Source organism: Capricornis sumatraensis, chromosome 19, assembly GCF_032405125.1.
Source record: "Capricornis sumatraensis isolate serow.1 chromosome 19, serow.2, whole genome shotgun sequence".
Lineage (NCBI taxonomy): Eukaryota > Metazoa > Chordata > Mammalia > Artiodactyla > Bovidae > Capricornis > Capricornis sumatraensis.
In genome coordinates, this window is record NC_091087.1 from 61714152 (window position 1) to 61786240 (window position 72089).

A 72089-nucleotide genomic window follows, 5' to 3' on the forward strand; every position below is an offset into this window, starting at 1 on the left:
GTCTCAGCAGGATATTGGTCAGTCCATGCTAAACATTTGGAGACTACAGCTTATAATTTTAAATGCAAGTGAATTCAATTAAATACAGGCTTACAGAAACTCAAGGCACTGGTGATCTGTAAGGTAGCTGTTGTCTTCTTTTATTCTTAGGAGTCCAAGGAAAAGCAACAGTCTCTGCCAAGAGCTCCTCTGCAAAGCTGGTTTTCCTCAGTTTTTCAATCTTCACTACTCCAAAGGCAGCATCAAAACAATTAAAATCCAAATAAAGAATAATCCCTTGCAATCATCTCATCTCTTTTGAATCTAATCTTCCCTGGAGAACAAAACTCACCCTTGCTGAAAAACCGGAGGCACAAGGTATGGGAGAGAGGCTAGTGCCGCTTAATTGCAAAATACTTTCTTAAAAAGCCTAAGCACCAAAGCTCTGCCATTTTGAAATTAGGTTTCTCTGGGCGCGGCAAGAGTCTGCTCTTTCTGTATGTGCTCTGCTCGTACATCTGAAACCATCTCTGCAAATTAACAAGCACCTAAAGAGTTTCTCCTCATCCCAACCAAATACTTGTCTCCCTGGGAAAGCCCAGATCCCTGTCGGCTCCGGCTTTGGTCTCAGTCAAACCCATCCTGACTCTAAAATGAATACTTTTTCTTGCAAAACCCAACCACGGCTCCGTGCCAGCAATACCATCTGCAACAGCTGTGCTGCCACAATGTAAACCAGCTGCCTCCACACCACACACAAGACCAAGCCTTCACACAGAGCATTTTGACTCTAAATTCCAGACTGTTGTTTCTCACTCAGCCCCACAGTGAACAGCAATATTTAGAAATTCAAGTTGAAGTTTAGATGATGTTCAGTTCAGTTCAGTCGTTCAGTCATGTCCGACTCTTTGCGACCCCATGAATCGCAGCACGCCAGGCCTCCCTGTTCATCACCATCTCCCGGAGTTTGTTCAGACTCACGTCCATCGAGTCCATGATGCCATCCAGCCATCTCATCCTCGGTCGTCCCCTTCTCCTCCTGCCCCCAATCCCTCCCAGCATCAGAGTCTTTTCCAATGAGTCAACTCTTTGCATGAGGTGGCCAAAGTACTGGAGTTTCAGCTTTAGCAACATTCCTTCCAAAGAAATCCCAGGGCTGATCTCCTTCAGAATGGACTGGTTGGATCTCCTTGCAGTTCAAGGGACTCTTAAGAGTCTTCTCCAACACCACAGTTCAAAAGCATCAATTCTTCGGTGCTCAGCCTTCTTCACAGTCCAACTCTCACATCCATGCATGACCACTGGAAAAACCATAGCCTTGACTAGACGGACCTTAGTCAGCAAAGTAATGTCTCTGCTTTTGAATATGCTATCTAGGTTGGTCATAACTTTTCTTCCAAGGAGTAAGCGTCTTTTAATTTCATGGCTGCAGTCACCATCTGCAGTGATTTTGGAGCCCCAAAAAATAAAGTCTGACACTGTTTCCACTGTTTCCCCATCTATTTCCCATGAAGTGAGAGGACCGGATGCCATGATCTTAGTTTTCTGAATGTTGAGCTTTAAGCCAAATTTTTCATTCTCCTCTTTCACTTTCATCAAGAGGCTTTTTAGTTCCTCTTCACTTTCTGCCATAAGGGTGGTGTCATCTGCATATCTGAGGTTATTGATATTTCTCCCAGCAATCTTGATTCCAGCTTGTGTTTCTTCCAGTCCAGCGTTTCTCATGATGTACTCTGCATAGAAGTTAAATAAGCAGGGTGACAATATACAGCCTTGACATACTCCTTTTCCTGTTTGGAACCGGTCTGTTGTTCCATGTCCAGTTCTAACTGTTGCTTCCTGACCTGCATACAGATTTCTCAAGAGGCAGGTCAGGTGGTCTGGTATTCCCATCTCTTTCAGAATTTTCCACAGTTTATTGTGATCCACACAGTCAAAGGCTTTGGCATAGTCAATAAAGCAGAAGTACATGTTTTTCTGAAACTCTCTTGCTTTTTCCATGATCCAGCAGATGTTGGCAATTTGATCTTGGGTTTCTCTGCCTTTCCTAAAACCAGCTTGAACATCAGGGAGTTCACGGTTCACGTATTGCTGAAGCCTGGCTTGGAGAATTTTGAGCATTACTTTACTAGCATTAGACTGGTATTAAGTTCAGATCCTGCCTTAGCACTCACCTCTTCTACTCCTTGGAAGAAAAGCTATGACCAACCTAGACAGCATATTAAAAAGCAGAGGACCTTTGCATTACCAGCAAAGGTCTGTCTGGTCAAAGCTAAGGTTTTTTCCAGTAGTCATGTATGGATGTGAGAATTGGACTATAAGGAAAGCTGAGCACTGAAGAACTGAGGCTTTTGAACTGTGGTGTTGGAGAAGACTCTTGAGAGTCCCTTGGACTGCAAGGAGATCCAACCAGTCAATCCTAAAGGAAATAGGTCCTGAATATTCATTAGAAGGACTGATGCTGAAGCTGAAACTCCAATACTTTGTCCACCTGATGCAAAAAGCCAACTCATTGGAAAAGACCCTGATTCTGGGAAAGACTGAAGGTGGGAGGAGAAGGGGATGACAGAGAATGAGATGGTTGGATGGCATGACCAATGCAATAGACATGAGTTTGAGTAGGCTCCGGGAGTTGATGATAGACAGGGAAGCCTGGCCTGCTGCAGTCCATGGGGTCGCAAAGAGTCGGACACAACTGAGCGACTGAATTGACCTGAACTCTGCCTATACATTTTCCAGCCAAGAAAGCTACAGTTAAGGAACAGTAACCAGTGAGGAAAATCATCACTTTATTAACAGTCAAGCCAGCACTTGATAAGTCCTAATGCTAAAGTCTGACAGAAGCTAGACTGAAGAATGTGATTTAGTGACTTCTGACAGCTTTGGCCACCTGATGCGAAGAGCTGACTCATTTGAAAAGACTCTGATGCTGGGAAAGATTGAGGGCAGGAGGAGAAGGGGACAACAGAGGATGAGATGGTTGGATGGCATCACCAACTCAATGGACATGGGTTTGGGTGGACTCCAGGGGTTGGTGATGGACAGGGAGGCCTAGCATGCTGCGGTTCATGGGGTCGCAAAGAGTCAGACACGACTGAGCGACCGAGCTGAATTGAACTGACAGCCTAAACAAGACTTCCCATCTCCTCCCCCTATTTAAAATGGCAAGGTCTGAAGAGAAAACAGACTCTACCATTACGCAACCACCCAGTAGCAGACATGGAAGTGGGGAAAAAGAGAGAGAGTCTTGTCTGGACAGCTCAACACAATCCAGGATGCAAAAGAAGAAGAAGGTACCAGTTTTAAAAAGACAGCCACCATGGAAAACAGTATGGTGGTTTCTCAAAAAATAAAAATAGCACTACCTTGTGATCCCACAATTCCACTCCTGGTTATATACCTGGAAAAAAATAAAAACACTGATTTAAAAGATACCTGTGCCGCCAAGTTCACAGCAGCACTATTTACAATAGCAACATAAAGAAACAATCCAAGTGTCTATCAACACACAAATGGATAAAAACAAAGATGTGGTATATTTATACAATGAAATATTACTCAGCCATAGAAAAGAATGAAATTCTGACTTTTGCAGCAACATGAATGGACCTACAGAGTATTATGCTTAGTGAAAAGTCAGAGAAAGACAAATAGTGTTTGATATCACTTATACGTGTAATCTAAAAACAAAACAAAAAATGAATACAGCAAATCAGAAATAGACTCACAGATACAGAAAACAAACTCGTAATTACCAGCAGGGAGAAGGAGGGGGGATGCAAGGTAGGGGTATGGGATTGGGAGATGCAAACTACTGCATATAAAATATATAAGTAACAAGGATACATTGTACGGCACAGGGAATTATTTTGTTTTGTAATAACTTTTAATGCAGTATAATCTATAAAAATACAGAATCAGTTTTTTTAAAAAAAAAAAAAGGAAAGAAAGAAAAAGAAAGTCCCTGTGATAAATCACCACCCGAAGCCTTACAGTGTATTCAGATAGGGGGGCCTCAGTAGAGGATATGTGTGTTTTTAATCACCCCAACATACTTTCTTCCACTGAAAAATTTTGCCTTCTTCCTATGTGGTTCTGATGAAACTAGTCATTACAGGACCCTGTCTGATCCCCCGCTAATCACATGAATATCCATCCTGCTTTTCACCGTGACTGGTCAAAGCTACATGAGCCAAGCAGGGCCAGAGTGGACCATGCAATTTTATGTAAGGAAAATGGGAGAGGGAAACTGTCTTCCCTTTGAGTCATGAACAATAAAATGAAAGATTACAGCTGTCAGAAGCCACCTTTTCCATCATGTGAAAGGGCCTGTTGGTAAGAAAGAAGAAAGGAAAGAGAAATTGAATATCATTTGGGCCCATGTAGAGGGTGGAGAAGGCAATGGCACCCCACTCCGGTACTCTTGCCTGGAAAATCCCATGGATGGAGGAGCCTGGTGGGCTGCAGTCCCTGGGGTCGCTAAGAGTCGGATACGACTGAGCGACTTCACTTTCACTTTTCACTTTCATGCATTGGAGAAGGGAATGGCAACCCACTCCAGTATTCTTGCCTGGAGAATCCCAGGGACGGGGGGCCCTGGTGGGCTGCCGTCTATGGGGTCACACAGAGTCGGACACGACTGAAGTGACTTAGCAGCAGCAGCAGCCCTGTAGAGGGCTTCCCTGGTTGCCCAGTGGTAAAGAATCCACCTGCCAATGTAGGAGACCTGGGTTCAACCCCTGGGTCAGGGTGGTCCCCTAGAGATGGAAAAGGCTACCTACTGCAGTGTTCTTGCCTAGGAAATCCCATGGACGAAGGATCCTGGCAAGTTATAGTCCATGGAGTCACAAGAGTCAGACACAACTTAGCAACTAAACGACCACCACTGGACAGTCTTGGAGCACCCCTGCCATCTCCACCCTGAAATTTCCAGTTACAAGAGCCATAGAATCCCACTTTGCTCAAGCTTTTTTGGGTTTCTGACATTTGCTTATAACCAAAGGGTCATTACAAATACAGTCTTGCTTCAAGCTAACTCTTCTTACTAACTAATATGTATACTCCAACTCTGTGTAGTTCTCAAACCAGGAAACAAAGCTATTTCATAAAAAGTTTTCTTTTTAAATACAGATTTCTAAGATCCAACCAAAACCACTATTTCAGCATCTATAGGGGTGGAATCCTCACATCTGTACTTTTCTTAATTCCACAAATAATCATGAACGCTAACCACTATGGATAGCCACTAATCTATTCTATTACAGAAAACAAACTCCAAATTCTAAAATGGCTGATCACATGATCTATTTGAATTGCATGGAAACTTTCAGTCTAGAATTCAAAGGAAACAGGCAGGTTTCCCTACACCACCCACAAGTACACTGGAAAAATCAATAAAATATTTTTTAAACAGTTTTATAGCATCTAGTGACTTTTCTTAATTCTACTGATAGAAATTTTACTGGGAAGAGTATTATAATCACAAATACATGTTTAATGCTCCCTCAGTTCTTTATTATGAAACTAGCATAAGAACCAGAGTGTATAGTAATGGACATCAAAGGCAAATTTCTGTGTTAAATGGCACACAAAGCCAAGTCATGTTCCTACATCTCTTTACATCTCTGTCCTTTTACATCTGTACTTGTACAAATTGTAATCTAATCTATTTTAGCAAGTACAAAGTAAAAGTTTTTTTTAAGATTTTTTTTTTATGTGGATCATTTTTAAAGTCATTATTGAATTTGTTCCAATACTGTTTCTGTTTTATTTTTGGCTTTTTGGGCTCAAGGCATGTGGGATCTTAGCTCCCTGACCAGGGACCAAACCCACACCTGGTACATTGGAAGGCAAAGTCTTAACCACTGGACTACCAGGGAAGGCCCAACATCTTTTAAAAACCCTGATATCAAAGTCTCAGTTTCAAGTTAGTGATATAGGAAACCTCTGGCCAGAAGACCCTGGACAATCCTCTAAGGCAACGTGGTGGGACAGTCAAGGCACTTTTCAACCATTTGTAATGTTGTAATGATTCTTTGGGGGCTTCCCTGGTGGTGCAGTTGTAAAGAATCTGCCTGGCAAGCAGGAAATGTGGGTTTGATCCCTGGATCAGGAAGATCCCTTGGAGAAGGAAATGGGCACTCATACCAGTATTCTTGCCTGGAAAATCCCATGGACAGAGAAGCCTGGCAGGCTACAGTCCATGGGGCTACAAAAGAGTCAGACATGACTGAGCAACTAAACACACACACACAATGATTCCTTTATATCTGAATATACTCATTTGAAACTTGCACTATGACAGCATGGTACAACAAAGTTTAGGCCAATCATCTCCACAGGATAATTTATATGTTATGTCAAGGGAGAGTTGTTCTACAGTCTTTATGTCCTGAACAGTTGTGGGAAATTTTGCTGTTTCATATTATCATATCCTAAAAGAAGACCCCTCTAAGGATTTCAAATAAAAAGAGAAACTAGTGATCATGTATCATCACTGGGATCACCTTGGATATAAAATCAGAAGACAGATTACCACAGAGGCATCAAGCAGTAATCAGGTAATTTCTAGAGCTTGACCATAATCATACTCTCAGGCCACATCTTCTAGGATTAAAGACTGATGAGGAAGTATTTTCAGTCCTGCTTTCACTCTTGAAATGTTAAGGAAAGGGAAATCAAATTTGTAACTATATATAGTGATGGATGTTAACTAGACTATTGTGGTGATCATTTTGCAATATATATAAATACCAAACATTATGTTATATGTGTGTGTGTGTGCATGCTAAATTGCTTCAGTCATGTTTGACACTTTACACCTCTGTGGACTGTAGCCCACCAGACTCCTCTGTCCATGGTGATTCTCCAGGCAAGAATACTGGAGTGGGTTGCCCTGCCCTCCTACAGGGGATCTTCCTGACCCAGGGATCGAACCCAGGTCTCCTTCATTGCAGGCAGATTCTTTACCATCTGAGCCACTAGGGAAAGCCCATTATGTTATGTATTTTAAAATAATATAATGTTTTATGTCAATTGTGTGTATGTACATACGCTTAGTCTCTAAGTCGTGTCTGACTCTTTTGGATACCATGGACTATAGTCCGCCAGGTTCCTTTGTCCATGGGATTTCCCAGCCAGGAATACAGGAGGGGGTTGCCATTTCCTTCTCCAGGGGATCTTCCTGGCCCAAGGATTGAACCCACGCCTCCTGTATTGGCAGGTGGATTCTTTACCACTAAGCCACCTAGGAAGCCCTTTATATCAATTATATGTCGATTAAGAAAAATTAAGTAGAGGGATCTCATCAGCAGAGTAAGGAGAAAGGTATAAGAAATCAATGGATATAATATCTGACTATTAATGCTATCTTTTTTCCAGCTTTACTAGGTATAATTTACAAAGTTGCTGGAAGTTGTGAGACAAAATACCAGAAAGAGAAGCAAGCTGCCCAGAGAGAAAGATCTAGACATCTGCCAAGTATTAATATTAAGGTGTATGCATGCACACACACAAACAGAATCTATGAAGCTTCACAAAGAACTACTACTCCAAGTCTGGGAGCTGTTTGAATTCTGATCTCCAGAGCGGAGAGACCTTACTAAAAATCCTGAAGCATTCACTAGAGACCTCATAAAAATACTGGAGTAGAGCTGTATTAGGAGTAGGGCTAATCTTGTCCTAAAAGATAATTTTATAGCACCTTAAAAATACTTTTTAAAAATGTAAAAATAATTTAAAAACAAGCTTCATACTAACCATAAACATGTAGAAACTCAAATTTTAATTATTACCATTTACAATTCCTTCAAAGGAAACCAGTTACTTAAGTATAAATCTAACAAAATGTGTATGAATTAGTATCTCGAAAATTACAAAAGGCTGATGAAAGAAATTAAAGAAGATCTAAATAAATAGGAGTCATACTGTGTTCATGGACTGTAAGATTAAATGTAGTAAAGATGTCAATTCTTCCCAAATTGATCAATAGATTTAATTAAATTTCTATCAAAATGCATTTAGTTTTTTAGTAGACACAGACAAGCATATTCTAAAATTTGTGCAGAAAGGCACAGGACCTAAAATAGCCTTGAAAACTTATTTTTGTAAAAGAATAAAGTGGGAGGAATCAATCTATCCAGTGTTAAGGCTTATTGTGTTGAGTCCCCAAGACCACCTCCAGGTTCAATGATTTGCCAGGAGGACTCACAGGATTCAGCATAACCATACTGATGGTAATGACTTCTTATAGTATAAAGATTTTAAGCAAAACTAGCAAAGGAAAATGATGTATGGGGCAAAGTTTGGAGGAAATCAGAACAAGTTTCCAAGAGACCTCCCCCATTAGAGTCAAAGGACTTGCTTAATTTTTCTGGTAACAGGTTATGGTAATATGTGAGAAATGTTATCTACCAAAGAATCTCACTAGAGACTCAGTGCCAAAGGTTTTTATTGGGAACTAGTCACATAGCACACTCTGCCTAGCACAATCCAAAATTCCAGATTCCTGGAAGGAAAGCAAGTGTTCAGCATTAACCATCATTGTTTACACAGTTTAGGCACAATGAGCCACTCTTATAAGTTAGGGTGGTCCTCATCAGTTAGGGAAGACCTCCTGAAATCTTAATTTCCAGATGCTAGTCAAAGGCCAACCTGGATAGCAGATCTTTCTAAGGTTAGCAATGATTAGTAAGGAGCAAGAATTTTAGCAAATTAGATAGATCTACATTGTCTTTTATGACCTAGACCCAGATATTCACAAAGCATTAATTCTTCCCTATCCTATCAGTTGAAGCAATCACAAGCTCATGCATTTCAATGAGAAAGAACATAGACCTCTAGATGGGAGAAATGCCAAAGAATTTGTGGAAACAATTTTAAATTGCCACTGTCTTCTCTTTTGGCTAAAAGGTATTTATATTCTTCCCTCCTTCAATATGTATTCACCTTTTCCCAAGATTCTCCAAAAGCCTCACCCCAATAGGAAAAGGAGTATGTCAAGGCTGTATATTGTCACCCTGCTTATTTAACTTCTATGCAGAGTACATCATGAGAAATGCTGGGCTGCAAGAAGCACAACCTGGAATCAAGATTGCCAGGGAAAAGATCAGTAACCTCAGATATGCAGATGGCACCACCCTTATGGCAGAAAGTGAAGAGGAACTAAAAAGCCTCTTGATGAAAGTGAAAGAGGAGAGTGAAAAAGTTGGCTTAAAGCTCAACATTCAGAAAATGAAGATCATGGCATCAGGTCCCATCACTTCATGGGAAATAGATGGGGAAACAGTGGAAACAGTGTCAGACTTTATTTTGGGGGGTTCCAAAATCACTGCAGATGGTGATTGCAGCCATGAAATTAAAAGACACTTACTCCTTAAAAGGAAAGTTATGACCAACCTAGATAACATATTCAAAAGCAGAGACATTACTTTGCCAACAAAGGTCTGTCTAGTCAAGGCTATGGTTTTTCCAGTGGTCATGGATGGAGGGATGTAAGAGTTGGACTGTGAAGAAGGCTGAGCACCGAAGAATTGATGCTTTTGAACTGTGGTGTTGGAGAAGACTCTTGAGAGTCCCTTGGACTGCGAGGAGATCCAACCAGTCCATTCTAAAGGAGATCAGTCCTGGGTGTTCACTGGAAGGACTGATGTTGAAGCTGAAACTCCAATACTTTGGCCACTCCATGCGAAGAGTTGACTCATTGGAAAAGACCCTAATGCTGGGAAGGATTGGGCGCAGGAGGAGAAGGGAACAACAGAGGATGAGATGGCTGGATGGCATCACTGACTCAATGGACATGGCTTTGGGTAGACTCCGGGAGTTGGTGACGGACAGGGAGGCCTGTGCTATGATTTGTGGGGTCGCAAAGAGTCGGACATGACTGAGCGACTGAACTATGGCATCAAGCTAGGTTCAAAGTCTAGGCCCTGATCCTTAATCAAGCCCAAGCATGGATGAGGCTCCACGCTGTTTCCTGTGTTCAGATCTTGATATGAAAACCCGCAAAGTAAACAGACAAGTTATCTACCCTACACATATCCAAAATACAGTGGTCGAAACAGCACCAAAATCACAACTAGCTATTGAACAACCATCGAACAGGAGGATGCAGGTACCTACCATCAAAACATAACTCCATGTCCAAAGACAAAGAACCCAAAGCAAGACTACAGTAGGCAATCACGCATTGGAGGGGCACAATAATGATAAAATCAAATCCCATAACCACTGGGTAAGTGACCTACAAACTGGAGAACAATAATACCAAAGAAGTTCTCGCACTGTTGTGAAGATTCTGAACCCCCACGTCAGGCTTCCCAGCCTAGGGATCTGACAAAAGGACTGGGAATTCCCAGGGAACATGACTTTGAAAGCCAGGGGGACTTCACTGCAGGACTTCCATAAGACTGAGGGAAACAGAGACTGCAGTCTCGGGGGGCACAAACAAAATCTCAAACTGTATCAGGACCAAGAAGAAGGGAGCAGTGACTCCACAGGAGACTGAACCAAAACTACCCGCTAGTGTTGGAGGGTCTCCTGTGGAGGCTTGGTCAGCAGGAGCTCACCACAGGGATGGAGGCATAGGCAGCAACAGTCTTGGAAGGTCCCCCTTGGCACAAGCTGTCTTGGATATTGCCATTAACAATCTATGGAGATTGCCATAGAGCCCAGAGACCCCAGGCCTGAATCAGTTCAGTTCAGTTCAGTTCAGTCACTCAGTCATGTCCAACTCTTTGCAACCCCATGAATCACAGCATGCCAGGCCTCCCTGTCCATCACCAACTCCCGGAGTTCACTCAGACTCACATCCATCGAGTCGGTGATGCCATCCAGCCATCTCACCCTCTGTCTTCCCCTTCTCCTCTTGCCCCCAGTCCCTCCCAGCATCAGGGTCTTTTCCAATGAGTCAACTCTTTGCATGAGGTGGCCAAAGTATCAGAGTTTCAGCTCCAGCATCAGTCCTTCCAATGAACACCCAGGACTGATCTCCTTTAGAATGGACTGGTTGGATCTCCTTGAAGTCCAAGTGACTCTCAAGAGTCTTCTCCAACACGACAGTTCAAAAGCATCAATTCTTCGGTGCTCAGCTTTCTTCACAGTCCAACTCTCACATCCATACATGACCACAGGAAAAACCACAGCCTTGACTAGACGGACCTTTGTTTGCAATGTCATGTCTCTGCTTTTGAATATGCTGTCTAGGTTGGTCATAACTTTCCTTTTAAGGAGTAAGTGTCTTTTAATTTCATGGCTGCAATCACCATCTGCAGTGATTTTGGAACCCCAAAAAAAAAAATCTGACACTGTTTCCACTGTTTCCCCATCTATTTCCCATGAAGTGATGGGACCTGATGCCATGATCTTCATTTTCTGAATGTTGAGCTTTAAGCCAACTTTTTCACTCTCCTCTTTCACTTTCATCAAGAGGCTCTTTAGTTTTTCTGCACTTTCTGCCATAAGGGTGGTGTCATCTGCATATCTGAGGTTATTGATATTTCTCCGGGAAATCTTGATTCCAGCTCAGCATTTCTCATGATGTACTCTGCATATAAGTTAAATAAGCAGGGTGACAATATGCAGCCTTGATGTATTCCTTTTCCTATTCGGAACTAGTGTGTTGTTCCATGTCCAGTTCTAACTGTTGCTTCCTGACATGCATATGGGTTTCTCAAGAGGCAGGTCAGGTGGTCTGGTATTCCCATCACTTTCAGAATTTTCCACAGTTTATCGTGATCCACACAGTCAAAGGCTTTGGCATAGTTGATAAAGCAGAAATAGATGTTTTTCTGAAACTCTCTTGCTTTTTCGATGATCCAGCGAATGTTGGCAATTTGATCTCTGGTTCCTCTACCTCTTCTAAAACCAGCTGAACATCTGGAAGTTCATGGTTCAAGTATTGCTGAAGCCTGGCTTTTGAGAATTTTGAGGCGGGATCACCTCAGGCCAAACAACTATCAGGGAGGGAGTGCAACCCCACCCATCAGCAGATAATTGGATTAAAGTTTTACTGAGTAAGGCTCTGCCCACCAGAGCAAACCCAGTTTTTCCCAGTCCCTCCCAATAGGAAGATTACACAAGTCTCTAGCCTCCTCCATCAAAGGGCAGACAGAAGAAGCAAGACAGTCCCACAGCAGCTAGAACAAAAACCACATTTCAGAAAGATAATCAGGATTAAAAAGCAGAAAGTTATGTCCCAGATGAAGGGACAAGAAAAAAACACAGCAAAATGCCTGAGACCTCTGGGACTTTAAACACACCAACATTTGCATTATAGGGGTCCCAAAAGGAAAAGAGAGAGAGAAAGGACCTGAGACAATATTTGGAGAGTTAATAGCTTAGAACTTCCCTAATATGGGAGAGGGAAATAGTCAACCAAGTCCAGGAAGCACAGAGAATCCCAGGCAGGATAAACCCAAGGAGGAAAACATTGAGACACATAGTAATCAAACTGACCAAAACTAAAAACAAGATAAAATATTAAAAACAATAAGGGAAAAATGACAGATAAAATACAAGGGAACCCCCATTAGGTTATCAGGTGATTTCTCAATAGAAACTCTACAAGCCGGAAGGAAATGGCATAATATATTTAAAGTGATGAAAGGGAAGAACCTACAACCAAGAATACTCTACCCAGCAAGACTGTCCTTCAGATTTGATGGAGAAATCCAAAGCTTTCCAGACAACCAAAAGTTAAGATAATTTAGCACCACCAAACCATTCACTACCACACAATGAATGCTAAAGGAACTTCTCTAGGCAGGAAACACAAGAGAAGGAAAAGACCTGTAGGAAATAAACCCAAAACAATTAAGAAAATGATAACAGGATCATACACATTGATAATTACATTAAATTAAATAGATTTAATTCGCATTTGCATAGATTAAATGCATCAACTAAAACACAAGACATTGGTGGCTCAGATGGTAAAGTGTCTGCCTACAATGCAGGAAACCTGGGTTCAATCCGGATGGGAAGATCCCCTGGAGAAGGAAATGGCAACCCACTCCAGCATTCTTGCCTCGAAAATCCCAAGGATGGAGGAGCCTAGTAAGCTACAGTCCCCGGGGTCGCAAAGAGTCCAACACAACTAAGCAACTTCACTTCACTTCAAAAGACATAGGCTGGCTGGGCAGATGAAAACATGTGCATGTACGCATTTCTGCTTACCACATCACTCTGCTTCATCCCCCAAATTGTGTGTAATTATTTTATACTGTTAGGTTAATCATGTTCCCATTATGACTTGCAATTGTAATTATCATTTTGTGCCTGGCTATTGATTGTGAAAACTGATAACTTTCTTTTACTATTGTGATTATGTAACTATTACTCATTTAATACCATTGTATCAGGATTGGTCAACAAAAATAACAGAATTGTATATCACCAAAACTACCATTTAATAGAAAATCCTGTAATCACTTTTTAAAATCCAGATGCATATCAGAATTATCTTGGAATTTTTTGAAAAATACAAATGCCCAGGTATTGCACTTTTTTCACCAAAGCTTTAAATATATTTCTAATGAGCAGACCATGTTTAAAAACAACTGGAGTATATGATGACCTTTTACTTTTATCTAGTTTGTTTCATTTTTTCTATTTCATATTCAGGGGTGCTATTTCATCTAGTTTATGTTTTCCAATTTCTCTGTTTCCTCTTTTTTTTTTTTGATGATCTTCCTCAGACCTTTATCAACCATAGTAGAAAAGCTTTTGCATACACATATATAAATAACATGCATAATATGTATATTTTAGAAAGCTTATGAAGTTTTGCCTAACTAAAAAATTTATGACATTTTGATTCTACTTGTTTGAAACTTAGGATGAATAGAATGCTAGATTTCTAATTTTAAAAAATACATATGCAACAAGCAACAAAGTTTTACTGTATAGCACAGGGAACTATAGTTAATATCTTATAATAACCTATAATAGAGAATAACTTCAAAAATAATATATGTGTATATGTATACCTGAATCACCTTGCTGTGCACTGGAAACATTGTAAGTCAACTATACTTCAATAAAATACATATATTGAGAAAAAATATATAGTGGTACAATAAGCATAGGATAATTATAATAAGCATCCATTTAAGCCACCAATCCATTGGAAGTCACTCAATCCATTGAAATTCTAAAATCCAGCTGGCTATGTGATACCAGTTCGTGACCAGGGCCAAATCCTGCTCTCTGGAAATGGCTTTCCATGATTTTTAGCTCTTCCTTCTGAGTTCTTGGCTTTGCCCTTTAAGTCATTCTTCCTTCTCCGTAGAGCTGTCCCATTTTTGCAGCTTAGCAGCCTATTCAGCCTGCTTCCCATCCACAAAAAGTTTGAGGATCCAAAATATACTTTTCATTTTGTACAGTCTATTTTTTTTTCCAGAGAAATAATTACTATGAAAACTTTATGGAGTTTTTTTGTGTGTGTCAATTGTAATTTATACCATTAGATAAAGACACAAACACCTTCAAGATAAGTTCTTTTCTACCTGGAGCTCCCTGTGAGGCTACAGTGGGACAGGGTCCTTAGTAGTCTTAGAGGCCTTGTTGTTTGATTCTTAGAAGCTTATTGTCTAACATTTGTTTGTTTAAACAATTGTTTATTGTTTATAATTGCATAAGAACTTTTCAAGACCTTTTATCTGTTTCTAAACTCTTAAAAGATTTAACAATGACATCCTCAGCTTCTTCCCTATCTTGAGTTCATGCTTTTCTAACAGGCCTTGGACTTGATCTTACTGGAGAAGCTAAGGATAAGAAATCATTTAACTTTCAGATCTTGTTCTACACTATTCCTCTAAATTCTATTTGAAAATTGAATAACTCCTTCTTTAGTACAGCTTTGTCTACTCATAGCTAATGATACATAGTCTAAATGTATATAAACAAAAAACAGTTGACATCTTCAACATTCTGCATGGAAATCTCCTAAGCCAGATCCATTGGTTCATTAAATATATTTTCTAATTCTCCACATTATCACATTTGCTAAACCATCTGCCATGACACAGATGGTGTCATGTCTCCTTTCCTCAAGCTTCCAATAACATTTTTCTTTCTTTCTTTTCAGCCCTTATTGACACCTTCTCTGATGTCTATCAGGATTCTGCTAACAGTCTTCTTGAAGCCCTTTCAATGTCTGCCTGACACACTATCCCAAAGTCAATGTCACATGTTTTCGGGTTTTTTTATAACAGCATCCCAAATTTTGTTCCACTTATCTAATGTTGTATAACTACTTCAAAAATACAGGGAAAAAGTAATAATTTTATTGTATCTCACAATTAAGAAAGTCAAGAATTGGGGTAGGTTTTAGCTAGGTACTCATTCTATTCTGTGTGACATTAAAGTGTTATCAAATGCAAGTCTGTGTGCCTGACATACAGTGAGGCCAAACAATATCAAAACATCAGAGTTTAGAACAGAGAAAGGTTTATTGCAGGACCGTGCAAAGTGGCTCATGCCTTAAAAAGCCTAAATTCCCAGAAAGCTTTCAGCAAAGCCCTTTTATAGGATAGGGGTGGGGGTGGGGGGAACATGGTTAGTTGTTTCAAACTTCGTGAACTTTACTCTTGAGGTCAGGTCATGGTCAGGTAATGATGTTCCTATAAACCTCTCAAAAACATTATTCTCTGTTCTGACAAGAAAGGGTAAGGTCCGAAGGCTCAACTTGAGCCCTCCAAGGTCCAGGTCCTGGCTCAGAGAAGGGGGTTCCTGTGTGGGCTGGTGACCCTGCCCGGGAGCATTTGTCCAGCACCCAGTCTGGGTTCTCCTGCCATTGCCCAGGCCCAGCTGAAGAGGCAGATCTCAGCTGGTGGCACCCTCTGGGCCAGGACCTCGGACCCTACCCAGCCATCATTACTGAGGGAACAAAGTGCCCAGCCAGCCCTCAGGCTTTTTATTTAAACTGGAACACATCATTTGTATAGGATCAGTCAGAATATATGTTGTACCAAAAACTGATCAGGTTAATTTCCAGCTCAAAGCTGCCCCTCTTTGAGTCCACAGAAAATATGATGTGCAGCATCCTTGTACCTTAACTCTGACATCAGGCCCCCTCTTAGGGGTGACAACTGATCAAAGCTTGACCAATTTTTGAAACTTGCATGTACAGAGGGAAGTTGGTTTAAGTTATTACCTTAAAGGCAGTGCCCATACCCTCCAGTTGCTGAGGCGTCTGCGGACTGTGACCCAATGAGACTGCTCCCACCATTATGTCATGGAGGTGGGGACAGGAGAGAAGTTCGCTGCTGCTTCGAGGTCTGGGCCCCGCCAGTGGACAGCTATGGCAAGGACCCCGGCGCTCTGCCCGACACCGCTTTCAGCCTGTTCTGGGCAGCACCCCAGATCACCTGCTGTCACCAAAGTCAAAGGACCTGAACGACCCCAGGGAGAAGGCTGCGATCCAACTCTCTGCTGGAAGGACCACTGAAAGCTGACTGCTGACAGAGTGGGACCTCTGGCCACGTGGCTCAGGGTCTCCCGCTAAAAGTCCAGTGTTAATTCAGAGTTCTAACGGTCAACTGCTAATCCTGGAGCGCTAATGTCAGGCGCTAACGGTCGAGCGCTAACCAACCCCGAGCGCTAACTCTGAGCACTAAGGGTCAATCGCCAACGGTCAACCGCTAACAGCTGTGCACCCGCCCCTACCGCAGAAGGAAGTCACTCAGTGGTATTCACCAGGCAAATGGGAGGCTTGGAGAGGTCAAGACAGCTTTACTCACACACCTGGCACCATGGCAGGAATAACTAGACTTCCAGGCTTAGCTGGCTCTGTTAACCAAAACGTGGTCTCTCCAGTATGGTGGTCTTTTCAAATGGTGGCTCAACTCTCTGAGTAAGTATCTAAGTTAGTAAGACAGCAACCTCACGGTCTTTTATGACCTAGCCTCCCATGTCAAGAGTTTCATTTCTGCTGTACTGTATAGATCAAAGATATCACTAGTCAACTCAGATTGGAGAGGAGAGGACAGTGGAAAAACGTCCAAGAATGTGCAGCCAGTTTTGAAAGCCAATATAACAAATCTATACTATGGAAAACATTAAAGGAAGCTCTTCAGGCTGCAGTGAAATGATACCAGATGAAATTTAGATCTACACAAAAGAATGAAGGGCACCACTAGAGGAGAATATAGGCAAAACACTCTCAGACATAAATCACAGCAGGATCCTCTATGATCCACCTCCCAGAATTCTGGAAATAAAAGCAAAAATAAACAAATGGGATCTAATTAAAATTAAAAGCTTCTGCACAACAAAGGAAAATATAAGCAAGGTGAAAAGACAGCCTTCTGAATGGGAGAAAATAATAGCAAATGAAGCAACTGACAAACAACTAATCTCAAAAATATACAAGCAACTTATGCAGCTCAATTCCAGAAAAATAAACGACCCAATCAAAAAATGGGCCAAAGAACTAAATAGACATTTCTCCAAAGAAGACATACGGATGGCTAACAAACACATGAAAAGATGCTCAACATCACTCATTATCAGAGAAATGCAAATCAAAACCACAATGAGGTACCACTTCACACCAGTCAGAATGGCTGCGATCCAAAAATCTGCAAGCAATAAATGCTGGAGAGGGTGTGGAGAAAAGGGAACCCTCCTACACTGTTGGTGGGAATGCAAACTAGTACAGCCACTATGGAGAACAGTGTGGAGATTCCTTAAAAAATTGCAAATAGAACTACCTTATGACCCAGCAATCCCACTGCTGGGCATACACCGAGGAAACCAGAATTGAAAGAGACACATGTACCCCAATGTTCATTGCAGCACTGTTTATAATAGCCAGGACATGGAAACAACCTAGATGTCCATCAGCAGATGAATGGATAAGAAAGCTTTGGTACATGTACACAATGGAGTATTACTCAGCCGTTAAAAAGAATTCATTTGAATCAGTTCTGATGAGATGGATGAAACTGGAGCCGATTATACAGAGTGAAGTAAGCCAGAAAGAAAAACACCAATACAGTATACTAACACATATATATGGAATTTAGAAAGATGGCAATGACGACCCTGTATGCAAGACAGGAAAAAAGACACAGCTGTGTATAACGGACTTTTGGACTCAGAGAGAGAGGGAGAGGGTGGGATGATTTGGGAGAATGGCATTCTATCATGTATACTATCGTGTAGGAATTGGGTCGCCAGTCTATGTCTGACGCGGGATGCAGCATGCTTGGGGCTGGTGCATGGGGATGGCCCACGGAGATGTTATGGGGAGGGAGGTGGGAGGGGGTTTCATGTTTGGGAACACATGTAAGAATTAAAGATTTTAAAATTAAATAAAAAAAAATTAATTTAAAAAAAAAAAAAAAGAATGAAGGGCACCAGAAATGGTAGACATGTAGGTAAACTAAAACATTTTCTTTTTAATTCATTTCCATGCAGCCACATATGACAACCACAATACAAAAGGAGTGAGTAAAACAGATCTGACCTTACGTGATTGCAAACAGAAGCACTCTTTCTCTTTTTGGCTATACAGTATCTTCACTGTACACAGGCTTTCTCTAGTTGTGGCAAGTGGGGGCTACTCTCCAGTTGCAGTGCATGGACTTCTCATTGTGGTGGCTTCTCTTGTGGAGCTCGGGCTATAGGGTGCGCAGGCTTCCATAGTTGTGGCTCATGGGCTTAGTTGCTCTTCACCTTGTGGGATCTTTTTGAACCAGGGGTTGAACCTGTGTCCCCTGCAGTAGCAGGTGGATTCTTAACCAGTGGACCACCAGGGAAGTCCCAGAATCACTCACTTTATTAATCAGAATTGTCAACACTGTCAACCAGTGAAGCAAGGGGGATAGAAAAGGAGCTACTTTCAAATAGGACAATAGTAGCGTATTGACCACTTGTCACAATATCAGAGGGGGGAGGAGAAGGATATCAGGGTATTGATTACCCTTCTTCTTAAGGAGTCACCATGGGCTGGCTTTTCAAACAGGCTCTCTGCCTTCAATTTCAGATATCAATATTCTCATGCCTTTTCAGCACTCTTAATATCCCAGGGTACTCACTTCATTAACTCTTATGATAGACTCTGAACCTCTTTTAATATCTACTAACAAACTTTACAGATGAAAGCAAAAATTCAATTTTTAGAAATGTGCTATTCAAAACAGTTTACTACTACTAATTTAAATTCTAAAGAATATTTATTAAAACTAGTCAATCAACAACTGTGTATTTTCAAGGAAAAACATTACTATTAAGTAGAGTACTTAGTGTGAAAACTATGAATGGATTGTAAACCTGTTCTCATTATTATAAAGAATTTCAACCTTCTCAATGAAAGAGTATTAGATTTAGAGTACAATTTTTAAAAATCAAATTATCTGCATTCTGATTAATGACAATAAAATATGTTCTGTCAACTGAAGCAAAAGCAATGCATTCTCCTCTGGCATTTGCCATCATCTGCTTAGGTGTACAAATACTGGACTTGACTTCTGAGGTTAAGCCATAAAAGGCCATGCAGGGTCTGCCTTGTTCACTGACACACTTGCTCTTTTTTTTTCTTTTTTGACACACTTGCTTTGTAGAGCACTGAGCCACCACAGAAGAAGACAGCATGCTGGAGAACCCACATTTGGTCAACAGAGCCAGCTCAGCTCAGTCTTCTTCCATAAATGGTAATGACCAAGAATCTAAGGAGATGATTACTAATAGGGCTCAAAACAGGACTATATTCTTGTATAGCCATTTCAAGCATAAAACCTAATATGAAGAAATCATGTTCCTGAGTACTCACTTCAGGTGGCAGAGTATGAAAAATTGTTCAGTTCAGTCGCTCAGTCGTGTCCACCTCTTTACGACCCCATGGACTGCAGCAGGCCAGGCTCCCCTGTCCATCATCAACTCCCCGAGCTTATTCAGATTCATGTCTGTTGAGTCAGTGATGCCATCCAACCATCTCATCCTGTGTCATCCCCTTCTCCTCCCACCTTCAATCTTTCCCAGCATCAGGGTCTTTTCCAATGAGGTGGTTTTTGCATCAGGTGGCCAAAGTATTGGAGTTTCAGCTTCAGCATCAGTCCTTCCAATGAATATCCAGGACTGATTTCCTTTAGGATGGACTGGTTGGATCTCCTTGCAGTCCAAAGGACTCTCAAGAGTCTTTTCCAACACCACAATTCAAAAGTATCAATTTTTTGGCTCTCAGTTTTCTTTATAGTCCGACTCTCACATCCACACATGACTACTGGAAAAACCATACTTTGACTAGATGGACCTTTGTCAGCAAAGTAATGTCTCTGCTTTTTAATATGCTGTCTAGATTGGTTATAACTTTTCTTCCAAGGAGCAAGCATCTTTTAATTTCATGGCTGCAGTCACCATCTGCAGTCATTTTGGAGCCCAAAGTCCCTCACTGTTTCCATTGTTTCCCCATCTATTTGCCATGAAGTGATGGGACTGGATGCCATGATCTTAGTTTTCTGAATGTTAAAAATTCAGAAAATTGGGAAAATTGTTCAACTAAAGTAGGACATATGCATATCTTAAACCCAGTAATCCATTGCTGTATATATATTCTCAACAGAAATACATGCATATGTATGTATATATTATCTACCTAAGTAACAAAACAGAACTTCTCACATTAGTCAAAAACTAAAAACTACCCAAATGCCTATCAACAATAAATTGGAAAAAAAAATAAATTATGTGCTACTTACAAAATAGAATACTTAACAGTAATAACAATAATCTACATGGAAAAAAAATGAATGAACCTCACAATATTGAGAGAAAAAGGCTAAACGTTAATAAGTATATATTGTATTATTCCATTTACATAATGTACAAAAACAGGCAACAACCAATGCAAGCTCTTAAGAATCAAAATAGTGCTCACCCCTGGGGCAGCAGGAAATGACAGAAATGCTAGTTTGGGTCACTGGTAATGTTCTGTTTCTTGATCAGCGAGCTGGTTAGATGCGTATGATGGTTTGAAAACATCTCCACAGATCCTTTTACATGCCTTCCATCAAAAAAGGAAGACCAGTCCCCTCTCCTTGAATATGGCTGGTCTTAGAGACTCACCGGTAGCAAACTGCTCTAGAACTAACACTGTATGACTTTCAAGGTTAGGTTAGAAAAAGCACTACAGCTTCTAACTGACTCTTTCTTAGAACATTCACCCTTGGTATCCAGTCATCATGCTTTGTGAAAGTCAAGGAGTCACATGCAAAGGCCATGGGGAAGTATTCTACTCACAGACATAGCTATAGCTAAGGTTCCAGTCAGTAGGCAGCACCAACAGTGAAACATGTAAGTGAAGGAGACTTCAGATGATTTCAGCCCCCAGCAGAAAAGTTATCCCAGCTAAGTCCTGCCCAAATTGCAAATTCATAAGCAAAATGTTATTTTGTATGCTCAGTCACTAAGTCATGTACAACTCTTTGGAACCCCATGGACTGTAGCCAGACAGGCTTCTCTGCCCATGGGATTCTCCAGGCAAGAATACTGGAGTGGGCTGCCATTTCCTCCTCCAGAGGATCATCCCAACCCAGAGATCAAACCTACATCTCCTGCATTGGCAGGTGGATTCTTTACTACTGAGCCACCTGGGAAGCCTATTAAATTTGTGGGTGATCTGTTTTGTGAGTATATGTAACTAGAACACACAGCCAGTGTGCTTGTTTTGTGAAAATTCTTAAGTAACAAAGTTATGATATATAGTTGGATTCCACATTTGTAAATTCAATCAACCATAGATGAAAAATATTTTTTGAGTTCCAGAACGTTTCAAGAAGCAAAATATGAATTTGTTGCACATTGGCAACTATTTACAGTACATTTAAATTGTATTAGGTATTATAAGTAACCTAAATATGATTTAAAGTATGTAGGAGGATGTGCATATGTTATATGCACTTTATTTATTTATTTATATGCATTTTATTAAAGAAACTTGATCATGCAAGGCATGATTTGGCATTCCCAGAGGTGGAAGAGGGGCCTGGAACCAATCCCTTAAGGATACCAACAGACAATTGTATACACCTTTCCATATGTATACTATACTTAGGTTTGAAATAAAAATCATATCATGCAAACAAGCTCAAATTTCTCATCAAATTTTTATATTGTATTGAGGTGTTTTTAGAAACTCAGTATTTCATAGCTCCCTAATACTGTGACTTTTTCTTATAATTACATAGTATTAAAGAAAAAGTAATGGATTTTTTCACTACATCCCATATAGGCAAGACCTAATCACCATCAGTTTACCCTTGCACACTGCCTAATTCTGATCATTTGTCATGTGTGGATGTGAAAAAAAAGTTAAGCACTGCTACAGGAGATATCTGTCAAGCACCATTCTCTCTTCTTCTTTAATGTAGAGTATCATTTTCCTTTGAAGAACTATCTCCCTTTGGATGAATCAAGGTTGCTGAGACCTGATTATTGCCCAGCTTTTAAAAAATTTTATTACACCTCACATTCTTCTAGAAATTTTATTATTTTATTTAAGTTGGCAATATTTAGTCTCTATTCTTCACAAAGAATACCTACTGATACATAACTCAGTAGGGTTATATATATATATATATATATATATATATATATATATATATATATATATATATATGTCCCAAGCACACTGGGACATATATATAGCTGATGATGAACAAATATAAAATGTTTATAAAATTATATTGGGCAACTGATTTTTGTCAAAAGCACAAAAACAACACAGTGGAAAAAGAATAGCCTTTTCAACAAAATGCCTCAAACCATAAATAAAAGTTAACTCAAAATACATCATAGACCTAAACAGATAGCCTAAACTGTAAAACTTCTAGAAGAAAACATTGGATACAGTCTTATTGAGTTCAGGGTAGGCAAAGATGTCTTTAAAATGAAACTAAAAGCACAATTCATAAAAGAATAAATTGGACTTTACTAAAATTCAAAACTTCTGTTCTTAAAAATACACTGTTAATAAGAAAACAAAACCAAAAGAATACACTGTTAAGAGAATGAAAAGAAAAGCCACATACTGGGAGAATATCTTTCTGAAGCATATATCTGACAAAGAACTTGTATCCAGAATATATAGAGAACTCTCAAAATTCAGGAAAACAAGCCAATTTTAAAAAGATGTAACAAAAAAGATATGCAGATGGCAAATAAGCACATAAAAAGATGCTCAACATCATTAGTCATTAGGAAAATATAAATTAAAACCACAACAAGATATCACTATATACCTGTTAGAATGGTTAAAATTAAAAACCACTGACCACTGCAAGTGTGCTGGAGGATGTGAAGGAAATGAAACTCAAACTCACTCCTGATGGGAATGTAAAATGGTTCAACCACTCTGGAAAATAACTTAGCAGTTCCTTAAAAAGTTAAACATACATCTGCCTATGATCCAACCATTCCACTTCTAGATTTTTATCCAACAAAAAAAAGGAAATATATGTCCATATAAAGACTTGTACACAAATATTCATAGCAACTTCATTGGTAATAGCCCCAAACTAGACACAACTCAAATGTGCATCAACAGATGATAAACTGCAGTGCGTCCATATAATGGAATACACTTATCAATACAAAAGAATAAACTACTGTACACAAAATGACATGAATGAATATCAAGATAATGACACTAAGGAAATGAAACCAGACTACCCCCCCTGAAAAAAAATATTATAAACACATACTTTTACATATTCATTTATGTAAAAGTTTAGAAAAGGCAAATGAACCTATAATGACAGAAAGTAAAACAGTGGTTGCTTAGGTGTGGTAGGCAGGGAGGAATAAGAGAATCACAAAAGGGTGTGAGGAAACTGGAGGATGATGGATTTATTCGCTTGATTATAGTGATTTTAAAGGGGGTATACATATATTAAAAATTTACCAATTTATATTCTCTAAATATGTTCCATATATTACATGTCAATTATATCTCAATAAAGCTGTCTAAAAAGACTGCAGCTCTGCTGTCCGATTTTGAAAGGAACAGAAAGGAAATCTTGGATAAAGGATTCAGTGAGGGTTGTAAATTATCCAAGTATGCCAGGAATCCATACTTCCCCTGTCTAGCCAAGCTTCAGCAGAGTTTAAGGAGCCATCTCCCGGCTATTCTCCAGAAATGGTAACAACTGCACTATTAGATCTGTTTTTGGTAAGAGAATGACCCAATCAGTATAAAATGAACGCTATGTCTTGTGAGAGATTGTCAATTAAACACATAATCCATACTTATAAACATTTTTAAAGGGCTTTCTCCTTGCAAGATAGCTTTAATATTAGAGTGAACATTTTGTATGTGAATTTCAGTACAGACACACTTGCTACTTCATGCATCCGCGCCTGTTTCTTTACCTGTAAATTGTCAGAGGAAATATTAAAACCAGGTGACTAAAAAGAGCAGGTTTTTTCAGAATTATTAATTCTTTCTTTTGGGGCAGAATCTCTTTCTTCCCCTATGCTCTGAGAGGTATCCATTTCTTCCCAACTCCACCAGCAGTAATTAATTACCTTGAGTGAGTCAAGCTTCTCTCCCAAAAGTTTCATCCTACCATTACTAGACTCCTTGAGAGAGGTCCAAAAGGAAGGTCTCTGCCATAATCAAGCTGACCATTAAATCAGTTAAGAAGGTATCCAAGTCTCTGCCAGACTCAGCTGTGACTGGGTACCACACTGATGTGCTGGGTGGCTTTGAGCTCTGTGCATTGTGTATTCTGGAGGTTGAGCTTCACTTTCCAGACAATCATGTTTGGTTGCATGGCAAGATGGGGAGTATCTCAACAGCATTCCCATTTCTAATTGCAGGTGGAGGTAATTTTCCAGGATGGCCTGTGTTCTCCGGAAGCAGAGTCACGTGGGCTTTGACTCTTTACCAGAGGATACAAGAACCAGGACCTACAGAAAATAAATAGTGGTTGTGTTAGCAGACTCTACTACTAAGAGGCTCTAGTTTCAATTTCCAGCTGTCAAAATGTGTTTGGCTTTTTCATGTCCAAAACTCAATTTTTTCATCTCTGTAATGGGACCAAAGCTATCTAATTTTTTTGTTTTTAAGTATATCTTTATTGAAATAAAACATATATAAAAAGTGAAAAAATTGTAAGTAGTTTGGCTCAGAGGATAAAGCGTCTGCCTGCAATGCAGGAGACCCGGGGTTTGATCCCTGGGTTGGGAAGATCCCCTGGAGAAGGAAATGGCAACCCACTCCAGTATTCTTGCCTGGAGAATCCCATGGACAGAGGAGCACAGCGGGCTACAGTCCACAGGGTCGCAGAGTCGGACACGACTGAGCGACTTCACTTTCTTTCTTTCTTTCTTTCTTACAAAATAAAGAGAGCTATAATCAGAACAGCTATAACTAGCAACCAGATCAAAAAACAGAATATTATCCACCCTCCAGAAGGCCACTCTCTTGCCTCATACAGGCACACCCTCCAAAGGTCAACTACCCTGACTGCTAACAGCACCAGTTAATTTTGCCTGCTTTTAAATTTTCTATAATGGGAGTCATACAGCGTGTGTTCTTTTGTGTATGACTTCATTCTGATTGTGAAGTTTATTTCTGCACTTGAATATAGCAGTATCTTTTTGTTTTAGTGAAGTACTCCATTTGGGGGTTATATAATATATGTCATTAATAAATATTCCCTATATCAATATTCATATCAGTATCTATCGTCGAATTAGTTCATTATTTTGTTAAGCCCTCCTATGCTGTTTCTGATCATTTGTCTAGTGGTTCTGTAACTGAGAAAGTGAAAGTGTTATTCCCTCAGTCCTGCAGACAGACACCCCATGGACTGTAGCCCTCCAGGCTCCTCTATCCAAGGAATTTCCCAAGCAAGAATAGTATTTCCAAGGGATCTTCCCGACCTAGGTCTTCGAACCTAGGTCTCCTGCATTGCAGGCAGATTCTTTACCGGGTGGGCCACCAGGGAAGACCACTGAAAAAACTGTGATAAAGTCTAAGTTACAACCTCTATATTAGAGTCTACTATGATTATAGTTCAAGTATTTCTCCCTTAGGTCTATCTATTTTTGCTTTATATATATATGCCCATGTTTAAGTCCGTGCTGAGTCGTATCCGACTCTTTGTGACCCCATAGACTATAGCCCACTAGGCTCCTCTGTCCATGGACTTTTCCAGACAAGAACACAGGAGCAGGTTGCCATTTCCTTCTCCAGGGGATTTTCTCGACCCAGGGATTGAACCCTCATCTCTTGATGTCTCCTGCATTTGCAGGCGTATTCTTTACCATGCTACCTGGGAAGCCCTAATTTCTTTAAATGTTATTAACGTCCATTGTAAATTACCGCAGATTGGCCAGTTAATATCCTGAACACTAAAAATAGTATTTAACACACTAACTCAATTTTCCTTAAATACATACTTAAATCAAAAGTTTGAATAACTTTACCTTACAAAGAAAACAAAGCCTTCATTTCTTGACTTAAGAACGTGAAAAACCCAGAAGCAAAAGTAAACCAAAATCACGTAAAGTCCTAAAATGGTACAAACCCCTAAAAGCCAAGCTGGTTTGCCAACAAAGCTCCGCCTCCGTGCAAACCCTGCCCACTTCCGGCTGCCCCACCCACTTTCTAACTCTGGAACACCGCCCCTTTCTGCGAGGTCCCGCCCCCTGCACCTGATCCTGGTACCCATTGGGTGAATCCGGATGCTGTGTACACACCCTACACACGCACATTTGGCAGGGTCCTCTTCGCGCGTGCGCAGCAGCGGCGTCAGGCAGCTGGAGACTAGGTCCCGGGGTTGGGGGGAGGGGGGAGGAGGTCAGGCCGAATCTTCCTCCGTAATAAGAAGCTACGCGTCCCGCGGTCCTGGCTCCGTGGGTCCGGTCGGATCGGGCCTGGGCGCTGGAGCTGCTCTGGCTCCCGCCGCGGCGGGTGCGATGGAGGCCGTACCGGAGCCCAGCGCTCACGCCGGGGGAGGCCGAAACAGCCGGCGGTGCTAGTAGATGAGGCGGCGGCGGCGGCGGCACGGACTCTCCATGAGCAAGCGGCGGCGGCGACGGGTGCGGCGGCACCGGCGGTCTTCGGTCCCCGGGGAGGTACGAAAAGTCGGCTTCCTGGTGGACGGAGACTGGCCGGACGCCTTCCGCGGCCCGGCCCTCTTGCCCATTACCCGCAGTCCCAGGCGCTCAGCGGGGCCACTGCTCGAATGCGGGCAGGGGATGCCCAGCCCCTTCCCCGGCTCCGGGTTCTGGGATCCACCCGCAATCCAGGGCCAGCCTTCAGTGCCGGGCCTTCCCCGGAGCTGCGGGCCGGGGGCGGGGTGGGCGGGGTGGAGGTGGGGGCCCACCGCGTACCCAGCCCCGCGCTGCTTCGAGCGGGACCGCGGGCCGCTTTCTCGAGTATTTGGGGGCGCTGACTCGGGAGGGGACCTTCAGGACCCCCGAACTCTTAGGGTGTCTGGTATTCAATGCTTTGGGTAAATGGTCTGGTCCTCATGACCAGCGTGGAGTACAGATTGTCACCCTTGGAAACGACCGCAAAAGGTGTCGTTTTTTGCCAAGGAAATAGAAGTCTAGGGAGTTTTCTTGGTTTGTTCAAACTAGGGGGCCTATGGAGGCAGGCAAATAAAGCCAGTAATTCTCCAGGACTTACAAATCACTGTCTAACGAAACGATGTTTTTGACAGTGTGGCCAAAACTTAAAAGACAATTTCAAGTAAAGTTCTTTGCACATTTTCTGGTCTTTTTTAGTCGCTTTTATCGTCATTTACTTTAGAACAAATCACCACGGTACTGCAGAAGCTAGAATAAGTGTCCTTTAGTTCTTTCAATCCTCTTCTATCTCCCATTGTTTTCCCCAGAAAAAGGCTAGAGAAATCATTTTATGTGTGTGTATATATTCTTAAATATATATATATGTAGTTATAAAATATATGTTTAATTCTCTTGGAGTGCAACATGCTTTCCAGAGCAGTACTTATTTAGTCATGTCTAAAAGATAATTTGGCAAAAAATACTGCAGAAATTTACAGTTCCTTTCTAATGCAATATTTAAGGATCTGAACTCAGGCTCTTAATCATATGACCTTGCTACAAAGTTCTTTAAAATGCCACAGAAATCAGTCAAACCATGAGGAACGTTATTTTCATGTTTTAAATATTTAAATACCTTGTGATTTTTTAAAAGAATATGTTCTGAAACATTTCTTCTTCATTAAGCAGAAACTGAGTTTCTGTTTCCTTGGCTGTAAATTTGCCACTCCCTCTTATTCCTAAGTGGTTGACTAGAGCCAGCATGTTAGCAACTATATATAAACATCTACACTTCAGACTAAATATAGTGTTGAATATTTTAGAGTCCACAGTATCTTGCCTAAGTCAGAAATACTGTGTGTGTGTGTGTGGCAAAACTGAATTTTTAGTTTGCTGGTGTTAGAAAATAAGTTTGAACTTAATTTCCCACACAAAACACACAGGTCTGCAGCACTGAGAGCTGGATTCACATTGTGCTTGGATGTGGCACTTGAAACTATGATCAAAATAAGACACTGACCTCAGTCACTAATTTCTGTCTTCTCCTCAGATGCTTCCTGTTTTCATGAAAATATGCTTTCATGAAAATGCAAAACATGAAACACTGGAAAACCCTGTGATGTTTTTAGTTTAGACATTTGTTTGTTCCAAATAAAGTAAAGCAGTTTTTTTCAATTCAGTTTCATTAGGACCTCATTCTTTAATTTTTTTCAATTTTGCTTTATATACATACATATCACACCAACATGTTTATTAGAATACTGTCAGTGACTTTAAAACCAAGCTCTTCATTATCCTCAAGGTTGGGGGGAAGATAGTTCAGTATAGTCGCTCGGTCGTGTCCGACTCCCTGCGACCCCATGAATTGCAGCACACCAGGCCTCCCTGTCCATCACCAACTCCCGTAGTTCACTCAGATTCACGTCCATCAAGTCAGTGATGCCATCCAGCCATCTCATCCTCTGTTGTCCTCTTCTCCTCCTGCCCCCAATCCCTCCCAGCATTAGGGTCTTTTCCAATGAGTCAGCTCTTCGCATGAGATGGCCAAAGTATTGTAGTTTCAGCTTTAGCATCAGTCCTTCCAAAGAACACCCAGGACTGATCTCCTTTAGGATGGACTGGTTGGACCTCCTTGCAGTCCAAGGGACTCTCAAGAGTCTTCTCCAACACCACAGTTCAAAAGCATCAATTCTTTGGTGCTCAGCTTTCTTCACAGTCCAACTCTCACATCCATACATGACCACTGGAAAAACCATAGCCTTGACTAGACGGACCTTTGTTGGCAAAGTAATGTCTCTGCTTTTGAATATGCTATCTAGGTTGGTTATAACTTTCCTTCCGAGGAGTAAGTGTCTTTTAATTTCATGGCTTCAGTCACCATCTGCAGTGATTTTTGAGCCCCCAAAATAAAGTCTGACACTGTTTCCACTGTTTCCCCATCTATTTCCCATGAAGTGATGGAACCAGATAGCATGATCTTCATTTTCTGAATGTTGAGCTTTAAGCTAACTTTTTCACTCTTCTCTTTCACGTTCATCAAGAGGCGTTTTAGTTCCTCTTCACTTTCTGCCATAAGGGTGGGGGAAGATAAGTGCCCATTTAAATAAGGAGGACACCACATTCCCAAAACATGCAGAGAGAAGAATCAGGATAATGAACCAAGCTCTGAACCAAATTGTCCCAGCCTGGCCTCAGTATTTAAAATTATAGGATATCTGGCATGGTCCTTCTCAGGTGGCGCTAGTGATAAAGAACCCGCCTGCCAATGCAGGAGATGTAAGAGACCCAGATTTGATCCCTGGGTCGGAAGATCCCCTGGAGAAGGGCATCGCAACCCACTCCAGTATTCTTGCCTGGAGAATCCCATGGACAGAGGAGCCTGGCCAACTAGAGTCCATAGGGTCACACAGAGTCGGACATGACTGAACCAACTTAGCATGCAGCATTGTCCTAAATTGCAAGTGAAAACCCCCAAGTGCGTAGAAATGATTTTTGTTTTAGCTATGCTAATACGATTAAGTTCTCACGATTACAGTACTCTTCATATGTTGTATTTCAAAGCCGGTTGGCCTTTCTCTATACCCCAACTAAGAATTCCATTATATCAGTTTCATAAGTAGAACCACACATATTAACAAGAAAATGAAACACAGCTCATATTTTGAAGGAAGAGGTTTACATTAGGAATGCACTCAACCAAATTTAGACTGTATCTTTGAACAGTTTTATTTTTATTTAGGATTTTTTCATTACAAGGTTATCCTTTGTCAGTGATAAAACCTGCAATATAACCAATCATAATTGGTTGGATGGCATCGCCGACTAAATGGACATGAGTTTGATCAAGGTCCGGGAGTTGGTGATGGACAGGGAAGCCTGGCATGCTGCAGTCCATGGGGTTGCAAAGAGTCGGACACAACTGAGCGACTGAACTGATAATTAATAAAAAGGTCCATCAAATGACTATTCTGTATTTCAAAAAAAGGTTACAACTTAAATGGTCTATCCAGAGACCATTCATATTGCTGAAAAAATGGCTCATGGCTTGAATTGTTTTAAAATTTTTTTGTTCCTTTAGGAGTCTATCTAACCAAACTTAATCTTTAGATAGTTGTATTTTCATTTAAACATACATCATGCATTTGAAAGATAAAGTCACAAATTTACAAGTACTGTCTTAAACTTTTAAAATGCAGGATGAAGACACTGTTTGAAGAGATCAAAGCATCAATTAAAAATAACTATAACCAAGATCGCTCATTTTGGAGGCCTGTTCTTCCTTGGGGAGGTGTTTTTACGATCAAAGCTGGCCGCAAAGCAGTCTCCTGTACACCACTCTATGTTGAAATAAGACTGAAAAATACCTGCACCATAGATGGATTCTTGATGTTACTCTATGTCATTCTCAATGAAAATGAAAATTTCCCCCGGGAACTCTCTCTTCATTTAGGTAGAGAGTTTGTAGACTGTTTTCTTTATTTAATGGACACCTACAGTTTTACAACAGTGAAGCTACTTTGGATTTGGGACAAAATGGAAAAACAGCAATACAAGTCTGAAGTTCATAAAGCTTCATTAATAATTGATTTGTTTGGGAATGAACATGATAATTTTACAAAGAATCTCGAAAATCTCATGTCAACCATACAAGAGAGTTACTGTTCCAACTGGCGATGCCCCACTCGAGTGCAGGAAGATCAGCAACGCACAATTAATATAAAGTAAGTTGCTCTAAAGTCTGTTTTGTCACTTTTAGTGAAAGTAGTATGCTTATAATGCATGATATGGATAGATAGGAAAATAGGTAGGTAGATAGATATAGTCAAAGTACTTCTTAATGTACAGACTCTGTGTGCAACAACTTATATATAAAGCAGCCAGGCAAATGCAAGACTCTTCAGTGGGTTCCATGATAAAAAAAATATTACTCTTCTATTATATCTAAACATGTCAGGATTTACAAAACCAATGGGTAACTATTTCACTTGCAAAATAATGACCTACTCAGTATGCACAATGTTTTCCTCTAACTCAGAAATTACTAATATGGCTAGGAAGATAATTCCTTGTGTCACAGATTTAGCCTCTCCAGTGACACTTAGTACTATATTGAAATGTTTCCCTCTCTGAATAGATCCCTGTCAGGTAGGCTCGTTCTACATGAACAGGAAGATTGAAAGTACTCCACGTCATGGCCAGGGCATACTTAGAGACAGAAATCTCAAACTTGGGAGTATTAATACCTGAAAAGGATACAGATGTAAGGAAATTTTTTATTGGCTAGAAAGGTACTGATAGCCTGCTGAGGGGAGAAAAGGAAGGCCTTCAAGCTGGTAAAATGACAGGGAGAAAGGCCAAACTGGCAAGCCTTAGTGGAGTATTGGGCAACATTAACGCCCCAAGGGCGCATGAGCTGGAAAAGGGATAATTGCCAGTGTGGAGGTTGCAGGGGGCAGTGGGAAGCAGGACAGAAAAACAGATCCAAACACATTTTTGTCAGAAAGCATACTTGGCCCTGTGGTCCAGGAAAAAAACTGCCTAACAGATTGTTCCCTCGTGGGATTGTACGTCACATACCCAAACTTATTATATTCACGTTTTCTGTATAGCATATTTAGTTTAATATTATAGCATTATACTTAGGATAATGGGAAAGCAGAAGATCTGTTATTCTTTTTAGAGACTACCAATTAATGTTTCTCTTGTTCTGAAATACACTTGGGCCATTTTGCTGTATTGCTGATAGGATGATGTTGATTTTGAAATTTCCATCAGGGAAAAAGTTGTTACTGTTAAATCATAATGGACTTTAAAAAAGTGCTTCCGAAATTTGTCTTGTTTTTTTAAAAAAACTTACATATGTTTTGAAACTATAATGAAGTATTTACAGCTCTATAGTAATACTAGCATTTTGTGCCTCTCTTAATAAATAGTTTTCATTATACTCTATATAACTTTTTAGTCTTTTGCCTGTTTTCTAATCCTGTCATAAACAACCTCTGAAGTATGTAGGAAAAGTTTTTTTTAACAAATCAGGAAACTGACACCAAGAGTGGCTCTCACTAACATTGAGTCAGGTAACTAATCAGCTGCTTTCCTAATTCTGGATCCTGCTTTCTTACATCAGGACCAGGATCCACTCTATTTAATCCTATCAGAAATTTTTAAAGTAACAACTGTGTCTCAGGATCAGTTTACATACATATTTAATGTTTCTTAGAAAGTTTCATACATTAATGTTTATTAAGTTCAACTGGTTTCTATATTGTCTATAAGAAATACAAATATGAATAACAGAGGTTATACTTTTATATGTGCTTTACTAATAATGGATGACTTGTAAAATTTGTTATCCACATAATATCTTTGGGCTTCCCTGGTGGCTCAGCGGTAAAAAATTTGCCCGCTAAGCAGGAGACATGGGTTCAATCCCTGGGACAGGAAGATCCCCTGGAAAAGAAAGTACCCACTCCAGTATTCTTGCCTGGAAAACCCCGTGGACAGACGAGCCTGGCAGGCTGCAGTCCATGGAGTTACAAAGAGTCGGACACGACTTTGCAACTGAGCAACATTAATATATTTACATGTAAAATGCTGAAGCATTTCTTACATGCGTTTTGCAATTGTTATAGTCCTCCCCAAGAAATTCCACATGGAAACTTGATACGACTGGCTGTGGATGAGTTATTCTGTTCCAGGATTGAACTGTGTGAAGAGCATGGGTGAGTATATGATAGACACTTAAGATGAAAGTATTTCTGTGTTTCTTATAAAGAAACCTGGATTGGTACGCTCGTTATGAAACAGCAACTCACAAGTGTTTAGAAAGCCTTATATTCTTGGAATCTTGACGTCTTCTAGTTTGCTATACCATTTTATGCTGTGCTGCAGTTGCTTGATGAATACAAAGCAAATGCCTTTTTTTCCCCCACTGCTGAATAGTTACAATAAAACCTTGCTTAACCGGAACCCAGCTAATCTGGACCCTCAATTAACTGGATTTTTTCCCGTACTCCTCATTTATGTCCAGTTCAGTTCAGTCGCTCAGTCGTGTCCGACTCTTTGCAACCCCATGGACTAGAGCACGCCAGGCCTTCCTGTCCATCACCAACTCCCAGAGTTTACTCAGACTCATGTCCATTGAGTCAGTGAGAAAGCAGTAAATGACAACCAAAAAGTTTAACCCAGTTAAAGAAAAAAAGGAAATCCAGGGACTTCCCTGGTGGTTCAGTGGCTAAGACTCCATGCTTCCAGTGCAGGGGGCCTAGGTTCAATTCCTGGTCAGGAAACTAGATCCCACATGCTGCAACTAAGACCTAGTGTGAACAAACAAATAAATAAAATATTTTTTTTTAAAAAAGGAAATCCAAAGGGGCAGAACGTATTCACCCCAGCCTCTTAATTTTTATATCTACAGTATTGTACAAGGAGAATTAATATTTAGAAGGATGATCTTATACCTAATTAATCACAAAAGCAGGAAAGAATAATATACCTTCAGTTAATTGTACTTAAGTCCAGAAAGTGAACTAGGTGTATTTTTGCAACAAATACTGAAAAATGGTCTTCAGATAACTTAGTTTAGTCAGTGTTTGTCCACCAAAATACTGTCCCCTGAGCATTCCGGTTAATTGAGATTTGACTGTTTGATTGTATTTGTTTTATTTTAATTCATATGCTTAATACCTGGTGCTACTTGGAAAACAGAATCCACTGCATCGTAATGGCAAAAGGAACCAATCAGGGAATTTTATTTAGTCTAAAGAAGACTGTAAGAATCATCTTATTGCCTCTCTGCCATTATTCTCATTTGAAACCAGCCTAGAGAAAGAAAACCTTTTTTCTGAATAAAAACTTCTCTGTCAGTTCAAAAGACTACATCCTTTTATAAGCTGAGATAAACATAGTCAGCTTTTCTTGGAGTTTTAAAAATGTCATTTTCTTATATATAGACTCTCAGCTTATAAACTCTGAGACTTAGGCATATAAAGTATTAATACAGTCATACAATTTTCCCATACCTAAAATAGATAATATGCTTATTATGAAATTAAGTGATAAAGACAACTCAGAGTGATAAAAAGCAGCTTTGTCTCAAGTGTAATAAAGTTCATACCTATTTTCAATTTTAGGTGTGGTGGCTTAAGAGAATTTTCCCAAAGAGTGTTCTGCCACGGGGCACCCCCTTTTGTTGTCTTAAATATGCAGCATTGGAAATCTGAAGATCTCGCATATGTCCCCTATTACTTGGATTTATCTGATCACAAGTAGGTGCTTTTTGTTTGTTTTAATGACTAATGAAAGAATTTTATTTATATTTTTCTACTATTCTATCATGATTTTGACTAGTCCTTAAGGAAATACATATTGTTAAAAAAAAAAAAAAGCTATCTCTAAATTTATGTATCCTAAATAAGATCAGAATATACTACAGGGAGTCAGTCACTGACAGTGTACATAGCGGTTAGGTGCTTAGACTATAGAATAGACTGAACTGGGTTCCAATCCCAGCCCTGCCTTTCAGGCGATGTGACGCTGATCCAGGAGCAACCAGTTTACACATCAGTCTTCTTATCTATAGAACAGAGGTAACAGTGTCTAAAGTGTTAAGGATAGTACCTAAGACTCAGGAAACAGTAAATACTGGCTGGCCATTACTTGTATTTCAGGCCAAAGTAGTGTATAGTATGAGGTCATTTAAACATAAAATATTACTGTCATCATTAGATTCAGATCCAAATTAAGATATAAGGGGTTCTTTTAATTTTTTGCCTTTAAACATTTTCTTGTGTTTTCTCTTGTATAGTAGAACCATGCAGTTCATGAGTTAAATCTATTAAAATAATGCCCTTAAAAATGTATCATTTTTTTAAATTCTTAAAACGTCTTACTCCAAATTACCAATTATAGTACATTTTTTTTTACAGATGAATGTCTTTTTTCAGATAACAGAATGCAAATAATCTTATTCCTTAGTTAAGAATGTAAGGAATGTTTTCTTGTAAGAACAAAGTACTGTGATTTTCTGCCACACTTTGTCATTTAATTTGCAGGTATTTGTTGGAAGGTGCCACATTGTTTAACAAAGAGGAACATCATTATTCTGCAGCCTTTCAAATTGATGGACATTGGATGCACTATGATGGCCTCAGAAATGTGAATTTAATTTTGTTAAATAAACCCCCAGAGTTTCTCCTCTTGTCATCATTGGTTTATATTCGAGCAACAGAGAAATAAATATAGACTGATGCTAAATTATATTGTTTTCCCTCCTGCCCATGCTCCCCCAGATGAAGGGCTTTTGTTTTGTATATACTTGGTATCCAAGGAAATAGTTCAACTATATTAGTTTCAGAGGTGTATTTTCTAGTGTTTAGCCCCAGGTAAATGTTTTATATAGAGAATCTATGCAAAAATATTTTTATTTCTTTTTTCTTAATCCCAGGTTATTTTTATACATGCATATTTTATGTTGAAATAAAATATATCTTGTAGCATTTGTATTTTTTATTTATATGTATCTCAAAGGTTTTTTACAATTCTGTTTTTGAATCTGAGAAAACACTTCATCATTTGAATTCTCGATTTTTCCTTTTGGATATCCAAATAAAACCTGGGTACAAATAAGTTTTCCGTTTATATAAATTTAACAGTTCAGAATACCTGGCTGTATTTATTTGCCCTACCTCATTATAATCCAAAGTGCACTATTGGATCTAGTTTGGATTTGAATGTACAACTTAGAGATGGTTTAGTCTATTTTAGCTGACTTGCCTAATGTCCCTGCAGCAATTTTTTAAAAATACTTTGGTAAGAATGTTTCTCTGGACTTGAATTATTTCTTTATAATGGCAAATAACTTTACTTGCTAAAGTATTAAAAACCTAGCAGTGGATTTTAAGTGTTAACTAAGCTCCAAGCTTAATTAAGCTTATTTTTACTCAAATAAATTATATAACTAATGTTTAAATGTAATAGAGGTTCTCTAATAAAAATTTATTTTGCAGATAAGACAGCTATAAAAAGTGTCAGGCAAACTGTATGTTTACTAATGTTGAATGAACAATGGAAATGTACTTTAAACATGTACTTAAAAGAAATTGGGTGCCTGAGAATACAGTTGACTCTTGAACAACTTGGGGGCTAGGGCCCTGATCCCCCAAACAGCCAAAATTCCCCCATGTAACTTTACAGTTGTCCCTCCATACCTGTGGCTCCACATCCTTGGATTCAGACAACTTTGGATCATGTAGTACTACAGTATATGTTTACTCAAAAAAATACCTGTATAAGTGGACCCACACAGTTCAAACCCATGTTGTTCAAAGGTCAGTTGTCTTTCTCTTCCTAGTAAGTCACATTGGCACAGAGGAAAAAATACTTAGGTTTTGGGGGTAACATCTGTGTGCTGCCTTAATAATAGTAAATTGATACCATGAAACTTTCTTTGATTTGCAGTATAAATCACGGAAAGTGTGTAGTTATCAGAATATTATGTTTCTTTTCAAAGACGTAGGATCTCTCTTCCTTTTACAATTTAAAGGAAAAGTAATAAGTAATGTTCTCAAGGGAAAATACTTTTTGGAATCTATCATCATTTATTTTAGTGTTTTCAGTGTGGCTGTCCCTAGGTTTGGGGTTGAGATTGAGTGCAATATGTTTGGAGATTTCTACACAGCATCACAATTCACTGCCATTTACCAAATTGCTAAGGTTTAATTCAGTAAATTAAGTCTTACATTACATTGGTGCCATGTTAAGATAACTTACTGAAGAATGGATAAATATAAGTGCAACATTGATGAGTATGCCTTTTTATCATGTAAAAAAGAAATATTCATAGTATTTGCTCAAAGTAGTGAACTATTTTATTTTTTTTTTAATTGACCCCAGAGTTTATTTAAATAGTTTCTGCATGTATTTAAATAGGGTTTGATTTATAGTATACTTTTCTGGGGACACCTTACTGCATGAATCAAAGTATACAGAAACAAATATTAGCATATACATAAATGATATCATTAACAAAATTATTCCTGATGCAGATTTATTCTTTTGTGAATTGCACTTTATTTGGAATAATTCTAGCCTGTCACAAAACAGTGACATACCTACCTCACAGGGTTGTTGTGAGGAATGAAATGTTTGTTAACATCTTGACTACCTTGAACATGCTAATAAAAAAATCATTTTTTCTACCTCTTTCATGTACAGGCAAGTTTCCTAGATTCTCTCTTACTAATGAACTTTTCAGATCTTTTTAAAAATTATTTTAGCAGTAGTTCATATCAGTAATGGAATTAATGTGTAGTGAAATTTAAGTATGCCTTCTGAACCCCAGATGATTAGGATTTAAAGATAATAGGTGTTTTATTGTTATGGTGGTAATTGAAGACATTATTCCTCCAAACAGTGACTAGGAAAGGGGTGAAAAAGTATGAAGTAAACAAGATTATCAAAAAATTTGAAGGTGAGAGTATGGAAAAAAATTTATAGCCTTAAACACTATTAGAGAAATTGGAAAGCTGAGGAGGACAAAAGGTATGTGGGAATAATCAAAATATGTTTTTAATCAGAATGTCACAAACCACAACTACACCTAGGGTAGAGCAGAAATTATTTTAAAACCCTAGCTCCATCAAAGGGGGATAAAGAACAAAGCAAATTTAAGGGGAAATCTCCAACATACGGGCTTCCCTGGTGGCTCAGACGGTAAAGAGTCTACCTGCAACACAGGAGACCCGGGTTTGATCCCTGGGTTGGGAGGATCCCCTGGAGAAGGGAATGGCTACCCACTCCAGTATTCTTGCCTGGAGAATCCCATGGACAGAGGAGCCTGGTGGGCTAGAGTCCATGGGGTCACATAGAGTTGGCCATGACTGAGTGACTTTCACTTTCTCCAACATGTAAGTAGAAATCTCCAACTTCTCTTCAAAGAAACTTTACCCACCACCCAAAACTTAGATTTATCCTTCAAAGTAGCTTTCCATTACTAATTATTAGGGTTGATTTAACCTAGATTGTCACTGGATCCAATCCCATCAAAGAGGAGGAGAAAGATCATCACCGCAAGCATGAATCCTAGGTTCTGTTTTATTCTTAGAGTATGAACAAACAGCCAAGCTATATAAACAGATGACTACTGTGACACACAAAATGCCATATTTGTTGAGCATATCAACAGTTTAGTTTTATGATTAAATGATTCAATAATAGTTATTTGATAATAATTGTAATGCACTATAAGTAAGCAGGAAAGGTAAACAGTTCAATGTAAAAACGACAGCAATTACCACTACTAAACAACAGCCTAAGCAAACATCTATATTACCACCTTCTTTTGTTAATCAAATGCTAAAATCACATAGGTTTTGAAGTTCACCTTGACAACTTGATGCCTTGCTAACAGTTCCTGCCCACCCAACTGGCCCAGGGTTCACCATCTGCTCAACTGGACAGCTCTTAACTTCAAATTTAATTCGATCTGAGGGAAAGCAGCCTTTTACTTTATCTCTGGGAAGTTGAGAAAGTTGGTGGGGAGCTAGGTGATTTCTTCATATGCTGTTATCTACTTGAGGATATATCTTAGATTATTTACCCTCAAAGAGCCATCAGTTCCATAGTCCACCCATTGTTTTCATAGTGAGGTATATAAGGTATCAAAAGGAGTACCACTGAATATGAAAAAGTGAGCTGCTCTGGTAAGGCCCTCAAAAACGACAACGTTTGGAAAACCAGCAGCATGGTAAAATTAGAAACCTGCTGTTGGCATGCTTAGCTATATTTTTATTACTTGCCTATTTTCCTTTTGAATTTTGTAAAGTCTGATTTCTAAGATGATTATAAAAATAATACATAGATCGGTAAGAAATCAGTAACCCTCAAAAAAAGGCTAAAGAAGAAAATGATCATCCATGATATCCCCACCCAATGGTTTACACCGGTAAAGATGTTTTGAAAAATCCAGCGTGGCTCCATAGTACTGAAGAGAACCAAGGAGTTCGGGCTTTGAAGAAAGAAATGTATATTCCTGGGAGCCAGCATGAGGGTGATAGAAATAATTGGCACAAAACGCCTACAGGAAAGTGAGTCTCTGAAGAAAACTGCAGTCAGCACCTATTCAGACATCTCTTTCTACCTAAAAACTTGCCTTCAGATGCTTTTTTCTCAAATCTTCAAGAACTCATTATTCTATTTTAAAAAGGATATCATTCCTTTACATTTCTCTATCAACATCTCGACTAGTATCCAGGTTCCAGAGCTGGAAAGCAACACTCTGATGGTATAAACTGTTCCCAGATACAGCCCAATAGATTTTTTCTATGTATTCCTGTTAACCTAACAGAGGAGTGTAACAGCAGCTGTGAGGTCTTTGAAACAGTCCTTTCCCCACTTGCTGCCTAGCATCCCTGGAGGAGATTTGGAGGAAGGAGACTCCAGGTTGGCTGACTTGTGATTTCAAAGACAGTTGTAAGGTCCTCTTGAAACCACACAACTCAGATTGGGACTTGAACCCACTGCCTTTTAATCGAGATCATACATCTGGTCTCAGGACCTAATGAAGCTCAAGTTCTTTATGCGTCATTACAGAAAGAATTCAGTGAGACAAAAAAGTGATAGGTAAGAAGTGGATTTATTTAGAGAGCTATACATGCCATAGAATGTCATCCATCTCAAAGATGAGAACAGCCTTGGGAGAAACACACTCCATGGTCAGTGTGGGCCATCTCAGAAGGCAAGAGGCCCTGAAATATGAGGGAGGTAGTTTTTATGGGCTGGGTAATTTCATAGGCTGGGCTTCCCCACTGGCTCAGCAGTGAAGTATCCTCCTGCAATGCAGGAGACGAGGGTTCAATCCCTAGGTAGGGAAGATCCCTGAAGAAGGAAATGCCAACCCACTCCAGTAATCTTGCCTCAGAAATCCCATGGACAGCAGAGCCTGGTATGCTACAACCCATAGGGTCACAAAGAGTTGGACACAACTGAGCAACCGAACACAAACACAGTTTCACAGGCTAATGAACAGGAGGGTTATTCCAACTATTTTGAAGAAGGGGCGGAGATTTCCAGGAACTGGGCCATTGCCAACTTTTTGACTTATGATCAGCCTCAGAACTGTCATGGGACCTGTGGGTGTGTAATTTAGCATGCTGATACTTTACAGTGAGCATATAATAAGGCTCAAGATCTGAAGCTGAATCTTCTGCCATCTTGGACCTAGTTGGTTCTAACCAGTTTTTGTTGTGTCCTCAAAAGCTATGTCATTCTTTTAAAGGTTATGCCCTGTCCCCTTCCTTTCTGTTTCATTATCACTTTTACATCTAACTTTAAAGCCTAACCATTTTTAATTTCCGTTCAGTTCAGTCGCTCAGTCGTGTCTGACTCTGCGACCCCATGAATCGCAGCATGCCAGGCCTCCCTGTCCATTACCAACTCCCGGAGTCTACTCAAAGTCATGTCCATCAAGTCGGTGATGCCACCCAGCCATCTCATCCTCTGTCATCCCCTTCTCCTCCTGCCCCCAATCCCTCCCAGCATCAGGGTCTTTTCCAATGAGTCAACTCTTTGCATGAGGTGGCCAAAGTACTGGAGTTTCAGCTTTAGCACCAGTCCTTCCAATGAACACCCAGGACTGATCTCCTTGAGAATGGACTGGTTGGACCTCCTTGCAGTCCAAGGGACTCTCAAGAGTCTTCTCCAACACCACAGTTCAAAAGCATCAATTCTTTGGTGCTCAGCTTTCTTCACAGTCCAACTCTCACATCCATACATGACCACAGGAAAAACCATAGCCTTGACTAGATGGAACTTTGCTGGGAAACTAATGTCTCTGCTTTTTAGTATCCTATCTAGGTTGGTCATAACTTAGATGCAAGATAACTAATTTCATGGCTGCAGTCACCATCTGCAGTGATTGCGGATCCCCCCCAAATAAAGTCTGTCACTGTTTCCACTATTTCCCCATCTATTTCCCATGAAGTGATGGGACCAGATGCCATGATCTTCATTTTCTGAATGTTGAGCTGTAAGCAACTTTTTCACTCTCCTCTTTCACTTTCATCACAAGGCTTTTGAGTTCCTCTTCACTTTTTGCCATAAGGGTGGTGTCATCTGCATATCTGAGGTTATTGATATTTCTCCCGGCAATCTTGATTCCAGCTTGTGCTTCCTCCACCCCAGCGTTCCTCATGATGTACTCTGCATAGAAGTTAATAAGCAGGGTGACAATATACAGCCTTGACGTGCTCCTTTTCCTATTTGGAACCAGTCTGTTTAGGAAGCTATAAATCCTAAAATTAAAGATAAATGTCAAACACCGTCAAGTTTTAAAAGAAATTTGTTGTAGCTTAAGTTATCCACAAGAATTAGTAGTATCAAATATTTCTAATTCTCATTGGAGGGAAGATAACTTGCGAAAAAAGTGAGATGGCCATTGCGACCAGTTTTCTAACATTTCTGGACTTGTGGAAGGACAGGATTGGTGATTCCAAACTCTTGCCATTTTCTTCACGAACACTAGGTGGCAGAAGCTCCTCTGTACAGTGTAAAGGACCGAGACACTCATTGCTGAACTTTTGGCCTTTATGATTTGGGTGAGATAAATCCGATTTTCCTTCAGTATCGTGACACTATATGCACTCATAGCTTGGGGATAACATGGAGTGGTGATGTCTTTGATGAAGTTAACTGTGTTCTCTGCCAACAACAACCAGTTCAAATTATACCTATAAATTGATTCCTGGGGTTTCTTCACTTCCACTGCCGTCATGTTATCTGGCCTCCTCTCTGCTTTCTATAGTTCTTCGAAAAGTATTAGGAATTCCTGTCCCTAGAGAGTTTGTGAAAATCCAGGAAGACCTAATTCAGGATTGATTATTTATCAGCCAGGAAAAAAATAATAATAAAATTTCAGACTTTTGAGGTGAATCATGTTATGTGATCACATTACCATTGGATTCTCTTTATCATCAGTTCTTAGCTACTGATTTTCTTGTCAATAAGAGGCAAGAGTATGGCAGTTAAAATGACTACCTTCTGAAACCAGATTGCCTGAGTCCAGATTTGGACTCTGGTTATGTCGCTTTGGTCCTATTACTTTAACTCTTCAATTCCCAGTTTCCTAACTGTAAAATGGAGATAATAATAGAATATATTTCATAAGGTTCTGCTGAAGATTTAATGAATTATTCTTATAGCATTTAATGCCCGGTGCACAGTAAGCACCATGAAAGTGTTCGCTACAGTTATTGCTGATTCCACTTTCAATATTCTATTAAGAAATGAAATTTGTAGTTAAGTAGTGCTGCTGCAGAAGATGAACTAAATTCTGTGAGAATATTTCAAGTTTGTTGACTGAAAACCGTTGCTGGTATTTCCTTGGCCAATAAGCTCATAGAATAAACTATAATATCAAACTTGTGGGGGAAAAAATGTTAAATTCATGAATTAGTTTGAAATGCAAAAACAAAGCAAAAGTAAAAATGTTGGAGGAAAATGAATAGCTTAAATTTTCTTAGACACTAAATAATAATATATCTTGTTTCTGCTCAAAATAGTTTATCCACAGATACTGTCCAAAATAGTTTATATGCCATCTGACTATAAAACTTTTGAGACATAGTTCTATATTTATTGGTGAACATCTACTCTATTAAATTGTGTCTTCAGGGCAGACACAAGAATATCCTTTCTAATACTTCCTGATCAAGACAACAAAAGTGATTGGCTCATCCTTATCTCAATCTTGCCTTACTCAATAAGGGATTTAAGGTGTTTTTCATGTGCATTAAAAATAAGAAGTTTTCATGTCTTAATAGTGTTAGACATAATTTGAGTCAAAAGAAACCCGAGACCATGTTGCCTTTTAATAGGACCCTAGCAGGTGAACTAATAAAAACAGCCTGTAAGATACTCTTGTCTGTTACTGATGGGAATGCAAAGTGGTACAACCTCTTAGGAGAACTGGGCAATATCATGGACTGAAAGTTTGTGTCTCTTCAACACTTAAATCCTGAAACCCTACCCATCCCTGTATTGGTATTAGGTGAGGCCTTTGGGAGGTGATCATGACTAGATGAGATCATGAAGATGGAGCCCTCGTGAATGGGATTAGTGTCCTTATAAAAGTCATGAGGGAGCTTACTACCCATCTCTGCTCTGTTTCATGTGAGGATATGAGAAGTTGGCAAGCGGCAACCCTGAAGAGGTTCTCACCAGAACCCAACCATGCTGGCATCCTGGTCTTGGACTTCCATCCTCTAGAACTTCGAGACACAAATTTCTGTTCAGTCCATGGCATTTTATCTACGGAAGCCTGAACTGAAACAGGCAAGAGCTAGCAAAATTTCACGTCATCTACACTTTAGTCCAGTAATTCCATATGTAAAAAATCTGTGTTCAAAACACAAAATGCCAAATGCACAAAGCTATTCAATGTGGCATTATTTGTAAAAGTCTGAAAACAACCCAAATGTCCATCAGCATGAGGCTAGTTAAAATTGTTAGAAACAGTAAGGTGCTATGCAATTGCAAAAAAGATTAGGAATCATCTTCATTTATTGATATGAACTAATATCCAAAATATTTTAAGTTGAAAAATGGTGTTTTTACAGTATGCTTTTTTACTAAGGAAATGGGTAAGGATTTTTTCAAAATGAAATAGAAGGAACCGGCACCTGATAAAAGTGATTACCTGTGAACAGAGTGAGGGACTTCTCTTGTGGTCCAGTGCTTAAGACTCCAAGCTTCCACTGCAGGGGTCACAAGTTTGATCCCTGGTCAGGGAACTAAGTGGAGAAAGCAATAGCACCCCACTCCAGTACTCTTGCCTGGAAAATCCCACAGACAGAAGAGCCTGGTAGGCTGCAGTCCATGGGGTCGCTGAGGGTTGGACACAACTGAGCGACTTCACTTTCACTTTTCACTTTCATGCATTGGAGAAGGAAATGGCAACCCACTCCAGTGTTCTTGCTTGGAGAATCCCAGGGACAGGGGAGCCTGGTGGGCTGCCATCTATGGGGTCGCACAGAGTCGGACACGACTGAAGCGATTTAGCAGCAGCAGCAGCAGGGAACTAAGATCCCACATGCCTCTTGGCACAGCCGAAAAATAAAAATGAACAGAGTGAAAGAAATGGAAATACACACAAAACTTATGTGAATGTATCTTTTCATATAGTTTCAACTTTGCAGTTAAGTAAATATTCCATATAATTTAAAAATGAAATTTAAAAGTATATTCCTAAAAATTAGACTTCCATTAATATAGCCTCACTGAACATCAAGGATGTTTTAACCAAATATTTCTTCATTTCACTCTAAAACCAGTATTTTTATTGTTGATACTTGTAAAACACATTCTAAGGACAAAAAAAAATCACAAAGGACTCAATGGTACTTATTGGTTTTATTGTTTATATCAGTATTGTTATTTTGAAACCATTGTATGTTGTAAAATAAAGTAATTATGTTAATGTTGATAGAAACCAAGATTTTCAGGCTAAGAAAAAGTCATTAAAATCAAAAAATTTAAGTAAAATAAAATTTTAAAAGAAGCATTTACTGATTCTGCTTATTAAATAGCCTACAAGCAATAACAACTCATTAGCAGAAATTACCACTAGCAAAACATTGGGATCTCTACATATCATTTACCAGCAAAAGGTGACAGGGTCCCTTGGAGGAATGGCTGATTCTAGATCTGAGGAAGAAAATGTAAAGCAAAAGCCAAAACACAATTTTGACACCTGAACTGTGCTTACATAAGAGAATAAGTAGCCTTATTCTTGGGATATATGTGTTTAAGAATTAAGGTATAAAGAGATATACTGTATGCAACATTACAAATGGCTTGAAAAAAATGAAAGGACAATAAAACAAGTGGCAAAATGCCAAAAACTGGTGTACCTTGTAAAAGTTATACAGCAATTTCTATATTATCCTTACAACTTCGTTGTAATTATTCTAAATTGTGTGAAAATAATTCTATAAAAGCAAGAAGGCGTTCAATGGAACTTCATGGAGGTATCCATAGGGTTAAGATGTGTTGGTTGGAACACATACAAACAAACATATAAAAATATACCATGAGTTTGATACTTGATCACCTTTAGAGTTGTGTAGAGCACCAATTCATTATTTTAAATATTGAGAAAGGAATGAATCACATATTTTTCCCAGCGTTTCCTGTACAGACCTTATCTCAAGGTACTCAACTAAATGATGAGGAAGAGCCTTCTTTTATAGAATTCCAGCTAATAAATGCAAAAGGAATGGCAGAGATAGAAAATTACCATTTTACCACCCAATATGATGATGGATCAGAGAAGGCAATGGCACCCCACTCCAGTACTCTTGCCTGGAAAATCCCATGGATGGAGAAGCCTGGTGGGCTGCAGTCCATGGGGTTGCTAAGAGTCGGACACGACTGAGCGACTTCACTTTCACTTTTCAGTTTCATGCACTGGAGAAGGAAATGGCAACCCACTCCAGTGTTCTTGCCTGGAGAATCCCAGGGACGGGGGAGCCTGGTGGGCTGCCATCTACGGGGTCGCATAGAGTCGGACACGACTGAAGCAACTTAGCAGCAGCATGATGACGGATCCAGTAGTACTAACAGCTGCTAAAACCAATTGAGAGTTTGATGGGGAACTTGATAATGAAGGCAACAGGTTGACAACTGAACCCAAACTGTGATTAATGTTAGCATCTCTTGAAGTGCTGTAACCAAACATAACATGCCTCAGATATAATAGGAAGTATATGCAGCATCAACCATGCTTGCAAAAAAAAAAAATCTGGAGTCCATAGCCATTAGTTAATATATAGAACATCAGCAGAATAGGACATAAGTTAAAACACAGAAAAAGCAATCAGTCAAATCTAGAACACGGGACAATCTACTAGACGAACAATCTCATTTATTAACAAGTAAATGACATGAAGAGGGGGCAGGCAGTGACTGGTGGGCAGAGATTAAAAATAACTTAGGGGTGTTAACTGTCAAATGCAATGTATAAACCTTATTTAGCTCCTGACTCAACCAAGTAACAGAAAAAAAAATTCTGAGACAGAATTTTTAAGGGAATTTAAGGGAAATTTTAATACAGATCATACTAAATATAGGGCTTTCCAGGTGGCTTAGTGGTAAAGAATCTGCCTGCTATTGGAGAGAAGCAGATTCAGTCCCTGGGTCTGGAAGATCTTTCGGAGAAGGAAATGGCAACCCACTCCAGTATTCTTGCCTGGGAAATCTCACAGACAGAGAAGCCTGGGGGGTTACAGTCCACGAGGTCACAAAAACAGTCAGACACGACTTAGCAACTAAACAACAAATACTAAATATTATAAAAATATTAAATGTTTAAAGTGTGATTATATCAGTGGAGCTCATAGAATGAAATTTTTGAACGTGTTTATCACTTTGAGATGCAGCCTCAATTATTTATCAGTTATATTAAATTGCACGTTTGGGATTCTCTTTAAAGTATTTCAGCCAAAAAAAAAAAGGGTGAAAAAATGAGGAAAAGTAGGATTAACATGGAGAAGGCAATGGCACCCCACTCCAGGACTCTTGCCTGGAAAATCCCATGGACAGAGGAGCCTGGTGGGCTGCAGTCCATGGGGTTGCTGAGTCGGACACGACTGAGCTACTTCACTTTCACTTTTCACTTTCATGCACTGGAGAAGGAAATGGCAACCCACTCCAGTGTTCTTGCCTGGACAATCCCAGGGACGGGGGAGCCTGGTGGGCTGCTGTCTGTGGGGTCGCACAGAGTTGAACACGACTGAAGCGACTTAGCAGCAGCAGTTAGCAGGATTAACAAAATGTGCTTAATTGTTGAAGCTGGGTGATGGGTACCAGAAGATTCCATTTCTATTAAAAAGAGGGAGGGAAGAAGACATACCAAAACCATCTGAACTGTTCTAAGCCTGTCTTAACACAGAACTCAATTTACTCCTGGCCTTAATAGTTTGGACTCTTGAAACAGTTTTTTGTATCCCATGATGAGTATACTGCTGACTCCTACAATCCACTCAACCAAACTGAGTTGAAACTTTCACTCCCATTCCCACACTGGCCTCAAACAAGAAAAGCATCTAGTAATTTTAGAAAGAATATGAGAGGCACTGCTAGGGCTCTGCCAGAGTGGCATTCTATTCTCCCTTCCTGAAACAACAAAAACCAAAAACACAAATGAGGTGTCTTTTTCAATCCTTAAGCAGATGGTAGGATACGGCTTGTTACCCCTTTACACCTTCCACTATGTCTTAAACATACCAAACTCTAATAACTGCTGACAGATTTTCTGGGTAACATGAAAGCGATTTGTGAATGTCTTAGAATTTTGGGCTTCCCTGGTGCCTCAGACGGTAAAAGCGTCTGCCTACAATGCAGGAGACCCAGGTTCAATCCCTGGGTCAGGAAGATCCCCTGGAGAAGGAAATGGCAACCCACTCCAGTACTCTTGCCTGAAAAATTCCACGGATGGAGGAGCCTGATGGGCTACAGTCCTTTCACTTTCACTGGAATTAAAAAGCAGAATTTCAAAAGCATCCAGTCTAGAAATCTTAAATCCAATATTTTAATGTCTTCCCAAAATGAGTATTTATATATATCATCTATAATACTCTTTAACTACTTCAGTATGTATCTGTTTCTACTTCAACTCTAGGAGTTGCCCTCATTTAAGAATGCAGTTGAGGGATGTGGTAGCTGGCCGCCTAACCAGGAAACCCATGCTCAAGGCAGATACAAATATATCTCTCACCCATAATTTGATCTGTATCCAATGTTTTGCTAATTAGTATATTAAATGTCAGGGATATTTACCGGGGAAATTAAAGTTTTAAGATACATGGAATGTCTAAAGATATTTCCAGCCCTTGTATGCAAGGGTTATCAGAATCCATTTGTTAATCTTGCTTTGTTAATCTAGAGAGTCTAAATATGTAGTAGAATCTAGTTTAAAGACATGTTTTCATTATAACCTGCTAAGAAGGATGTAAAGAAGTAGCTATCCCACATTCAACTCCAATTTCTGTGGCCACTATCTACTGAAAAGAACCTAAGAGTTGAGCATGGCAAAGTTATTTTCGGTCAATTCACAACAATGGACACACACACACACACAGTCTTATTTTTCATATTTATTTTAAATATTTCACATTAAATGAAATTTAACCATAGTCAATACAGAGCATAACCACAATAGCACACACAAAGAACTTTAAAAATAAAAGACAAAAGAATACAACCTTCAACAAGTTAAATGCCACTTCACTATGTAAACAAAAATAAAATAAAACCCTGATGCTAAAAAGATACATATTCAGAGGTAAAATACATATACAAAAACATTTAAACACTAACATAATCCACAACTAGATCACATTCTTTGCAAGAGTACAAATATTAGTACTCTACATCTACAAAATTTCATAATCCTGTTAAAATCAAAACCATCTCTGGTTTATGATACAGCACAATTCATAAGGCAAAAATATAGGCATTATCATCCAGTTCTTTAATTTCACTTGTTTTTAAGGCAAACTTGGAACTTTTTGCTTAGTATTTTAAAATAAACGGGAGTTACACATGATAATTTGACAAAATTAACAATAAATTATCTCTAGTTAAATATGTATACGATAAAAAGACATATGGATAACAATTTTTCTCTCTGCAGAGACGTAAACTGGATTTTTAACTCCATATTCACGACAGTAAGAAAACTTGTAAACCTATAGTATTCAAAACTTACTGTTTTCCTCACTCTTTTCAAATGTATATCAACACTGAATTAACATACTGTAAGTGAAATCTAATATATATGCAGCCACAGAATAACTGTATCTAATTAAATCATTACTAACTAAAGTGCTGTTTTACAAAGGAAAAAAAGGTTAAGAAGTAGAACTGGATGTTAACTTGACATGTGACATCTTTGTAAGTTCTTAACTTTCAAACTACAGAGGTTATAGAGGTTATCACAAGTTTATTGAACTTGAAGCAGTATATTTATTGTAGAATCTGATTTTCCTGAAAATGAGCACTTAGGTGACGATACCAGAAATCCAACGCCAAAACTGAAAACAAACAGCATTATATTTACATATTTTTTCCTTCAAAGTCAGCCAGAGCCTTGAAAGCATAATAAATATTTTTAAAATTTTCTATAATTCTGTATTTCTACTAGAAAATATATTATCCAATTTTAGGAAAGCTGGAGTTATATAAATATTAGTTTTTTAAATAATTCTATTTTATGTCACGTCAATAAAACCTAATTGGACACCAGAAGACACAAATGTTTATACACAAATTGGATCTCTGATCACTTCTCATGATGTTGGAAATAAGGAATTAGATTCACCCTTTACCATAACAGTTATTTGGGTGTAAGTCTCCCTCACTCTATTTTACTCTTTGAATGAAGGCTATATTTGCTTTATATTCCTAGCTCCCATAGCATCTAGCACAGTATCTCGTAAGTATAGTAGACTCTCCATATTCGTCAAGTTACCAAAATAATTTTTCAAAACCTAATGCCATTCTATTACTTGATAGTACATCCTATAATGTAATATTCATTCATGTGTAAAACAGTATGAGCAATAACATGTGGAAATTATGTAACTAAACTATCCTTTGGACTACATTAATCACTTGAGTTCTATGACTATAGTCAACAAATATTAAATGGCTAAAAAGTTCCTACCAGATTAAGTCTTATCATAATTACAGAGGGCAATTGTTTTCTAGCTGATTGGATTAATTTCTATTTCCCACTGTACTCTTTTCCAAAATAGTTTAGGCAATCTTAAATAGCCTTTTCCTTTCCTTGAGTGTACAAAATTATTTTTAAAATCTTCAGTCCTGGGAATTTATATTAAAACATTTTGATCCTTTTTAACATAAGAAATGTGGCTTTAAATTCACAATTTGTCAGTAAAGTATTCGTAATGAAACTTCTCACAAATGTGAACAAGAAGGCTCTATTCTAAGGTTATCAGTTCTCAGGTCACGATACCTCTAGTTGTTATGCACAGTTAGGTTTAGCAAGCCTAACATAAATATTTCTAAATTTGAGGGTTTTTTCTCTTCCTTTTCCCAGGTTTTCATAATTGGTTCTCTAGGATATGGCTCGTACTATTGCCCAAGATGTTTCACATTTAGTCTTCACGGAGATGAAATTTAGGTTGTTCCAAAACAATGATCAACTTATGCCTTTGGTCTAATTTATCAAATGATTATATATTTTATACTAACATGACAGTGTGAATGATATGTACAGAAAATATTGTGAAAATAAGATGTATAGCATAGATCTGTTTACAATTAAAATAAATTTCTAGTCTTTCAAATTCCCTTATCTTCTGGGGAGAGGGAATTAAAAACATGGAATAGGATGTATTTAACTATGGATTAATATTTTTAGTATTATCAAGAAAAAACTCTTGATTGATATAAACAGAGAGAAAGTTGAGTTGGGGATTTAAAATTACGTATGTGAGGCAATCTATTTTCAATTGCTTTAAACTGCTTTCTTTAAATAAAATCTAGGCCAGTCACTATAGTGCACCTTGTTTCTATTCAACAGATTTATTCAAATCAATTAAAAAGTTATTGCTATATATCATTAAGTTATTCAAACAAGCAACATAGAAAATATTCAGCCTGTCAACTTTATTAGTAGCTCTTGTTGAATTCTTAATTAGAAAGAGACTAAAATTCACTTGCAAGGTTTTATAATCTGTGCAAATATTTATAAAGCATGAAACTACCTATACGATTAAAGATGAGTTCACATAGTTTTGTAGGACATATTTAAATCTACAACTGGCAGTTTATGGAAGAACAAGGAAGACGGAAAACTGCCTGGCTATAAGTAGTTTTCAAGAAATAACACATATCCTAAAAATGAACCTATGTTTTATAATTATAAATGGCTTCTTAACAATAGTTCAGAACATTATGGCACTTAAGAATATAGTATGAATTTTTTTTTTTTGAGGACAAATATATATTAGTTTTAAAGAGACTATGAAAGAGACAGTGGGCAGTCTTAAAAAAGAAAAAGAAAAACGAAAGAAAAAAATAAGGAAAACAAAATTACTACAGTACCAAAAATGCAAGTACCAACACTCTAATGCAAAGTAACATATTCGAGATTTAACGGACATTTACGAAAACATGCAAAGCAAAAGGAATTAGTCTGTTCTTTTAAATAAGCTGTCACTTAGTTTATAGCAAACAATTTTACTTTAAAAGATCATTTCTTTAGTCAAAGGAGAACTGAATTAGAACCTTTACTCAAGTAAACATCGAGTTCCAGTTTTCCTCAATAACTTTAAAATATTCAGTTACCTAAGAAATGTAATGCTTAACTGCCTAGTGCTTTATATTTAATGCATATGTTTCTGTTTTTAAGAAGGGCATATAACATCCAGCAAAACAAAAAGAGACAAAGTATATCTTTCTTTAAGTCACTATTCAGGAACCATGAAAAGCATAACATAGGCTGCTTGAATAATTTTTGGATGTAAATATTAGTATAATCACCAACATTTTTAATAAGCACAAATGAACCAAGCTAGTAAAAATGAAACATACTATAAAAACATGTCATGCATATTTCATATTTAACATCCAAAAGAACATTGTCACAGCCTTGTAATAGATCCTACAGTTAGCACCATTTTTATATCTGAACACTTTGAAAAAGCAAACAAAAGTCTTGAAAAACTAAAATTATTGTAAGGTTACATGAAAAATCTCAATGTGCACTAAGGGTGGCAACATCTGTCAAATATTTACATCAACACTGGGAAGCCTGCCCTACTGCTATAAAAAAAAATTGAAACGGATATGCTTAACTCTTTCTATCCATGCTTAGCATAGCATAGATGGGTAACTAAATTCATCCAGCATTAACCTGCCCATATAAAAAAGGCATACACAGTAAATATCTGATTGCTTAAACAGGACTCCAAATCATGATAGTAAAAGCATTTATCTTGCAAACTTATTATATCCCCAGCCCTAAAGCCATTTAGCAGGAAGAAAATCCAGGTGATTCACTATGGTATGTAATTTACAACCCTTAAAAGTACCGGGGAGGGGGGTGGAGGGGGAGCAGCCCTTTGTTTGTTTAAAATGTGTATATCCAACAGACAGCATCAGCAATGTCTAGTCACTCAGTACACTCCAGCATCTAAGCGTCTCTCATCATGGTGCACAACAAGGAGAAGGAAGAAAGCTAATTTTTTTTTAAAAGCAGCAAGGGTTTTTCCACATGTACACTTATGAACAGAAAACTATTCTATAACAGTATTAGGGGAAAAAAAAGTGCACAATTCAGTTGGCAAGATCTTTGTTTTTTGTGGGTTTTTTTTTTTATTACTGATTCACTATGTAATCAAGAGCAATCAAAGCTACTTGTCAGTTCAAAGTACCCAATGAAACTTTGAGTCTTCATGCCATTTTAACTTAAAAAAGAAAGCAGTGTAGCTTTGCGGCTTCAGGAACCTGGGTATCCTCTCATGCGTCACAAGGTTCATCACTACACTATTTCCACAAGTTCACACTAGTTAAAGTGCAGTTAGTCCAAAATTGCAGCGACAGTATATCATGCCTGCTGAATCCAGCCATGTATCTGAGATAGGGTCATATTTCTGCACGGTATTCAGGTAAGAAGACCCTGAGTGACCACCAACTACATAAAGGTGGTTATCAATTACTGCAGCACCAACTCCTAGGAAAGGTAGGTTAAAAAAAACAGAAGGAAAAATATGTTAACCATGAAGCTGACTTCACACGAAAAGTAAATTTGTATTTAAATGTTTTCTTAAAACACATTTCAACAATCTATTATTCATTTTACAAGCAACAGAGCAATATGTGCTTACCGGAAAAAAAAGATCCCTTAGTATAAAACAGCTTAAGTATTCCTTCATCTCTTCTCCCCAATCCTACTCTTCCTCTCCACCATAGTTAAAATATTAAGACTGTAGTATGTATCTTCCCACAAGCTTTCTTCTCAATTTAAATTTATATTTTTTAAAAAACATTTACTTGTTTTCAAATATATTGACATTTTAAACATACATTAAACTATATAATTTATGCTTTATAAATTCTACTTTATATACAGTTCTAAAAAGAACAAGGCTACTCAATTATTTTATACTTTCATTGTTTTTGGGCTTTCTCACTCAATGGTACCACAGAAACTCATTATAGTAGATGACTAAAATAGTGCATCCCATTTTCTCTTTTCAATTTCCTTTGTATGTTTATTTTTCAGCAATTTCTTTAATCATAAATGAAAGGGATACTCCTAAAGCATTTCCACCAGTAAAATATTCCTCTTAAAATCATGTGATTTGAGTTTGGGTTCAAGGATAATTTCTTCTTTTCCTCAAAGTATTTATCTTTATGAAACCTGAAGTCCAATCCTTTCCAGATCAACTGTATCTCTTGAGGAAGAGAGAACATTTGAAAGTGAACAGGGAGACCACTGATGTACAGGAAAAAAAAAGAAAAAAAAAAAACAAATAGAACAATTCAAAGATCGTGTGTGTGTGTGTGTGTGTGTATGTGTAACACATAAAATGACATTTGTTACATGGACAAAAAGAGCTTCTATCAGATACTTTCTGTTATCAGTATTTCTCAAAATGTATTCTACAAGTTTAAAAAAATAACAATATGTGCACTGGCATATTAAAATCACAGTAAGAAATCTATATAGTTTTGTCTAATCAAGGTGTCTGTCAAGTTCATCATAAAGGTTTTTTCTGGACAAGTCATTTACTGTTATATCCCAAGAAACTACTGTTTTAAGAATATCACTATAAAAACATATTGTCCTATATGTTTAGATATTGGGACGTTATTATTACCTGTTCTGGGTTCTTTCATTGGTCTGCACACAGTCCACTGATTTTGATGAGGATCGTATCTTTCAATGCTTGACAAATGTGAAACACCATTATGTCCACCCACCACGAAAATAAAGCCTAGCATGACACCCACACCAAAGTGAATCCTTTTATCTGCCATAGATGCAACCATCTCCCAGGAGTCTTTACTTGGATCATAACGCTCCACACTGCAAACATTCACAAAAGAAAGAATTAATTCACATATTCTTTGTGTCACTCTTCCTCCTAAAGCAACTAAAACCCCCCAGAGTTTAAAAGTGAAAATGGACAGACATAAAACAAGAGTAGTTTGTTCCAAATATTTATATTTTGCTGATAAAATCGCAGGATAAAAGCTTACCTTGTAGACTGGTGCAATAACAGCCATATCCTACTCCATTATATTGTACGAACAGTAAGGTGTATGAAGGGTATAGAGCTTCTGAAGTCAGAAAATTTGGATTCAAGTAGTAACACATACCCAAAGCTGAGTAAACCCTAGCCCTACTACTTTGGATTTGTGTAATCCTAGAGAAGTCATTTCCTCTCATCTGCAACCATGGGGATAATACATCAAGGATTCATGTAAGAATAAAGTCGAACGAGTATGCACGTGAAAGGACTTTGAAAATCACATACTGAACATAGATGCTTCCTAAAGATACCAAGGATCTTCCACACAACTAAGGAGAAGGAAAGATGGTGAGGAGGAAACAGGATTTTTTTCTTATAGGTGAATTCATGGTGACTTACTGCAGAACAAACACCACAGGTTTCCAAACACAAACTGGCTAATCATAATAATCTGAGTCATTCAGGAGAATCCATTCAGGATTCAGATCAAGTCGTGCAGGATTTAGATCAAGTGTGTATTCCACAGAATTCCTGGCATTTCCAAACTGGATTAGGAAATTCAAATCAAATCAGAATTTCCAAGAAAGTTTCCCTGGAAAATCCCAGAAGGCCTCTAAGCCTATGCTTTGTCCTGAGGGGGTACAAAGGCAAGTGGGCTGAGCCTATTCTGGTTCTAGCCTAAGCCTGAAGCATTTGAGAGTCAGTCTGGAGTTCAGAATAGGGACTAGGCTGTACGCTAGACTAAAAGACTAAACTATAACTATTTCTGAAAGTATACCAGGATAAAAAGAGTAAGAGCAAAGTCACCGAACAAGAAGAGTCTAGTGATAAACTTGTAACAAGAACTTAAACTTCAACAGCATTATCTCAAACTTAAAGTACATAATCTTTTATCTTACAAATTTCTGCTAGCAGCTTTTCAAATAACACAAATGCATATCTAGGCTCCAAATACTTTTCCTTCAACCAAAGGAGCAACAAAAAGGAGGAAAAATTTAGTCTGCACAGAAATAAAAATTTGTAGATGAAATACTATTGTGTAACTACTTTCTCAGTCTGTTAACAAACCACCACACATTCTTTCATTAAAATGCTTATAATAAGTAAAATGCATACCACTATTACAGATAAATACTATAAACTTTTAAGCAAAATTAAAAATTTTGTGGGAAAAAAATCCTATTAGAGATGGTATTTTTAGAACTTCAACTTTCAACCAAGGTTCAGAATTATGATTAATTTTCCATATAAGCAGTCATTTTATACTTTCTCATATCTATTTCTCCTTTATTAAAAGAATACTACAAAACACAGAAATTTCACATTTAAACTCTAGCACAGCTCAGATACATAATGATACATGTATGATTATAGAACAAGAATCCAGAAAGGCATATTAAATAAGGTTTAAAGTTTATGATGCATTATAATACCTTAAAAGTGTATAGAAATGACATTTTCACTTTTTTATTCTATTAAGCAGTACAGTAACAGATCATTCACACATACACCCACACACCCACACACACACACTTATACATACACATACTATCCCAAATCTAAAGTGATCTAACTTCACCATATTTTCAGACTCGTGAATTTTAAAATCCAGCCCATTTATACTGAATGAATGAATGTAAAATTTAATAAGTGGGAACTGATTTTTAGGTGTGTATTAAATATTCATGTAGATCTATTACAGGCATACTCTCATATGGACCTAAGTTTCCCAAATACCTATTAACATTATTTTAAAATTAGAGTTCATTTATATGCACAAATCATTTAAAATCCAGAAATCACTGTTAATGATACTTTCAAAAATCCACAAGCATATGCAAGTTGATGAAGTTAAATACCTGTTCATGTGGGCAGGACCGTACCCTCCAATGGCATATATCATTCCATCCAGCACTGCTGCAGCAAAACAGCTTCTTGTCGTCGTCATGGGGGCCACAGGTTGCCATTTTCTTACTTTGGGAATATACTTCTCTACAGACTGCAAGTAAGACTGTCCATCATAACCACCTAGAGCATAAAGTTCTCCTGCAAGTACCACTACTCCAAGGGTACTTCGACTTTCATTCATTCTCTCGAGAGAAGTCCAGGTATTTGTATCAGGATTCCAGCATTCTACTGAATTTTCATGTTTTCTGATAGTGATGCCAGGACGCACGTTAGTTTCAATACCACCTATAACATACACTTTTTGGTCTAAAACGCATATTCCAAATTCATAGCGAGGAATGTTTAGGGGAGCCAAACCAATCCAAGAGTCATTCTGAGGAAAGTACATCTCCACACTAAAGAACAAGCAGACAAACATTAAAATTTAAAACATCAAAATGGCCCATAAACAACATCTGGTAAAATAGAAGATACACATATGCTCTGATACAGCTATTGCATTCTTGTGTATCTATTCTACGGAATGCCTAGACAGATTGTTTTGCAAATAGGACACAAATAGAGAAATATTTATAGCAGCACAACACAATCATCTATCAAAAGGAGAATGCATAAACGTGATGTGTCCACCCTATGACTAAGCAATTCCATTCCAAGATATGCATGCAAAAGAAATGCACATATATATATGTGTACAATGATGTTCACAGTAGCATTATTTTTAATAATCAAAAACTGAAAATAATCCAAATTTTCCATCAATTATAAAATGGATACGTAAACTGTGCATATCTTGTAACAAAATACTGTATAGCAATGAAAACGAACAAACTACAACTACATGCAACAGCAATGAACCTCACGCATATGATGTTCAGGGAAACAAGCCAAACTGATTCTGTAACACAGTTTCATTTCCATCAAATTCAAAACCATTTCTAATCTCTAGATTAGAAACGAAGGTAGCAGTTACCTTCAGAGAGGACAGGGAGGGACCTTAAGGGTGGCTTCTGGAGTGTTGGTTATATTCTTTTTGTGAAATGGTTTGTAATGTTTACTTGGTGATAACTCATTGAGCTGTATACTTGGGATTTGTGAACTTTTCTATATATGTGGACCATTTCAACTAATTTTTATAGTTATCATAGTCATTATAGAAAGAAAATGTTATATTATGTCCATCTACTATAATATCATATACCAGTGAAACTAAATGAACTATTTCCTCATGCAATCTCAATTTTATAAACTTTCTGTTCAATGAGAAAACACGTTCTTGAAGAATACATATGGTATTATTGCATTTATATATAAAAATTTACAAAACCTAACTATATATTGGGGCATATATGTGGCAAAATTACAACAAAATGCAAAGGAATAATCCATTAAAAATTCAGAATAGTGGTTACTTCTGGGGGAGAGAAGGAGATGGTATCAAGGAGGGGCACAATGGAATTTTAAAGGTATTGTTAGCTCAACCTCAACAATACCAGTTTTAAACTACAATTAAAATGTACACTGAGACTTTTTAAAAGATAAAGAACCCACCAATTGACTTTGATTTAAAAAAAAAAATCTCCTCTTATTGGAGGAAACTCATTCTACTAAATATCTGGAAATATTTTAGAATATTAAATATTAAAGAAATATATTAAACATAGAACATTTTCACAAAGCAATCTCAGTTAGGAGAAAAGCAAAGGTAACATCCAGCTATACTTTCAATGTACAAAAGTTATCTGTATAACACAACACTGTTAATCAACTATATCTAATATAAAATAAAAAACAGACTAAAGATACCAGTGGAATGCTCTAAATCATGATTACTATGGGTCTAATTCAACCCACCAGCTACTTTTGTAAACACATTTTATTGGAACCCAGCCATTTCATTTGTTTATGTATTGTCTATGGCCACTCTTGTACTGCAATGACAGACTCAGGTAGTTACAATAGACCATATGCCCACAAAGTTTGAAATAGTTACTGTTTGGCTGGCTCTTCACAGAAAAAGTCTGACAACTCCTATTTATTAGGAAAGAAAGCACCTATTTACTACTGTTGTTAAAAAATATTTACATAAAGGAAATCAATTGCATGGAAATTCCAAGACTTGTATTAGTATCCTATTTTTTATTTCCTTAGTGGTTATTCTGATTAATTGTACTCATTCAGACACATTCTTTTCCCAGTCTGCCTTCATCACATATTCTTAGCTCTCTTCTTTAGCATCGTCTGATGTAGCTAGCAATAATAAATCCCCTCTGACCTAGTCTGACTCAGAGATGTAAATGATTTCACAAAGAGAAAAAAAAGAAAACTTCACGAGTAAGTAGGATGGATAAAATTTTTGCACTCAGAGGGAGGAGGGGTTAATTGAGAGTGTTACAGAGAATGGACAAAAATCTGATTAAAACAAACAGGTAAGTGTTTTAAGAAGAGAAGAAAAAATCAAAAAGAAGCAGAGAAAGTAAACAGGAAAATCAAACTATTTTACAAATATTAAAAACTCAGCAAATTTTAAGAGTATACAATCTATTAGTGTGTGTTGTGCTAAGTCGCTTCAGTCGTGTCCAACTCTGCAACGCTATGGACCATAGCCTGCCAGGCTCCTCTGTCCACGGGATTTTCTAGGCAAGAATACTGGAGTGGGTTGCCATTTCCTCCTCCAGGGGATCTTCCCGACCCAGGGATCAAACCCACGTCACATCCATCCTTTAAAAGCCTTCTATTTACCTATCTAAACAGGCAAACAGTCCAGATTTTCCTCCTACTGCACAGAGTACTTTGGGAGCACAGCGAGGTCGTGTCATCAAGACTGTCTGATGAGACAGTCTGTGTTCTGGCATAAAGTGGTACTTCAGAGCTTCATTCAAAAGATGTTTACAAGTGCGATCATCACGAATAAGATGATTTGCTTCATATAATCTAGTGAGAAACTTAACACTGAGCAACGGTAATCGCACACTGTTAAGTAGCTGAGCTAAGTACTTCTGGCGTTCTTGGACATCATACTTGATCCAAGACTCAAGCGCATAAAAAACAGTCTCTTCAGTAGCTACATTCAAACAGTCATTGGAAACGATTTCATCCAAATCAGCATGAGTGAGCTCAAAAAACTCTTCAGTCTGGCAAACAGCTTCAAAATTCTGGCATATGTATTTAGTGGCTGCCAAATAAAGGTCATGGCAACCATACGTCTCTGCAAAACGAGAAATTCCAATACAATTACCAGGATCAAGTTGGCTTTCAAGAAACGCGCAACATTCTTTCAGGACAAGTTTTATCTGCAGTAGGTTTGCTGCTGGAAGGAGAGATTCAACTGTGTCTTGTGAAATAAAAACAGTCCCTGTATAGGCATATTCCACAATGGCCTGGAGAGCAGTCTCATCAATGCACTGAAACTCAACTTCACTGTTCTCTTTTTCAGAGAGGTTTCCAGTGAACATAGCTTTGAAATATGGGCTGATGCTGGCAAGTACCACTTTGTGAGCATGAATTTTAACATCACCTACTCGAAGAATGACGTCACAGAGTTCGTGATGTTGACGAAGAAGATTCAAGCCTTGTAGAAGTTGTTCAGAATGTAAGTGGGTTAAGTTAGCAAGCATGTAGGTCGGGGATGTGTGGTCCATCTACAGAAAAACAAAAGGCAAGGACAGCTATTTCAAAATAACCTTACAAATGATTCCTTTTTCAAGTAGCACAAAATACATGAGATTTGTTGTTTATTTGCATGTTTGTTGATTTTTAAATACCTTATACTACATACTAGACAGAGGCTTTTAGAGTTATTCATAGAAAGGATGTTAACAATCACTCAACTCTGTTATTATAGATATTAGGAAACAGAGGCTCCAAAATCATAATAGTCTCTTGACATGGACTTTTGAATCAGAACTCTGCCAACTCTTCTGTTTCCCTTCATTAGATTCAAGTCTGAGCTATCCCTGAAACAAAACACAATTGTGAAGAAAAAAAAAAAAACTGCTTAAAGGAAAATTAATTTTGAAACAATGCTTATAGTTATTTGGCTATTTTTCTCAATAATGATATCAATGTCTGTCAATCTAATCAACAGATACTTTAACTGAAATGCAATTTCATGTTAACTCACATGCTTTACCCAAAGATTCAATAATTATTTTGAAAAAGCATGCTGAATGTATAAAGATTCCACTACTGTCAACTGATTCGATGACAACAAAAAATTAATGTGAACAGAGTCTGGTACTCTATAGGGGCAATAAGGCTCACTTACTGATCTAGACCATATCTATTCAAATCCTGATAAGTCTGGATCATACCCACTCCATCTACTTAACATCCTGTGCTTCTGGAAGATGAAAAAGAATAAAAATAGAAGAGAAGAGAAAAGATGAGACAGGAAAGATGAAGAAAAAGTGAGAGGCAATAAGAATTGGGGTATGTTGAATAACTGCTCTGGCAAAAGGCATCCCCAAACTAATCCCTGGAAGCTTTGAATGGTACTTTACATGGCAAAAAAAAAAAAAAAAAAAGACTGTACAGGCATGACTGAGGATTTTGAGATGGCGAGATTATCCTGGATTATCTAAGTACAATCACATTTACTTCATAAGAAGGCAGAAGGAGATCTGACACAGACAGAAGAAGGTAATCTGACCACAGCGGCAGAGATTGGAGGGATGCAGTCACAAACCAATTAACCCCGGGCAGCCCCCAGAAGCTGGAAGAGGTGAGGCACGCATTCTCCCCTGGAACCTCCAGAGGGCGCACAGCCCTGCCAACACCTTATTTCAGTCCAGACTTACTAATTTGAGTCTTTTGGCCTCTGTGACTGTAAGAGAATCAAGTTCTGTTAGTTTAAGCAACTGAGTTTGTGGTAATTTGTTACAGCAGCCATAAGAAGTTAATACACCAATACTTCAGAATGGCTCATAGCAGCTGTTTAGAATAGATGAAAGGAACATAAGGCATCTACACAATACAAACTGTTTCTTTCCTACCTCGTTCACTCTTCAAACACAAGTTGCAGGGATAATAATAATAATTCTTAAAAAAGCAGGTTAGTTCCTATTTTAAAAGTATCAAATAAATTACAAAATTCTGGACCTTAGTAAATAATATGAATGTTGGTAGGCTGGGGAGAATCTATCACTTCATTCCTGGGGTATTTTTAAGTGAAAATACTCAAATATTAAAACTTTGATCTTCACTAAGAATGTCATCATTTCACATTTGTTTCATCTGAATTTTATAAATGTTAAAAATTTTTGTTAACATGACATTATAACTGATATCACCAACGTCCACTTCTGATCTCTCCAAATAATCTTATATACATCTAACAGAATAATTCTCAATCAGGGTACATACAAGTCTCAAGAAACTTGTTGGTTTTCCAGTAGGTACTTTATTCCAGAACAGAATATTTCAAGAGAACAGCAACCAGAAGGCATATGTTCAGATCTGGATCTGTTCTTTTTACTTACTATAGTACTGACCTCTTAAACTTATTTAACTTCTTTTTTAAGCCTTCATTTAATAGAAAAAAAACTAGTTAATTATCTAGACTAAAAAGAAAAACATGAACAACAGGAAAGGTGAGTAGACACACACAAAAAACAAAAGGATTAAGAAAGTGGTCCTGGCTACTTCACATCATTAACTTTAGCTTACCTTCAATTTCGTTATCAAAGTGAGATCATATTAACAATGCATGAACGCATGCTAACTCACTTCAATCGTATCCGACTCTTTGAGACCCTATGGACTGTAGCCCCCCCAGGCTCCTCTGTCCATGGGATTCCCAAGAATACTGAATGGGTTGCCAGGAGATCTTCCTGGCCCAGAGATTGAACCCACATCTCTTAACGTCTCCTAGCAAAGGCACACAGGTTTCTTTACCACTAGCACAACCTGGAAAGCCCAATATTAGTAATATCTGAACTATATGCACCTCACAAAGTTTTTCAGGATCAAATTAGATAATGCACATGAAAACACAACAAACTGTAAGAATTATGAGTATAGGATACTATGGTGAGGCAACAGAAACGTAACAGTATCAGTGAAGAACACGGCCCTTGGAAACACAAGATAATGAGTTTTAGTCCTAACTGGGTCATATACTATTATATGGAATTGGTACATTTCTAAATCCAAGTATTAATTCTGTCATCCATAAAACAAGAATACAACCATATTTCAAAGAAGGTGACATGAAAATGGTTTTATAAAGTTTCAGTTCAGTTCAGTTCAGTCACTCAGTCACTCTTTGTGACCCCATGAATCAGCATGCCAGGCCTCCCTGTCCATCACCAACTCCCGGAGTCTACTCAAACTCATGTCCATTGAGTCGGTGATGCCATCCAGACGTCTCATCCTCTGTCGTCCCCTTCTCCTCCCACCCTTAATCCCTCCCAGCATCAGGGTCCTTTCCAAAGAGTCAGCTCTTCGCATGAGGTGGCCAAAGTATTGGAGTTGCAGATAATTCAGCATCAGTCTTTCCAATGAACACCCAGGACTAATCTTCTTTAGGATGGACTGGCTGGATCTCCTTGCAGTCCAAGGGACTCTCAAGAGTCTCCTCCAACACCACAGTTCAAAAGCATCAATTCTTCGGGGCTCAGCTTTCTTCACAGTCCAACTCTCACATCCATACATAACCACTGGAAAAACCATAGCCTTGACTAAATGGACCTTTGTTGGCAATGTCATCTCTCTGCTTTTGAATATGCTGCCTAGGTTGGTCATAACTTTCCTTCCAAGGAGTAAGCGTCTTATAATTTCATGGCTGCAGTCACCATCTGCAGTGATTTTGGAGCCCCCAAAAATAAAGTCTGACACTGTTTCCACTGTTTCCCCATCTATTTCACATGAAGAGGATGGGACCAGATGCCATGATCTTCATATTCTGAATGCTGAGCTCAAAGCCAACTTTTTCACTCTCCTCTTTCACTTTCATCAAGAGGCTTTTTAGCTCCTCTTCACTTTCTGCCATAAGGGTGGTGTCATCTGCATATCTGAGGTTATTGATATTTCTCCTAGCAATCTTGATTCCCAGCTTGTGCTTCTTCCAGCCCAGCGTTTCTCATGATGTACTCTGCATATAAGTTAAATAAGTAGGGTGACAATATACAGCCTTGACGTACTCCTTTTCCTATTTGGAACCAGTCTGTTGTTCCATGTCCAGTTCTAACTGTTGCTTCCTGACCTGCATAAAGATTTCTCAAGAGGCAGGTCAGGTGGTCTGGTATTCCCATCTCTTTCAGAATTTTCCACAGGTTATTGTGATCCACACAGTCCAAGGCTTTGGCATAGTCAATAAAGCAGAAATCGATGTTTTTCTGGAACTCTCTTGCTTTTTCCATGATCCAGTGGATGTTGGCAATTTGACCTCTGGTTCCTCTGCTCGATGTTTTTCTGGAACTCTCTTGCTTTTTCCATGATCCAGCGGATGTTGGCAATTTGATCTCGGGTTCCTCTGCCTTTTCTAAAACCAGCTTGAACATCTGGAATTCCTGGTTCACGTACTGCTGAAGCCTGGCTTGGAGAATTTTGAGCAGTACATTACTACCGTGTAAGATGAGTGCAATTGTGCAGTAGTTTGAGCATTCTTTGGCATTGCCTTTCTTTGGGATTGGAATGAAAACTGACCTTTTCCAGTCCTGTAGCCACTGCTGAGTTTTCCAAATTTGATGGCATATTGAGTGCAGCACTTTCACAGTATCATCTTTAAGGATTTGAAAGAGCTCAACTGGAATGCCATCACCTCCACTAGCTTTGTTCGTAGTGATGCTTTCTAAGGCCCACTTGACTTCACATTCCAGGATGTCTGGCTCTAAGTGAGTGATCACACCATCATGATTATCTTGGTCGTGAAGATCTTTTTTGTACAGTTCTTCTGTGTATTCTTGCCACCTCTTCTTAATATCTTCTGCTTCTGTTAGGTCCATACCATTTCTGTCCTTTACTGTGCCCATCTTAACATGAAATGTTCCCTTGGTATCTCTAATTTTCTTGAAGAGATCTCTAGTCTTTCCCATTCTGTGTTTTTCTCTATTTCTTTGCACTGATTGCTGAGGAAGGCTTTCTTATCTCTTCTTGCTATTCTCTGGAACTCTGCATTCTTATCTTTTCTTTTCTCCTTTGCTTTTCGCCTCTTCTTTTCACAGCTATTTGTAAGGCCTCCCCCCCGCCATTTTGCTTTTTTGCATTTCTTTTCCATGGGGATGGTGTTGATCCCTGTCTCCTGTACAATGTCATGAACCTCCGTCCATAGTTCATCAGGCACTCTATCTATCAGATCTAGTCCCTTAAATCTATTTCTCACTTCCACTATATAGTCATAAGGGATTTGATTTAGGTCATACCTGAATGGTCTAGTGGTTTTCCCTACTTTCTTCAATTTTAGTCTGAATTTGGCAATAAGGAGTTCATGATCTGAGCCATAGTCAGCTCCTGGTCTTGTTTTTGCTGACTGTATAGAGCTTCTCCATCTTTGGCTGCAACGAATATATAATCAATCTGATTTCGGTGTTGACTATCTGGTGATGTCCATGTATAGATTCTTCCCTTGTGTTGTTGGAAGAGGGTGTTTGCTATGACCAGTGTGTTCTCCTGGCAATACACTATTGGCCTTTGCCCTGCTTCATTCCATATTCCAAGGCCAAATTTGCCTGTTACCCCAAGTGTTTCTTGACTTCCTACTTTTGCATACCAGTCCCCTATAATGAAAAGGACATCTTTTTTGGGTGTTAGTTCTACAAGGTCTTGTAGGTCTTCATAGAACCGTTCAACTTCATCTTCTTCAGCATTACTGGCGGGGGCATAGGCTTGGATTACCATGATACTGAATGGTTTGCCTTGGAAATGAACAGAGATCATACTGTCGTTTTTAAGATTGCATCCAAGTACTGCACTTCAGACTCTTTTGTTGACCATGATGGCTACTCCGTTTCTTCTAAGGGAATCCTGCCCACAATAATAGATATAATGGTCATCTGAGTTAAATTCACCCATTCCAGTCCATTTTAGTTTGCTGATTCCTAGAATGTCGACGTTTACTCTTGCCATCTCGTTTGACCACTTCCAATTTGCCTTGATTCATGGACCTAACATTCCAGGTTCCTATGCAACATTGCTCTTTACAGCATCGGACCTTGCTTCTATCACCAGTCACAACCACAACTGGGTATTGTTTTTGCTTTGGTTCCGTCCCTTCATTCTTTCTGGGAGTTATTTCTCCACTGATCTCCAGTAGTATATTGGGCACCTATCGACTTAAGTTCCACGAAACCTGAAGTGCTGTGAATACAGCACTTGTCTCATTCTCTTCTCGTGATCCTCACTTTCACTAGTTTCATTCTTTCCATGATGACCTTTCACTCCAATAAAGCTCATGTAATTACAACAGCTCTATATAAGTATTTTCTTACCATCTGCCAGATTTTGTCTATAAACTTTCTCCTCTCCCATCTTCTATCCAATTTGAATTTTCAAAAGGCTAGGTCAAAATTAATTTCATCTGAAAGTCTATAAACATTTAGGTACTCAATTCCTTTACATGCAATTAATTAAAAATGGTGTTTTGTGAAACATATCCCTCTCTACTCTCATTTGTCTGATTTAACACTGAGATGTTATTCAGAATGAAAAGTGAGCAACAAACAGGAAACTGAATGATACAGAAAATTAGAGAAGAGCATGAAAAAGGACACCTGTTTAATACAATGAGACAGGAAAGGGCAATAAAAGGCATATGGATTGGAAAGAAAGAAACAAAACTATCTTTGTTGGCAGATGACATGACTGTCTATGTAGAAAATCCAGAACAAAACAAAAAAACCCCAAACACAGGAACTAGTAAGCAATTACATCAAGTTTGCAAGATATAAGGTTAATATACAAAAGTCAATTACTTTTCTATAAAGCAGCAAAGAACAAGTAAAATTTGAAATTTGAAACATATTATCATTTACATTAACACCTAAAATTGAAATGCTGCTGCTGCTGCTAGGTCGCTTCAGTCGTGTCCAACTCTGTGTGACCCCATAGACGGCAGCCCACCAGGCTCCCCCATCCCTGGGATTCTCCAAGCAAGAACACTGGAGTGGGTTGCCATTTCCTTCTCCAGTGCATGAAAGTTAAAAGTGAAAGTGAAGTCGTTCAGTCGTATCCAACTCTTAGTGACCCCATGGACTGCAGCCCACCAGGCTCCTCCATCCATGGGATTTTCCAGGCAAGAGTACTGGAGTGGGGTGCCATTGCCTTCTCCAAAAATTGAAATACTTATATATAAATCTAACAAATATGTAGAAGATCTATATGAGAAAAAAGTATAAAATTCTAATAAAAGAAAGCAAAGAACTAAATAAATGGAGAGATATTCCATGTTCATGGATAAGACTCTCAACATTATCAAGATGTCAATTCTTCCTGACTTGCACTACAGATTCAATGTAATCCCAATCAAAATTCTAGCAAGTTATTTTGTGGATGTTGCAAACTGATTCCAAAGTTTTCACAGAGAGACAAAATACCCAGAATAGCCAACTCAATATTGAAAAAGAAGAATAAAGTCAAATGACTGATACTACCCAATTTCAAGCATTATTATAAAGCTCTAGTAATGAAGACAGAATGGCACCAGTGAAAGCACAGATAAATAGACCAGTGGAGCAGAACAAAGAGTCTAGAAACAGACCCATATACACAGTTAGCTGATCTTTAACAAAGCAAGAAAGGCAATACAATGGAGGTCTTTTCAACAAATGGAGGTGGAATCGATATCCACAAATAAAAAAATGAAACTGCACACAGACCTTACTTATATCCTTCAGAAAAATTAACTCAAAATGGATCACAGACCTAAATGTAAAATGCAAAACTATAAAACACTTAGAAGATAACACAAGAGTAAATTCTAGATGACCTTGGGTATGGCAATGATTATTTTTAGATATGACACCAAGGCACAATTCATACAAGAAAGAACGGTAAGTTGGACATCCCTATTAAAAACAAAACAAACACACATACATTCACTTACACACAAAAAACCCACAAAAACTTCTACTTTGGGAAAAACATTGTCAAGAGAATGAGAAGACAAGCAACACACTGGGAGGAAATATCTGTAGAAAACCCCAACTGATAAAGAACTATTATTCAATTAAACAAAGAACTTTTAGAACTAAACAATAAGAAAATTAACCACCTGATTAAGAAATGGATTAAAGAAAGACCTTAACAGACACCTCACCAGAAAAGATACAGATGGTAAGTAAGCAGATGAAACGTTGTCATTGGTCATCAGGAAATTGCATATTAAGACAACAATGAAATACTACCTCACTCACAGTTATTAGAATGGTTAAAACCCAGAACACTGAGAACAGCCAATGTGAGGGACAATATGGGGCAAAAGGAACTTTCATTCATGGCTAGGGGGAATCCAAAATTGTACAGCAACTCTGGAAGACACTTTAATAGCTTGTTATATAACTAACCTGTATAGTTTTATAAGTGACTTCCCTGGTGGCTCAGACAGTACAGCATCTGCCTACAATGCGGGAGACCTGGGTTCAATCCCAGGGTTGGGAAGATCTTCTGGAGAAGGAAATGGCAACCCACTCCAGTATTCTTGCCTGGAAAACCCCACGGATGGAAGAGCCCAGTAGGCTACAGTCCATGGGGTTGCAAAGAGTCGGACACAATTGAGCGACTTCACTTTCTTTTCTTTCTTATAAAAGGAAACATACTCTTACCATACAATCCTGCATTCGCCTTCCTCAGTATTTACCCAAATGAACTGAAAATTTATGTCCACACAAAAACTTGCATATGGATGTTTATAGCCACTTTATTTTGAAGTGCCAATACTTGGAAGCAACCAAGGTGTCCTTTAGTAGGTGAATGGGTAACTATTAAACTATGCTACACCAAGACCACGGAATATTATTCAGTGCTAAAAGAAATGGGCTGTCGAGCTTCTGAAAGACGTAGAGAAAATGTCTTATCAAGGAAAAGAAGCAAACCTGACAATGCTATACACTGCAAGAGCCCAATTATATGATATTCTGGAAAAGGCAAAACTATAAAGACAGCAAAAATATCAATGGTTGCTAGGGGTTTTGGGGAGGGAAGATGAATAGGCAAAGCACCCAGGACCTTTAGGGCAGTGAAATTACTCTATACAACACTATAATGGTAGATATGTATCATTATACACCTGTCCCAACCCACAGAATATACAACACCAAGAATGAACCCTCAGGTAAATTATGGACTTTGGGGGATAATGTGCCAGTATAAGTTCATCGACTGAAACAAATGCACCACTATAGTGGGGGACATGGATAATGGGGGAAGGTGTGCACGTGCTGGTGAAGGGTATAAATGGGAAACCTCTGTACGTTCCTCAATTTTGCTGTGAACCTAAAACTGTTCTAAAAAATTAAATCTTTTAAAAAGCAAATTAAGCGAGAAAAAAAGGAGATCTAGCTACTTTATAAGTTCATACCTCTCCCAGACCCAATAATTGTGTCCTACGATATTTAAAAGAACCTCTGAATGAGACCCCTGAATCACTGCCAGTGCCACAAGACTAAAGACTATTTTAAAAACTAAGACAGTAATTTCTACTAACATCTTGGAAAGGATAATGTTAATTTTAGATAACATTATAAAACAAATTATTAAAGATCTGATTTGTGAATACTGAGAAGACGATGTAGTGATTTCTAACACTGGGATGGACGAACTAACAAGAAGATATGTCACAGATGAATCTTGGGGTTTCTTTTTAATGTATTTAGAAGACTTCCAGATCAGAAAAATACAAGATATTTAACGACATGATTTTGAGAACAAAACCAAAAGTATAATAAGCTAGTTCAGTTAGCTACATTAGCATGTGGTTGGATAACCACACTACAGAATACTACTTAATGGGATGAGGTCTACCTGGAGGGAGGTGTCTGCTGGTACGGTGTAAGGCCAAGATGAAGATACTGGGGGCAGGCCCTTCAGCTCTGCAGATGATACAAAGCTGCAGAGGACAACAAATACATCAGCCAGTAAAACATGTATCAAAAAGACCTGACATCTAACAAGAAGAAATTTAAGAGGGATAAATGTTGAGATTCTATAGTGGATTCCAGAACAACTATACAGGTATAAAGTAAGAGAGAAAAAACTCACCTGTTGGATGTGAATCTTAGGGAGGTTTAATGTGCATTGATAGAACTATAATACATAGAACTAGAGAGGAAACATTCCACTTGGCTCTGCAAATGTCAGACCATATCTGGAATACAGATTTGGGGTACCATCCTTTAAAAGGGATCTAAGCAGAGTACAACAGCTGATGAAGAGAAGAACCTCCAGACATGTATTATGAGTATGGAGTCCTTTAACAAAAACAGGAAAACTGAGAGGTGTGTGAAAAAACCAAAGGGTGAAAGTTACTCAATAACAATATTATAGAATTGTTTGAGGAATAAATGTGTTTATACATATGAAGGGCTTAGAATAGTGTCTATCATTTAGTAAGTTTGTGATAAATATTATTTTATTCATTATTAAGCCATTACTAGTGATTTTTTTTTTTCTACATTGTCTGCTTAAGAGGTATTCTGCTTTTTACATTGTACAATCTCTTACTATTGGGTAAGAAATCTACTTTGTACCACAGACATCTTGGACTACATAAAGTATTAAAGAATTGTTGATTCTCAAAACAAGTTAAGGAGTTATTGGTTAGAGCCATTGTTAGTGTAAGAAGAAATCGTATAGTAATAGATCAAAAATTAAACTGATTTTTGTGTATGCAATTGAAGACTGGCAAATTACCATTAACATGATATGAAAGTTTAACACAATACTGATTTGTAAATAAACACATATATGTACACATGCAACACACAAAAACACAAATGTTTGGGTAAATATGCTGCTGCTGCTGCGAGGTCGCTTCAGTCATGTCCAACTCTGTGCGACCCCATAGATGGCAGCCCACCAGGCTCCGCTGTCCCTGGGTAAATATGACACATATCCAAATATGCACGATGGTATGATTTTAAGAAACTGGGCTCTGGAAATCAGGCTCCTTGGGTTACAATACTGATAGCGATGTGACCTTAGAAAAGTGATCTTAAAGTCTCAGTTTCCTCATCTGTAAAGCACACACAAAATGGTACCCAGTAAGTACCTGACAACTGTTACGTACTACTTATTATCTTCCTTACGAATATTCAGTTTTTGCCAGCTAAAACAATGTGACTCCCTTCCATGCTCACCAAAAAACGAACGAAGCTAACTTACTGTCAAATGAACAAATACAAACAGGTCAAGGCCAAAGCCTGACTAATCTGACCAGAAAAGATACAGTAAGCCACTTTTATATTTAGACAGTTTATTCATTACTCACAAGACAGTAGAAGACTAAGCTCCCTGGATCCCTGCCCCACACATCAAAAAGGAAAATGCATACAAAGGGGGCTGGATGGCAGCAGCAGTTTTGCATCCCACAGCTCTACTATGTGAAAGTCCCATACCTCATCACACTTGTGTGTGTCAGTTGCTTAGTTGTGTCTGACTCTGCAACCCCATGGACTGAAGCCCGCCAGGTTTCTCTGTCCATGGAATTCTCCAGGCAAGAATACTGGAGTCGATTGCCATTTCCTTCTCCAGAGGATCTTCCCAGCCCAGGAACTGAACTCAGGTCTCCTGCATTGCAGGAAGATTCTTTACCGTCTGAGCTACCAGGGAAGCCCCATCACTCTAGGAAGGTAAAGAGAAACAGCATCATGGCAGATTTCCAGGGGAGACAGAGAGGCATGCAGGAGATGGCTTCGTAGCAGTTCCTTAAAGACCTTCTTCTCATGTTCCAAGAGAATCACAGGGTGTTCCAAGACTCAGATAAGCTTCAGTGCCCGAGTCCAAGCTTCTGCCTATGTGGATATATGCAAGGTCAGAATACCATGATGAAGCAGTTTCCCTATACTTATACCCTTTATAGTATTTCTCCTTTTTTCTCTCCAAAATAATAAAAATGATCAAAGTTTTAAAAACCACTCAAGGAAGGATACTGGTAAAGATGACATACGTTTTTAAAGGAACACCCACACAAATTTCTATCATTGGACTGGATGCAAATGACACGATGTCCACTCCCTTTAAGAACTACTGAGAATAAAGTTTAAGAGACTATATTCTTATAACCAAAATGATTTGAACTATGAACTTTAAACAGGCAAGTAAATACAGGGAACTTAAAATGAATTACATTGAAGATTTGTCATAACACATCATTTTTAACACTTTAAATTTGACTTCTCTTACTCAAGAATTTGACTTTAAAGAAATTCACAGAACTTTAAAAAGAGAAAGCTTTAAAACAATGGTTCC

General features: G+C 38.4%; 2 protein-coding genes and 1 pseudogene across 2 annotated transcripts; 2 read left to right on the top strand and 1 right to left on the bottom strand.

Annotated features, from left to right (window-relative positions):
• Positions 1-26957: 26957 nt before the first annotated feature.
• On the top strand, positions 26958-36031 carry C19H14orf28 (chromosome 19 C14orf28 homolog). The gene is made up of 5 exons (XM_068991548.1): positions 26958-27063; positions 30696-31220; positions 33132-33221; positions 34632-34766; positions 35553-36031. The coding sequence occupies exons 2-5, from the start codon at positions 30697-30699 to the stop codon at positions 35734-35736; spliced, it is 933 nt and encodes a 310-aa protein (XP_068847649.1). The 5' UTR covers positions 26958-27063; position 30696; the 3' UTR covers positions 35737-36031.
• A 17059-nt stretch (positions 36032-53090) lies between these two features.
• KLHL28 (kelch like family member 28) lies at positions 53091-60328 on the bottom strand. The gene is made up of 4 exons (XM_068991535.1): positions 59430-60328; positions 56639-57082; positions 54405-54613; positions 53091-53254 (listed from the first exon to the last, which is right to left on the bottom strand). Exons 1-4 carry the CDS (start codon positions 60326-60328, stop codon positions 53091-53093), a joined length of 1716 nt encoding a protein of 571 aa, XP_068847636.1.
• Positions 60329-69040: 8712 nt separating this feature from the next.
• The window catches only part of LOC138095015 (small ribosomal subunit protein eS4, X isoform-like), a 5239-nt pseudogene continuing 2190 nt past the window's right edge, over positions 69041-72089 (top strand).

Bases quoted from the DNA above. Each gene is read 5' to 3' on its own strand.
- KLHL28 (XM_068991535.1), bottom strand. From the start codon at position 60,328: ATGGACCACACATCCCCGACCTACATGCTTGCTAACTTAACCCACTTA. The intron at 54,614-56,638 runs GTATTTAACTTC...GAATGTTTGCAG, and splicing joins GGTCCTGCCCACATGAACAG to TGTGGAGCGTTATGATCCAA. The intron at 53,255-54,404 runs GTAATAATAACG...TACCTTTCCTAG, and splicing joins AATGAAAGAACCCAGAACAG to GAGTTGGTGCTGCAGTAATT.
- C19H14orf28 (XM_068991548.1), top strand. From the start codon at position 30,697: ATGAAGACACTGTTTGAAGAGATCAAAGCATCAATTAAAAATAACTAT. The intron at 33,222-34,631 runs GTGAGTATATGA...TTTCAATTTTAG, and splicing joins GAACTGTGTGAAGAGCATGG to GTGTGGTGGCTTAAGAGAAT. The intron at 34,767-35,552 runs GTAGGTGCTTTT...TTTAATTTGCAG, and splicing joins TTGGATTTATCTGATCACAA to GTATTTGTTGGAAGGTGCCA.